General features: G+C 39.5%; 1 protein-coding gene across 1 annotated transcript; it reads right to left on the bottom strand.

Moving 5' to 3' along the window:
• Window positions 1-12,941: 12,941 nt before the first annotated feature.
• mtf1 (metal-regulatory transcription factor 1) lies at window positions 12,942-71,801 on the bottom strand. The gene is made up of 11 exons (XM_060847313.1): window positions 71,747-71,801; window positions 67,915-68,403; window positions 55,491-55,729; window positions 37,407-37,538; window positions 31,815-31,888; window positions 26,291-26,424; window positions 25,581-25,658; window positions 22,402-22,504; window positions 17,237-17,790; window positions 14,808-14,871; window positions 12,942-13,420 (listed from the first exon to the last, which is right to left on the bottom strand). Exons 2-11 carry the CDS (start codon window positions 68,365-68,367, stop codon window positions 13,068-13,070), a joined length of 2,184 nt encoding a protein of 727 aa, XP_060703296.1. The 5' UTR covers window positions 68,368-68,403; window positions 71,747-71,801; the 3' UTR covers window positions 12,942-13,067.
• Window positions 71,802-72,089: the final 288 nt, after the last annotated feature.

Genomic DNA, 72,089 nt, shown 5'->3' with positions numbered 1-72,089 from the left:
CCAGAACCTGTGCCGCTGAGGTCACCCGGGCCATCTTCCAGTTTATATGGAGATCAAAGATGAACCGGGTCCGAAGGGACTCGCTGTACAAAGATCTGGGCAACGGGGGAAAAAATACACCCAATGCCCCCCTCACCCTGATGGCCACCTTTGTGTGTTGCTGCATCAAGCTGCGCGTAGATCCCTGGTACGCAAACACCAAGTGTCACTACGTACTGAGGTTCTACCTGTCCCCGGTGTTGCGAAGGATGGGCCTGGCCTCGCTGCCACGGAACGCTCCGAGTAGTTGGACCGTTCCGTACCACCTGTCCTTCGTGGAGAAGTTTATGAAGAAAAACACCTTTGACCACAAGTCCATCAGGAAGTGGTCAGCATATAGTGTCCTTGAGACCCTTCGGGAAAAGGAGGGGGCGGATCCAATCGAACGGTTCCCTGAGCAGACTGTCAAAGCCATTTGGCAGAATGCCTCATCACCAGAACTTTCCAACAAGCACCAAGACATGGCTTGGCTGGTGGTGAGAAGGGCTCTGCCTGTGAGATCCTTTATGAATGCCTGGACTCTCAGCCGCACCGCACGCTGCCCTCGAAGCGGCTGCGGGGGGGACGAGACTGTCACACACCTCCTTCTGGAATGTGCCTATGCAGAAATCATCTGGAGAGGAATGCAGTGGTGTTTGTCGAGGTTCGTCCTGAGCAGCGCCGTATCGCGGGACTCCGTGCTCTACGGCCTGTTCCCCGGGACGCACACCGAGACGAACATCAACTGTGCCTGGAGGATCATCAACTTGAAGGACGCTCTCTGGGTGGTCCGAAATCTGTTGATCTTCCAGCTGAAGGAGTTGACCCTGACTGAGTGTTGCAGACTGGCACATTCCAAGGTCCAGGACTACGTGTTGAGGGACGCGCTGAAGCTTGGGGCAGCTGCCGCCAAGGCGCGGTGGGGAAAGACCACCATGTAACATCTACCTGCCTAAAGAAGAACAGGGGGCCCGCGCAGTCATTTGGGCTCTGCTGATGCCTCAGCTAAATATATGGGCATATGATTGATAAATGTACAGACCTGTATATAAAAATGATAAATTCTGATCTCTGCATGTAAATGTTTACGTATGTATAGCATGACCAACTGTACAGACCATCAAATTATTTTATGAATAAAGTATATTGTTGAAATTAAGAAAACAGCATGTCAATTTTATTCAGCAATGCTAAAGTAGTGTACAACTGAACAATTATTAAAAGTAGTAACATTTCCTATCGCACCAATACACTAATGGAAATGTTGGCCGAGTCACAAATTTATTGCAGCTGTTATTTAATGCGGAACGCAGTCCCCTCTTATTCTTTCCAGGTCTTCTGCTCACTTTTAATTTCATGGCGCTCCCAATGACAAATTCACATTTGACACGAGTTTTGCTCTCCTGGCCATGATGCATATGGAGTAACCTTAACTCCACTACAGAGGCCTGGTGTATGTATGCAAACTCCAGGGCATTTTGACTTATCACTGTCCTCCAATAAAGACCAAGTTTTGTCTCATATCTCCAGTTTTCCATGGAGACCCACTGTGGTACTTATTAGGCAGCAAAATCAGTCTCTGAATTAATCAATCAGTTACACAAGTGCAAACTTGCAATCTTGCTTATCTTTCAAACTCAGCTTTGACCATTTGGAGAATTGAGCACAATGCAAAAAAAAAATCATCAGTCGATGATTCTAATGACAAGGAACAATATTTGTATCAGTGGCTCAGGTGAAGTCCAAACTGACATGATTGGGTTGACTGGAGTTTTCAGATATCGTATAGCTGTCTAAAGGACACTAATAGCAGCACATTAAAGGTTTAATGTGAAGTGGTCATGTGTATAGTTATGTAGGAACGAATTATTCATATCCTGAAGCCAACTCATCCTTCTGGCAAAATGAAAGCCATCAAAATATAAAATCTTTGGCTTCTTTCCTAGGAGCTTAGCTACAAAGGCCAGTCATGATGGGATAAAGGTCAAGTCATTATAGTCTCAGAGGACCACCAGGCTACTCATTTAAGATGGACCAAGTGGTGGTTTAATCTGAAGGTTACCCCACCTCAGGTGAGGGGAGAGTTTGAGAAGGCAAGACCTTCATGGTGACCTCAGGTGCAGGAACTGAACCTTCACTGTTGGCATCACTCTGCATTGCAAACCTGTCACCCAGACAATGAACTTTGAGGATCAGGGTGATTTGTTGCCTGTTGATGTGAGTTAGAAGAATATTGGATCTTCCCTAGCTGTTCCTTTTTAATGCCTCCAATGGGCACAATTCCCCATCATTCCTCAGACCGCATGAAACTTTTGTATTATCCTTCATGCGCTGGTATGTAGAATACAATCAAACTGTAATGAGGACACCTCAATTTGTCCTTGCTGATAATTGTTCAGATGAAAAACTAACATTCAACTATAACATATCCAATCACTAGTGTTTACGGAGTTAATTAATAACAAATAAAACTATTTTGGAGTGATCAAGGAAGAGGAGAATAATAATCTAAATCAAAAACAACACATCCAGTTCATAATAAGTCAGTATTTATTAATTAGGCTCTTATGCATCATATTGCTCAGTTTTCAAAAAGGTTAATTTTCCACATTAGCAGATATTTCAAACTGAAGTACAATATTAATTTTATACAAAAACAAGCAATTCAGCAAACAGCACTTTTTTCCCCACATTTACATTCTTCAAAAATACAAATCCATTGTTATTCCTCACTCTTTGGGTTTTGGAGACATTCTCTTCCTTTGGAAGCAACTGTAATTTTTATCTTTCATATTAGCATTCAGGAATGAAGACAATCCTGTAATAGTTATGCATTTAAATATATCCATTAATACAGTGCACGCTGCAGTGTTTGATCTCCAATATCCCTATCCCAACCTTGGCTTCATTATGTAAGGCCTGAACATTACAGAAAAGTCAGTAGAGAATTATTTTTCCTTCCCACACTACAGTTAACATTGGTGATGTGTTCAGCTCTGAAGGTGTATATAATCAAGATGCAGCAATCCAAACATGCATTGTGCTGGATCAACAAATGACTGGACAAATAAGTCACATCTAGTGTGCAGGATAGACATTACAAGGTATGTAGCAAAGGGCTTATATTTTACAATCACCATATAGATCATTGTACTTTAAGATTCAACCACTCATGAAGGATCAAGGTTAAGCATTCGACTGATTTTCTTTTTTTTGAAAAAAAAGTAAATCAAATCTTCAGGTTAAATAAGTTGCTAGTGAGACCAGTGATTGTCGTCTATCCCTAATAAGCATTAACTCTTGCTTCAAAAGATGAATAAACTGCTCAGCATTAGAATACAATTTAAGTCTAAGTACACACGGGTGCCCACGTCCACACAGCTCCTATGGTAGTGGTGGGCTCACCCACTGCATCAAAGCAGCTTCTGCCACTTATAAAACAACAAAAAAAAAATGGGCAAGTATGAAAAATAATATATTAGAAAAACAACCTTACCGCAGAGAAACCACTTCCCATGTTGTCAAGGCAGCTGCACTATTGTTTAAGCAGAGACCAGGGAGGGAAAAGTCACAAAGTCAGTCGTCCTTTGCCAAGACAGCAGGGACAAGATGATGTATTACCAAAAATAAAAGTTTTATTACTTCTGCATAATGGTTCAATTTTCAAAATTGTCACTGATGTTGGTACTCACCCATGAAGCCAATTTAAACAATTCCTAAGACCACTTTAAGATTCAATGAATCCTGGTGATGTGGTATAAAAAATACCCAATGCTACATACATCACAGCCAAGTCTTTCCACATTATGTCAGAGCAATAAAAACAAATCCAAATAAATGTGGAGCATTCCCATTAGTCAGAAAATATAGCTTTAAGTCAGCAAGAGAAACTGTGGACACATCCATATGTGTATACTCAGCCTTATACCGTACTAGGGGCTTGGAAGAGTTGTTCTCCAAAGTATAAATCTGTTAAGTAATAAATCTACCTGAAGACCAGTACATAAAAGTTTTACTTCAAATTTACTGTTAGTTTGCCAGTGCAGGTTATGATATAATTATGAACTCACCAGTTGGCATGTGCAATTGATTTAAAATGGACTTCAAATGAGCTCACTATGCATAATTTATAGTTATAGATATATTTCTAAACAAAAAATTGCTTCGGCAACACATATCCAGTTAAATGGTTATACAAGTGGTCTGACTCCCAAGTTTGCATAGAGCCTAATAAAAAGCAAAGTGCCACTAACAAAGTGTACAAAATGACTACAAGATCCAGCACATGAAAAGAACTAGTACTTTCCAAGGAAGTAATCAGAGCTTCCCAAAGTACTCGTGCTCACCCATGCTGGTATTTACGCTCTGACATGAACATACACTTTACTTTTAATACACCCATACATTTTCAAAAGTAACAATTACAATTAAAGCAAAATATATTTACAACATTTTTGCAACAAAAACAAAAATACTCTCAGTAAAGAGTGCAACAGAACACAATTGCAGATAATTAACCTAAAGTGCTTTATTATAAAGGGATAAACAAAAGAAAGACAAGTACCCTAATAGTTTTCCTATTTGAGAGATTCAACCAAAATGGCATGGCTAAAACCTCTGATAAAGCTTTCATTAATTTTCTCTCCCCCCTTACCCTACCGAACACTGCAGAATCATATTTTCAATGTGCATCAAAACAAGCCCTTAACACCTTGCGATATGTTTAAGGTTTCGAAAGTAGGCAGCCAAAGCTTTTCCTTCAGGAAGGAAGGACAGTACCGCAATCAGCAAACAGATGGATGGGAAGATTTTCTACCATGCTTCCATACTAATCACATTTAACAAAGGGTTTGGCACAGAATTCTCTGGAGAAAGTAGAGGAGGGAAGGCATTCTGTTCTGAACCACATTTTACACAAATGTTCACAACAGCTGCCTATCCCTGCTCTACTGTAATGTAATAAAGCTCTTGTGCAGCTTAATTATAAACTCAATAAGCATGCTGCCATTGCACAAGGTGTCCATTTCAAAAACATTGCTTGGTAAATCAAGACGAATGAACTCAACATGCCATTTTTGGTTAGTGAATCTACATTGGCTGAACTGGGGAGATGCAAACTTTTTGAAAAGCAAAAAAAAAATCAGTGATACAGACCCGACAGTGGCCCAAACTACACTAGAAGTCAGGAAATTTTCTGCACATAGCAACACAGCATATTCAATATTAATCACAATTTCAGTGCAGGTTACAAGAAGAATAACATGTTCCACTAAGGTGCATGAAAATACAAAACCAGCTATAATCGCAAAACACAATTATGATACGGATGTGAAGTAGTATTTATTGGCCAACAATTTATGGGGCTGCAAGAGGAGGATCCAAATTTAAACTTGCAGAATTTATCACTTCACATATAGTGCACCTTCCTTCAGACATTCAAAGACAACTAGGATAGCTGCAATTGTCAGAACAGAAGGTGGTATGTTACTTTACAGATCTACCTACTTTGGCTGTAGAGGCTGAAATTTCTCAATGACTTCATCGTCTTTCCATTTGTGTTCACCAAGTTCATAACTAAGTTAACACCTATTTTGTTAAAATATTTTTTAAACTGGAGTTTAATGGGTGCAAAAGGGTCATTCTACATTTTTTGACGTCACACTATTTCAAGTGACTGAAACGGACTCCCAGTTCAGCACGTCTGATTTTATTTGGATCCAACTCAAGGAAGGTTGTGTTATTTTTGCTGCTTTAACAGGGAAAAGGCAATATACTTATCTAAGCATGCAACGACTTATTCAATTCTTATTTTTAAGTTGAAACCAAAACACTTCAAGACAGGCTACCTTGGGACTGAGTTTCCTTTTAGTTTGAAACTAGGAAAACACTGCACCTGCATTTTAAAAAATTTGAAGTTTAAATATGAAGTTAATTATAGTTCATTATCAAATGTGAAATGAAAGTTAAACTTGTATTGACCTTTTATCTCAATCATCTTTCTTCAGCCAGACAGGTGGTACATGACAGTCAACTTGAAAATCACTACGTTACAGTCAGCACACACTAACACAGAAAGAAGCTCCTCGCTCTGAAAAAGTGCTCGAAGCACTTAAAACCTATGACTTGAACTTCAAATCCGAGGTCATATTGGAAGCTTATTCTAACATTAAAATTGTGAACCACATTTAAATTAATGACAGGCACACACTTAAAGTTGGGTACAGTTTCCAACAAGATCTATTGCTGCAATCTTGTTTTAATTAAGCCCAAGGAACTGATTTACATTGTTGTTATGTCTACACATGGCATATGCAATAAAAGATAAATATCAATTACGTCTGAATCATCTTGCTACCCTTAGCAAACAGGCAAAGAAGCACTGACATTTACATAATAATGCATTTATTTCTGGACTGGCAAATAATAGGCTGAAAGCATTCCTGTGCTGCTAATGTTCAGTTTTTAATGAAATGTGTACAAATTTTGCCAAAGATAGTAAATGGCTTGAGGGTCAAGATATTCAACTAGTATAAACGCCATTACAGTTATCTGGTGTGTATCGGATTCAAAGTGCCATCCAACAATTGAGCTATAAACCGTGCGAACACCAGTGTTCCATTTTAGTCCTGTTACATTAAGTTAACTTTAATGAACTTGTAGGTGCAAAGGTCCGAAAAAGTCAAATTAGATCAACTTACCACACTTAACCAAATATTCTGACCTATGAGATTACCAACCCGACAAAAATTACAGAAAGATTGTCAATGTTTTGTAAAGGTTTTAAATAAAATTTAGAATACCAGTTTTTTTCTTCTATATACAAACCCTTCACCCGTTTAGTCTTGTTTTATAAAAAATGCTGGAGACTCTGGTGACCTGAATTCAAAAGCTCATTACCTGTGCAGCATACAATGCATTACATTGCAGTAAACCCTGAATAGTCCTATATAATGTGAATTTCTGATTATCCAAGTCTTGCATATTCCAGTCATTTAAAAGGGAAGCTATTCCAAGCACACCTCACTTTTCAAATCAAGGAGTGTGCAGTATATTCATTTGAGACCAGAACTGTCTCATACACAAAAGTCAGATACCTAAATTCATGCAAGTTATACTTTTATCCACCTGAATCACAGGTAAAGGCCTGACCAAAAACCAAGCCAATTTTAAAAATGGTTCCTGCTTTAATTTGTGTCATAATAAACTGAATAAACTGGATAACTGTCAAACTCTGGATGGCAACATATGAAAAATAAATAAAAAGTTCACTATCTTTGCCCACGCATCATTCAACAATCTTGGTTCAACACTGGAATCTTATGGTTTTATGTGGGATATTAGTCTGATTTCAGCACAGAAAAAAAGTCAATTTAAGCTTTGCTATCCGAAGGAATCTGAAAGACATCAGGCATTGTATCATTGAAATAATGGTGTAAAAGATAGTGGTCAGAAATTACTCTAGAACAAAACCCAGGTGCACCATTTACAGTAGCCCTGGCAGAGGTCAGAGTAGAGATTTGCTAGACTGAAGAGGAGTACAGAAAAGGTCAGTTTTAGAGAGTTACTGGAAGACCACTGACCTGTGGAATCATATGGTCTTAAAAAGATAGAAAATTGAAAAGAACATCACAGGAAAAGTTTAAGGCATGCATTCAGCTGTAGATGGAATTAACCCGTTATAAAGGACCGCTGCTTTAAGAAATTTGGTGTGGGTTAAGGGAAATTCAAGGGTATCATAAAAAACACCCTCAGTCCTCTACATATTGTAAATTGCACAGAAAAATATGCTAACCACAATGTAACTAATGAGACAAGAAATAGAGCTGCAAGTGCAAACATTGTCCTCTATTACCTTCAGAACTACTGTTCGTATAGACATGGATCTCTTCCAACAGACTGCAATGAATATCAACTTAACCAGCAAACGACTATTAGCACAACACTAACTTCTCATGCAAGTTTAATTGATTCAGAACGAGGACTACAACAAAAAGTCTTTGTTAGAAATTCTTACATGCTGCCCTGTAACAAAAAGGTAAGATCATAATTTTTATTATCTTAGAGGTACAGAGTTAACAAATCCAGAACAGAATTCTTAAGTCTGTAAGCATGTTGTCTGTAAGGACTGAATGACAATTCGTTGCTGTGTAATTGTGCAATTATTCCTAACATGAGTAGCTATTCTTCTAGATTTAGAATAATCAAGTAGTTAGATGGTGTCCTAACCGCAAGATTCTATACCTTAAACCAACCAGATATATGGTCATTATTTCCAAAGCATTGCACTGCTGTCTGGTCAGGTAGTATTGGAGATGAAACAATACAAAGAAAGGCATCAGCTAAATGTAAATGCTTGCAGAAATTTAAAGTTAGAAATCCAGAGAACTGGGCTTGTTCATAGGGGGTTTGGTTTTCCATTTTAACATTTGATTTTTTCCTTTATCCAAAACTGAAGGGAAGTTTAGTATAGTAGACAGGAGCCACATGAAAAGTATGTTGCATGAAGGTGATCAGAGCAGCCACAAAACGATGCATTTAACACAGATTTATAGGAAGCACCAACAAAATCCAATTCAGTTTGTCACTTGGCATAAGCAAGATAGTGAGGTCGGTCAAACAAAATTGAAGTATATTGAAAATAAAAATTAAGGATGTAGCTAAATTGGTTACACATTCATGGCCTTTACTCCCAACCAATCCAATACATGCCTCTTGATTTTTGTTTTCCTTACAAACATTGAAAATATGCCATGAACAGTCAATTTCCCCCTCAGAAGGTTGATATTAAGAGAGAGCAGTGTAAAAAGCTTGTCACCAACATTAGCTATTAGCAGTGTTTTAAATATTTGTTTGCACTTTTATTACATGAGCAGGTAACAACTGATGTAGACTTATTCTAAGTAAGGGATTTCAAAGGAATCAAAACTCAGGTTGTTTGCTACCATCACCTGAATTCCATGATTAGATTAAGTTTGTAAATCCTCCATGGTAACTTACCTTTCTGGCCCAATTTTGTACCAGTCACTATCTGTATTGCTGATGCAAATTTCCCTTCAGACTGCAGGATATTATGGTTGCAGGTGAAGCACAACTCATAATTTACTTATAATCAAATACCCAAGCTGCACTGAGCTTCATTTAGTTGTGGGTCTCTCCTATATCATATGTCTCTTCTAAACCTACAAGGAATTTAATACCTTAGTAATTTGCTCCTATTCTGCTTGGAATAGTTATATTCTTGGGAATATTACCATATTTTGCCTCAAACTTGATGTTAATTTAGATTCCAGCTATTAAGCAACAAATGAAACCTTCTTCCAGGGCAGTTACTGCTGAGTTTCATTATGAATGGAATTTTCAATGAACTTAATTCAGATTGCAATTCAAGTAGGATATTTTAAGCACAAACGCCAAGACTGAATCAGAACCTTGATAAATTACAGCAACGTTTTGCTATAAATTTACCTACAGTTGAGTAGGAACCAAATAGGAAACTTAAATAAAACTTCAGATTTTCCAATGTTTATTACATTATTAAGCAAATATTCCAAATATATTTTTATATTTCAACTATAAAACCAAAGATTTTATATGAAAATTGCCAGTAAAATTGGAAAAAAAACTACTCCTATTGCACATTAAATTTATTTCTTTCATGGTAAATCATTCAACTGGGTTAAAATTTCTCCAAATTAGAGTTCATTCAATTTTGAATTTTCACTTCAGTCTTATTAACATTGCATATCCAGCATAAAGATATGCTTGGAGTTACTGGGTGAACAAATGCTTTTAGGCAATTAGTACATTGAAGAGGTGACCAGCAGTAGTTCTGTGATACCACTTGTACCATGAAACAAACACCTGACACTGGTTCTGAATACTTAATCCACTATTTTTCATCAAGTGGAAACCTGAGTAGTGTTATGATAATACTACTATTACCAATACTGACATTACAGAACTGATCCTCCAACTTCAGTTTGACTTACCTCACTTTCAAAGTTAAAAATCACACATCACCAGGTGATAGTCCAACAGGTTTATTTGGAAGCACAAATGTTAACCTGTTGAACTATAACTTGGTGTTGAGATTTTTAAACTTTGCCCAACCCAGTCTAACACCAGCGCCTCCAAATCTCACTTTCAAGTCAGACTTCCAACATTCACACCTTTCTTTTTACTGCCAATTGATGGGATGCTGTATTACTTCATCTACTTTCCCATTCCTGAAAGAAAATGCACCAAAAACATACTTTCTCCCTCTTCTCAAATCACAATTTCAACCCCATCCTTCTATGTACAGATTATTAGCAAACTGTGACAAGCTATGGCATTAATTATCAGCACTGAATATTCTCAGGTGATGTACAGCATGGACAATAATAAAAAATTGCTAGCAAAACACAGCAGGTCTGACAGCATCAGTAGAAAGCAGAGTTAACTTTTAGTTCTCAGGGAGAGTCACTGAATGCGTCTGCATTTCAGATGTCCAGCATCCACAGTTCTTTGTTCTATTACAGCAAGTGTACATGCAGAGGGAATCCACTTTCAGCCCTTAGGTGCTTTACAGCAGACATTTGGAAAGCACCCCAATTGAGCAATGTCGTCTTCACTTCTAGTTTTAGTAATTATGGTCTTTCTGAATGAGAATCTCATTGTAGAACATTAGAAATAGCTAAATTTTGAAAAGTCATTTTGAATTTAAAATGTTAACTCTATTTCTCTCTCCACAGATACTGCCAGACCTGCTGCACTTTGGTTATTACAGAAAACAGTGTTTTGGTGGCTTACACCTCTCAAGACTGCCCACACTTATTTCAACAAAGTTTGCACAGGTATTTTCAATCTCACTGATTTGGGGTGAATCAATTGTGGTACTGGAGTTTGAAAAAAAATACATTAACTAACTACCCGGAGTTCATTTACATCATACTTCAGTAGGTTAAGCTAAAGTGTTTTGAAATCTAAACTTATTTTGTACAGATCTCCACTGTTTAATTAAATGCTTGATAAATACAGGTGAGGAAATGAAGTGGCATTAAACAAAACCAATTTGTAGAATTACTTGTTAAACATTGTGGCCACAGCAGCATTATTCATGCTACTGAAGATACATCAGCATCAGTTTTATCCAGAAATCCTCTGACTGCAATTTGACAAAGGCTTTGTGATGGAAAACAGAAGCAGAATGATGCTAAAACAGATTGTGATAAATATGCCCAGTATTAATAAATTCAATACACATTGTAATGAACTATTAAAATCTAGACCTATGGGTTTTAGTAAACATTTACAAGTGGCCGTCAAATTCATGGCTCATAACGCTCAAATAATTCTCACAATATTCCTATATATTCAACTCTCACATTTATAACCTAAACGGTTCCACTGTACATTCATCTGCAGTTTACAAGTGGATTCTGCATAACTAGCAACTTTACACAGTTGACTAGTGTTAATCTGGAAGCAGTTGATTACTTAATATGCATGCATTTCTGAGCCACACTGCATTAATGTACTACAGCAGTAAATGTGCAAAGAATGCTAAATCACCCAATATATTAAATCATCTGATAAACTCTCAATTAAGTGCTGGAAACATTGGGAAACAGTGAGAAACAATGGGACATCCAAAATTTTGGTCCAGTGATTCAGATTTGTTCTAATTATGGAACAAGGGGTTTTAGATTTTTTTTCTCAGTGGAATGGTTTTGCTACTACAAAGAGCCACTCTGATTTCTAAATTAAGATGATACATGCCTGGAGAATGAATAAGATGTGGAGAAAAATGTTTTCTTCCCCTTTAGCATCACTTAAATAAATACAGTTGAAAGCTTGAGTAAGAGAACCCTAAACACATCAAGTTAAGCTCATAGCAGCGTTCCTTCCCGTACCAGCACAATCTTACCATTTCCCAAGCCAGCAACCCCAAAGCCGCCTTCAATAGAGATTTGGGCCAAACAGTGCTCAAATGAGTGAAGTTTCATTTTGTCATATCATTCTTCAGGAATTAGATGGAGACATTTCAACATTATTAGCAGATCATTCCATTACCCTGGGCAGGATTCACATCCAGCTCTTAGAGACAGCATTGCAGCACATTACTTCATAAACTTACTGAACTGCAGTAAGTCTCCCAGTACTTTGCAAAATAGGTCAGTGACATGACCCATCCTAAACAGGATTGAGATTTTCACTAAAAGTAATAATCCAGGAAATAAACACAAGGACTAAAGTGACCAGAATCTTTCCTTAAATTTATATCATCTGAAGTAGGATTACTACAGTTAAGGGTTAGGAGTTAATTGCAAATTTACTAATACCTGATTATGTAAAAATATTCAGATCCAAGGCTTAATGTAGATTTTTCTCAATGCATTAGTGCTGCAGTTCTGCATTTGGTCACCAGGGGCTCAAAATGAGCTACATAAAGGCTATAAAATCCTTTGATGACAAATCGGATGCTCCACCATAATTCTTTTCATTTTACTCTTCCCATCAAAACACTGATCAGCATTTTCTGCAGGCCAAGAAAGAGTAGGTCCCAGATTTTAAACCAGTGAAATGATTCAAACCCAATTGGCCTGCAATTTGCTCAGTGACAGTGCAGCTAACTCAGGAAAATCCTCAATCCAGTCTACTGCTCAATTCACTGAACAATGATAGGATGCCCTTGCACCCAAGACAGATGCTGGCCATTTATTTTGTGCAATAAACCCTGATCCCAGCATCCCCTCTCGCTTGCTGAGACATCAGACACAGTCCAGGTCCAACTGAACCTTCCAAGTGTTGCAAGCTTTGACTCCAAACTGAATGTGGAATCAAAGCATTCTCTTTCTCAGTTTAAACAAAGCATTTCTGGATTTACTTAATAACAAAATGCTTAGTATAAACGGCACTTGTGTAACAGGGACTTCTTTTTAAAACCCTGCATTAGTAAAAGATGGAAATTTCTTTGAAAATTAATCCAGAGAAACAGCCATGCAAGCAACTTTACTTGGAGAAGCTGTTCAAGTCTATCTTCTTTTTTTCACCTTTTGCAGCAGTGCCTAAATGTCATTCGCCTCTATACCACACAGATTTGAAGGGGTCCCAGGACTCTCGAGAGAAAGAAATGCAGACATATCCATATTGTTCAAGTCTGTTGGAGGGTCTGTCTGCAAAGGCTGTTGTGTGGCCTGACTGCTTCCATCAGCATTAGAAGGGAAAGTCTGAGATGACAGCAGTGTCTGCTCCTGACTAGGGGGCTTTTGGGAAGAACCAGCTTCCGACGATGGAGTTTCCTTGCTGTTGGATGCTTTTTCTTTCGCTGAATCCCGGCAGGCACACTGGCACTGGCAAGACTCCTCTTGCTTGATTATTATGACCGGGACGCTTAACCCTATTTGCTGCACTGGGTTTCCTGAAAGAGAAACATAATAAGAGACATTTATCTAGAAAAGATACAAATTGTCTCAAAAGGACAAGGCACAGACACTGCAGGGAGGCAGTGGTAATGTCACTGGGCTGTTAATCCTGAACCCAGACAGACAATACTCTGGGGTTAATTGGTTTAAATCCTAATATGGCACATGGTGAAATTTGAACTCAATAAAAAATATGGAGAAAAGAACTGGCTTAATGACAACCTCTTAAACACCATTGATTGTTATTAAAAACAAACCAAAATGGTTCACAAATGTCCTTAAAGAAAGGAAATATTCCGCCCTTATTTGGTCTAAGTTACATGTATTTCCAGTCCAATGGTTAGGTGCTTGATTCTTAACTAGGCACTTAGGGGTGGGCAAGTAAGGCCACCAATACCCACAGGCTGTGAACAAATCTTTAAAATAACAACATGATATAGTAAACATATTAACCAGCACCAAGGAGATCAGGAGTGTGCTGGATGTTCAAAAATTCCAGATAATCATGAGGTCCATGGAATCAATATTCAAAAACACACACTAGGGTGGGACTAGATTGGTTGGGATATCAGGTCAGCATGGACTGAAGGGTCTGTTTCCATTCTATACATCTCCATGACTAAGTAACTGAAACATAATCCGGGTATATACATAGCAATGGCAGTTTATTCACAACACAATCACTTAAATAATTGTGCAACTTTGCCTTAAATAAGATTTACAAGCAGAGGGGTTTCTTACTTGCACCCTCAAGTGACTACTCAGATATTGTGGAGGATGCAATAATGTAGTAAACTTCACAATATTTGAGGTAAATAATTTTTGCCAGTTTGTTGAGCATGCTGGTACAAAGTTTGCTGCATTTTTGGAGACTGAGTAAAGGGGATGACAATTTGTTTGTGTTCTTGTTCACTGGCTTGAGGGCTTCAAATCACCTGCAACAATTGGGTAGGGCAACCACGTCGCTCCTTTGTTTTGAGCTGGGAGTTGCTTTACTGAACAATGCTCATGGGCGAGTTAGAGTTAGGTATTTTTCTGAGCCTACAATGTGATCTTAGTTTGAAACTGGCCATAGGTTACAAGCAGAGTACCAAAATCTTCTAGATTATCCTATATTGCAAGAGAACCCATCAAAGAAGTCCATCCAAGTTCATGGCCTTTTAAGTCCTCAAGACAATAAAAAGCACCTTGTCGATACTGCATTACTCAAGGACAAATATGAAAAGAATAGATCATAGAGAATGCTCTTGCCTCAGAAAAAATGTCAAAAGGTCAGACACCTAGAAATATTTTATCTTAGTTTGGATTAAATCAGCTCAAAAGCTGCTCTGCAATTTAAGAACCCTGGTCACTTGGAGGAAATAAAAAAAAACACTAGGTTACCTGTGTTGCCAGCGACTGGTATGGCTGTAGTAAAAAATACTTTTTCAACTTTAGGCCCCTGATGCTGAAATAAAAGAACAATCATTAGAAAAGAAGTTGAACTTATTTATTAGTCTTAAAAACTCACATTTGTTCTACAAAGTAATTCATTTTACCATCTAATAGCAGTAAAGCTATTTACAAATCATGTCAATTTATTTTCCATCATTGTAGCGAAACCGCACTTCTAACATGGGATACATGCCAAACTGATAAAATCCAACAGCCAACTGCATAGTTTGATTTTTTTTTGTCAGTTTTTTTTGTTACACTTCAATGTAAATGTTGATTACTTCAATTAGTGTAATTTTCTTTTAAGCCCTTCAGTTTACGTATGGGCTAAATACACTGAGCTTAAGACAACCAAGCTTAACTTCAGTGCCTTTACTATTAAAATGAAAAAGGCATAAGGGTAGCACATCAGACAAGGAATAAAAGAACATGAAACAGGAGCTGCAGTTATATGTTATTTTTCACAACCTCAGAATATCCCAAGGCACTTCTCAGCCAGTGGAGTACTTTTGAAATGTTGTCAAGGCTACAAGTGAAAACAGACTGTTTGCGCAGAGCGGGATTCCACAAAAGTAAATATTTGGTTTAGTAATGGTTAGAAACTACCTTGTTCTTTCGATCGTTATATATACATGTTGCCAAGGAGGATGGTGATGAAAGAAATGATTAAGACTTTCCTCAACGGGGACTGACCTGATTCAATTTCACTACTAACTGTTTTTAGTAAGAAAACTCCTCACTAACCTGAACTATCAAGGAAATTGCATGTTTCACCAAGTCATCCCTGGGCAGAAGCATCAAGATAATTGCTACAATTATTTGTATGGCACGTGTGTTTCATCTACTTGGATATTTTTTCATTAAACCCTACCAAAGGCAATGTGGCTTTGGAAGCCTAGATGAAGGCCTGGGGGTTTTGGCTGGACTGCCTCACAGCAAGGCAAGAAGAATTAGGTTATGGAAGACTTTGTCATTAACAAACAGCATGCAATGACTCAGCAAAAACATCATGGAAAGAATTATGCTTTTGGACTTTATCTGGAATCAGCTGTCACTTGCATCCGCCTGCACAACCTTCTGGATTGCAATGCAAATATTAGCATTCAGTAATCACAAAAAATGGTTTGGCAGTTTAAGATTTCCAGAAGCAAAAGAAACAGCAGTTAAATGAAATTAATAAATAAATAAAGTCAAGACAGGCTCAAATGAGCTAAACACCTGTATTTTCTTTCACTTTTATGATCTTGGGTGGCTACAATTTTTTTTTTAAAAGTTCCAATTCATCAGACTAAAAGATATGCATGACGTGAGTCTAGAATGTTTTCACGGAATATCATGGGAAAGATAATTACCGTTGTAATTAATTCCTTGACAAGATAATTTAAAAGATCAGAGATCATATAGAAGCAGCAGTTGTGATCAAATGCTTCATTCAGTATTTGGGGTATTAGTGGAACTCTTTGCTTTGCAAAAGAAAATTGCCTGGATTACAGCAGAATAACTGTTACTTAATTGCTTGGAGTTTAAATTTCCCTGCATCAAGAGTTTCTCTGGGGTTCTTCTCACAAATGGGAAAGATAAGCTGCTGCATCCATGGGCCTAAACTACACAATCTGTTGAAAGCACTCAATCAGGAAAATTATTCTTTCAATTCCTACCTGGTGATTGTGAGCATCACTGCATAACTTGACAGCGATAAAACTTCACATTAAACATCACCTGGTGCTGATTACTAAAAATGCCCAAGATATCTTCCTACCATAAAGTAGGTGGATCCTACTTTTTCAATAGATAAAAAACCTCTATACTTAATTGATGACAAATCAGGCAATATGATTTAACTCTTGTAGATGTTAATAAATTGAGAAGTTTCATTGTTGGAAAATAATTATTAATTTAAAGAGAAAGACAAGGATACTGGAAATGTACAGTTTTGGCACAGACATCACATTACCTTCTCATATAAACTAACGATTCTGTATTTACATAACATTGTTGCCCAGCAAAACAGCCCAAGGCCTACACTGAATTAAATAACATTGGCTTTCCAGAGACAAAAAAAACTGTCCTAGCAACATTCTGATTAGATTAATCAATTAGTCAACATCTGCTCTGAGATGCTGGTTGAGGGGAGATACACTGTTGGCCAGACATTGTAAAGGCTCTACCCTTCTTTTACAACAATACTTCAAAAGTTCTCTCTCCAGTTGAACAATATTCCCTATTCCCCCTGCCCAGTTTGCTGTTAACATTGCTACATGGCCATATTTTCATATGCAAACACTTCTTCACAGCTCTGGACTACTGCCTGGCTGCGCAGCTGCAGAACACTGAGTGCCACACAGCTTGAAAGGTTTGATTAAACCATACATGCTCACCGTTGTCTCTGTGTTCTGCTGAACAGTGCTGGCTCCATTAATGATCCATTGCAGGTTCTGGTCTGCCATTACAATGCTGGGTTGTAAAATAGTGGTGCTCTGTGATGGAGTAATAGTTATACCAGAAGTGTTTGTACCCAAAGGCACAGTTTGTACCATGGATGGCCCTGACTCCGTGTTGCCAGATGAAGGTAGGCCATTACTTGACATAGCTGGAAGTCCTTGAGGTGGGGGTGGAAGCGTTGGAGTAGGTTGGCTGAATTCTTGCTGAGTGCTTGAGAATTGAGTCATGGCTGGGACAGGCACTTGAGGTGTCTGCAAAATGCTGGTGGGATTCCCAAATGTCGTCTGGGGAGCGTTAGTAGCCAAAGCATCCAATGAAGTTGAAAGGGGGCCTGTTGCTTGCTGGGAATGGTTCTCAACATTTGACTGTGCCATGGTTTGAAGAGGGATGGGAAAAGACAACAACGATCCAGAATCTCCTAGAGCAGTGTTAACAATGGCTGCAGGTTGTGCATCACTGCTATACGTCCCTGGCATTCCAATCATTCCATCTTAAGTTTAGGAGAGAAAACAATATTTGTACATTATAAATTTCTACAAAAATCACAATTATGCAGTTTAACAGGGAATTTTCAGACAAGCCATGCAAATGTGACATTATCACTTCCTTCATCCTTCAAACGATAAATTGCCTAACTTTTGAACAGGAATCACGGGTATAAACTCAGTGGAGCACTAACGCATCGTGGTCAGTAGCCAATCAGAAATAGCAAGCTTGTACCAAATAAACCAAATTTCAAAAAAAAATGAAAGGTTTGAAAAATATCTTCTTTTTGAAAGAGGTATTTCTTGTAGTTGATTCACCATTGCTCAGAAGGCAGAAAATATCCTGAGAAAGATGTCATTTAAACTTTTTTTTCTGTATGACTAGTGCTCTAAATATAATAACATTCAAAATGCAATAACCGTGAAAGGTGTTCTGAACATTGTAGTAAACCACATAAGGAGAATTAGTTTCACTTGGGATTACATTCAGCATGGACTGGTTGGACCAAAGTGTCTGTTTCCATGCTGGATGGGTTTAAGTTGAAGGTTGTAACTATCTTAACAATTTCTCTACGTGAAAAGAGTAATTTGCCTTCCCTTTCACTGTTGGGGCTTCACATTCACCTCCTACACAATAACAGCTGAACCTCATGCAGGGCTTTTGCATGGGTGGGGGCAGTAAGAAAAGACAGATGGAACTAAATAAGATGATAGAGTCCCCACTCTTACCAGACCACAGGCTGCTTGCTCATTAGAGACGCGACTGGTGATGCTTTAACCTGAGAATCATGTTAACCTCAGCCAGTGCAAGAATTAAACCCATGTTGTTGGCATCACTCTGCACAGCCATCCAGCCAAGTGGACTAACTGACCCCCAATAAACAACTGCACTGCACTCACATTCAAAACCCTTCAAACCATTCTTCTGTGTCCTTAAAAATAATTTAAGCGAAGATGTATGTTTTTATATTATGCATGTATCTGTATATATGCACGTGTCATTAAAAAACCCAAACTCATGAGATTCTGGGTTCCAGCAAGGACTCCTGTCCACCCAGGTCTAGAGTAAGCTCAGAGCTCAGCTGTAGGACATAGCCACAGCATGCATAAAAGCAAGACTGGCACTAAAACAACCCCACGGGACTCAAGAAAGCCATGAAAGGTGTGCCACCTGATAGAGCTGAGTGTGAGGTAATCAATGGCAGGGATATCCCAAAATGGGTGCTGCTCTAACACACTGAGACTAGCTGCAGCCAAGAGCAGGAGTGAAAGAAGCTCAAGAGGTATTTGCTAATGTAGTTGAGAAATTCAGGAGTTCTGAAAAAGCAGGGGCAACACTAACTTAGTAAAGCTCACTATCTGTGGAAAAGTTGTAACTGTGCCCATGTGAAGGTTCTGAACAGTTTCCAGGGGAGTGCTGTCCAAGGAAAGGGGACTGAACTAACAGGACTTGAGCAGTCATGTATGAACAGCTTTTGAGCAAGTTCTGAAGCTGGGTCTTGAAAATTAAGAACTGAAATTCCTTGTAGAAGGGTCAAAGTTGCGATGAGATTTGGTGATCCAATAGTGACTCATGTCTGGGATCTTGCCAAGAAATCCATAGGACCTGTCTGAACCATACTGGATGAGAAAGATGTATTCAGTTACCCAATATCCATTTTTACTGCATACTGGAATTTAATTGATTTAAAGTTTGTATGTAACGTTTGTTCAAAAATCCTAAAATCATGTGACTTTTCTCTTTTAATTAACTTAGATCTCAAACATCACCTACTTTAGGCAAGGTAAAAAGTTATAGTCCCTAGTCATTTTAAGGAGAACTAAATTAAAGTTACTCATCTCCGAAATTTCAAATCTTTACCGCAGAGTATATAACTTGTCTGATGTGTGGCAATGGTGGGATTTGAATGCACATCCCCAGAGCATTAGCCGGAGTCTCTGGATTACCAGGTGAAAGTGAGGACGGCAGATGCTGGAGAGTAAGAGTCAAGAGTGTGGTGCTGGAAAAGCACAGCAGGTCAGGCAGCATCCGAGGTGAAGGAAATTTGACATTTCGGGCAAAAGCCTGACTCTCGAGATTACCTGTCCAATATCATTATTCATACTGTACATCACCACCTTTCCTTCCAAATGTGTACACATTTATACATGCATTCCTACAGTAATGGGTGCCCAAAGATTAAATAATCAACAGGGTAAGAAATCTATTGGCTTTCTGTATCAGAGTCATAGAAGTGTACAGCATGGAAACAGACCCTTCGGTCCAACAAATCCACGCCAACCAGATATCCCAACCCAATCTAGTCCCACCTGCCAGCACCCAGCCCATATCCCTCCTGACCCTTCCTGTTCATATACCCATCCAAATGCCTTTTAAAATGTTGCAATTGTACCAGTCTCCACCACATCCATACATGTACCACTCTCTCTGTGAAAAAGTTGCCCCTTAGGTCTCTTTTATATCTTTCCCCTCTCACCCTAAATCTATGCCCTTAGTTCTGGACTCCCCGACCCCAGGAAAAAGACTTTGTCTATTTACCCTATCCATGCCCCTCATAATTTTGTAAACCTCTATAAGGTCACCCCTCAGCCTCTGACACTCCAGGGAAAACAGCTCCAGCCTGTTTAGCCTCTCCCTATAGCACAAATCCTCTAACCCTGGCAACATCCTTGTAAATCTTTTCTGAACCCTTTCAAGTTTCACAACATCTTTCCGATAGGAAGGAGACCAGAATTACACGCAATATTCCAACAGTGGTCTAACCAATGTCCTCTACAGCTGCAACATGACCTCCCAACTCCTGTACTCAATATTCTGGCCAATAAAGGAAAGCATACCAAATGCCTTCTTCACTATCCTATCTACCTGCGACTCCACTTTCAAGGAGCTATGAACCTGCACTCCAAGGTCTCTTTGTTCAGCAACACTCCCTAAGACCTTACCATTAAGTGTATAAGTCCTGCTAAGATTTGCTTTCCCAAAATGCAGCACCTCACATTTTTCTGAATTAAACTCCATCTGCCATTTCTCAGCCCATTGGTCCATCTGGTCCAGATCCTGCTGTAATCTGAGGTAACCCTCTTCGCTATCCACTACACTTCCAATTTTGGTGTCATCTACAAACTTACTAACTGTACCTCTTGTGCTCGCAGTCAAATCACTTATGTAAATGACAAAAAGTAGAGGACCCAGCACCGATCCTTGTGGCACTCCACTGGTCACAGGCCTCCAAGTCAGAAAAGCAACCCTCCACCACCACCCTCTGTCTTCTACCTTTGAGCCAGTTCTGTATCCAAATGGCTAGTTCTCCCTGTATTCCATGAGATCTAACCTTGCTAACCAGTCTCCCATGGGGAACCTTGTTGAATGCCTGACTAAAGTCCATATAGATCACATCTACTGCTCTGCCCTCATCAATCCTCTTTGTTACTACTTCAAAAAACTCAATCAAGTTTGTGAGACATGATTTCCCACGCACAAAGCCATGTTGACTATCCCGAATCAGTCCTTGCCTTTCCAAATACATGTACATCCTGTCCCTCAGGATTCCCTCCAACAAATTGCCCACCACCGAGGTCAGGTTCACCTCAGCTTGTCTTTACCACCCTTCTTAAACAGTGACACCACGTTAGCCAATCTCCAGTACTCAGGCACCTCACCTGTGACTATCGATGATACAAATATCTCAGCAAGAGGCCCAGAAATCACTTCTCTAGCTTCCCACAGAGTTCTCGGGTACACCTGATCAGGTCCTGGGGATTTATCCACCTTGACCCTGTTTCAAGACATCCAGCACTTCCCTCCTCTGTAATCTGGACATTTTGCAAGATGTCACTATCTATTTCCCTACAGTCTATATCTTCCATATCCTTTTCCACAGTAAATACTGATGCAAAATATTAATTTAGTAACTCCCCCATTTTCTGCAGCATGTTGATAAATAAGTGTTCTCTGCCTACATAGACAGAAATATACTGATTTACCCTTTTTACTAACACAATTAATGAAGAGTATTGAAACAATTAAACTGATAAATCCATTCTCGATTCTAATCTTTAATGGATTCTTGAAATTGGGCTTGTCCTAGATCACCAGATCCAGAATTAGACTTTGCCACGTGGCACACCACTCCCTCATTTTTATGATGATCCTTCTTTCACCCCATGGGCAAGGTTTGTGCTAGGTTTTTTTGAAACACAGGTAAAGACAACTCTTCAGTCACCTCAACCTCTAATGAGCAATTCAAGCACTGAGGAGGAACACAGCGCAAACATGTGATCATTCAGTTTTCATATTCATGTTTCCCAGCACAGATTACTGACCAGTAATGAAAAGCAGCAAGTTTGACAGGTTTCACCAAGTCCCCACTACTCTTGTCCAAGAATACAGATGTCACTTGCTGTGCGTGGCTGCTGCCTCGCCAGAGACTGACTAACTCATTACAGATCAGAGATCAAATCTAAAATCATCTTGGCTTTTTGTAGCCCTCAACACTTAAAGCTCATGGGAGTTACTAGAAATTTACATTTATTTTTAGTTGAACAGAATACATCTGGACCATTAGTATAGTTAAAATAGAATACATCTATCCAAGATGCAGTCAGCATTTTCGTACCTGTCTGCTGTGAGCCATCATGGCTGGTACAGCTATCGATATTGTTAAACATGGATTCAAATATACTTTCTGCTGAAATAGTGCTTAGATCCCGTCCTGAAGTCTAAGAAACAAAACAGGATTATTGTGTAGCAATTCATCAGCACAGGCAACAAAACAGACAAAGTTAAACTGAAAACAAAATTCGAGCTATCCCAAATCTCCATCATCAATCTTAGCACTTTTTTTTAAGTCATCCTTTCCATATATTAAATTTGCATTCCCATTTTGTTAACATAGGAATTACACTTCCCCTTTCCACCAAAGTTCTCCCCTTTTCTCCCAAAGTCAACAATTACTTCCAGATTTAGATTCTGGCAATGTTTGACAGTTTAGCATTTTTAGCTAAACATTCTCCTGTGCTTATATCAAGGTAATTTCAATGGGCCCAGAGCTCAAGTCAGGGATAATTTTGTTATAGATCAGCTGACTTTCACTTCTTTCAAGGGGGAGCATTTGGAATTTACCATTTTAGGTTCACATTAATTTTCCGTGTAGGACCACCAAATTACAGCTTAAGGCAGAACACTTGGCAAACATTCCCAAACTTCCAATTTATTTTATATTCATTCCAGGTTGAGGACAATGCTGACCAGGCTGGCATTTGTTGTCCATCCCCAATTACCCGAAGTAAAGCGGTGAGCCACTTTCTTGATCTGCTGCAGCCCCAAGAGCTGTTTGGGAATTCCATGATTTTGACAAAGAGAGGGGGGAACTGCGACATAGCTCACAGTCAGGGTGACGCATGTTAGAAGAGAACTTGTAGATTAGATTAGATTAGATTAGATTACTTACAGTGTGGAAACAGGCCCTTCGGCCCAACAAGTCCACACCGACCCGCCGAAGCGCAACCCACCCATACCCCTACATTTACCCCTTACCTAACACTACGGTAAATTTAGCATAGCCAATTCACCTGACCTGCACATCTTTGGACTGTGGGAGGAAACCGGAGCACCCGGAGGAAACCCACGCAGACACGGGGAGAACGTGCAAACTCCACACAGTCAGTCGCCTGAGTCGGGAATTGAACCCGGGTCTCAGGCGCTGTGAGACAGCAGTGCTAACCACTGTGCCACCGTGCCACCCACAATGGTGGTCCTATCCATCTGTTGCCATTGCCCTTAGCTCTGGGCTCATGAGCTTGGAAGTTGCTGCTGAAGTGCATCTTGTATGTGCCAAACAATGCTGTCATTGTATCAAGGTTGAATGTTGAAGTGGATGGGATGCCAATCAAGTTGGCTGCTTTGTGCTGGATTTTATCAAACTTCAAGTATTGTGGGAACTGCACCCATCCAGGCAAGTACAGTATTGCATCACACTCCTAACTTATGCCTTGTGAATGATGGTCAGGTTACAGGGAATCAAGAAGCAAGTTATCTGATGCAGAATTCCCAAACTCTGACCTGTTCTTGTAACCACGGTAATTTTATAGCTGGTCCAGTTTAGTTTCTATAGTCATCAGTAACACCGGCGCTGTTGATGTAATGAGGAATCAGCAACAGTAATGCTGTTGAATGTCAAGGAGAAATTATCATTGCCTGGTACTGTGTGGCATGAACATTGCATGTCACTTGTCAGAGCTGAAAATGTGTTGCTGGAAAAGCGCAGGTCAGGCAGCATCCAAGGAACAGGAGATTCGACGTTTCGGGCATAAGCCCTTCTTCAGGAATGTCACTCGTCAGATCAAGTCTAAACATTATCCAGTCCTGCTCAACATGGTCTCAGATTGCTTCAGGATCCAAATCGGTGCAAATGGTTCACCATTTGCACAGATTTGGATGCTGAAGCAGTCCAAGTCCATTGCTAAATTTAAGGAGGGAAGGTCATTGTTGAAGCAGCTAAAGATTGTTGGATTTAGAATGCTACCCTGAGAAACCCCCAGAAATATAATGAGACTGCAATTGTTAAATGTCAAAAACAACAACTATCTTCATTGGCACTTAGGTATTTTCCCACTTATTCCCATTTACTTCAGTTTAACTGGGGTTGTGAAAATAGTCAAAAACTGACGTCAAATGGAATCACTCATTTCACCTCTGGAATTTAGCTCTTTTGTCTAGGTTTGGACCAAGGCTTTAGTGAGGAGAGCCCTGGAAAAATCCAAACTGAATAACCAGCAGGTTATTGCTGAAATACCACTTTACATTGCTGGCTGTGAATTGTTCCTTAACTTTGCTAAGGATCAAACATACATGGATGGGGAAATGATCAGCAAGGTTATTTTGTCTAGTCTTTTGTGGACACGACATACTTGGGCAGTTTTCCACATGACTGGGGAGATGCTAGTATTGTAAATGTACTGCATCAGCACCCTTTGAGACACGACTAGTGCTGGAACAGAAGTAATGAAAAAGTTATTCCAATAACGATAAACTTATGGAATGAAAAGGAAAAAACCATCAGGAAAGCTAATGCATTTAATTAGCAATTAAATGTCCTCAGGATTTCCTAAAGCACTTCACATCCAGTGATGTCCAAAACTTTACAATTAAAGACTGTTGAAATCTGAAGGTTTCACAAAACAGTAGCAAGATAAACGATGATATCATCTCCTTTGGTGATGCTTGTTGAGGGATAAACATTACTGATGAAAATGCGTTGCTGGTTAAAGCACAGCAGGTTAGGCAGCATCCAAGGAACAGGAAATTCGACGTTTCGGGCATAAGCCCTTCATCAGGCCAGCATCTGCAGACCTCATTTTTTACCCGAGGGATAAACATTAGCCTTGACAACAAAAAGCTTCCCTGTTTTTTCCACATAGTGGAAAATGAAGCAGCAAAGAATAAGTGAAGTCCTCAGCACAATGTCTCATCAGAAAATGTTTGACAATTGTGCACTTCCTCAGTGTCATAAGAGAAATACTCATGCTCCCGAATCAACTTAGGGCTTACAATACTACTGCTGACCCAAAGCAACAACTAAATATAACATTACAGTTTGGAAAATGCATTTTTCTAGGTAAGAGAAAAGTTTCAGCATGTTAGTAAATTGGCTGAGTGTTGTACAAATACAACGTATTTAGGGAAATTCAGCCAATTCCAATATCAATTGATTTTGATAATGTCACCGCAAAGACATGCAAAAATACTAGCACCATAGAAAGTGTTGCTCGATTACATAGAAAAGTGACGGCTTACCAACTGTGAACTTTCTCGGAGTTCTGAATCTGTAGATATCAAACTCAAATCACTTAGGCAAAGTGACTGGCTTGTCTCCTATGGGCAGATGAAAATGTTAAACATTAATTTTGTAGTTTATTATTTTGTGACATTTTCTAATTATCCCATGATGCCTTTAATGCAGGCAGTCTACAGTAATTTGCAGTCTAGACAAAAGGAACCAATGAGCACTTGTATTGCAGCTCAGTGGTGCAATAGAAGGAATGCACTGCGCTAAATTTAAACTACCATAAACATTTTAAAAACAAAAAAATCTGAAACTTCACTCCTTGATCCTCAAACCCAATGGTGATAAAATTTTCATCAAGCTCGAGACTATTTTCAACAGCTCTCTGTAATGTTCACTACACAAGTTTAATGTAGTTTACATCAATGTCTCAGAATTAAATTTTACAGAAGCAAAATTACTGGCCAGCTTACTGCTGCCATCATTTCCAAACAGAGGTCTAAAGAAAGGTCCTTATTCCAATTTTTCAACCTATGAACTTGCCATAATTTTTCAAAACATTTTCCTAATATACTGTTGCAGAATTACATTGAACGGATAACAGTCTGTAATTCTATTTTGGGTGATTTCCACATGCAAAGTGAATGACTGGTCAAGCCATTGAGAATATACTTCAACTGTCAGCAGACTTCTCAGGGAACGACAATATGGAGCTACTAACCTCATTCATGGAACTCTGATTAGACACAATAAATGGATTCTCTTTGTCATGAGCCTTCATGTGACTCTTAAGACTATATTGCGTACTAAAAGTCTTCTCACAGCCATCACTGGGGCACAAGAAGGGTCGCTCACCTGCAATGCAACAACACCAATATGGTTTTAACACTCAACCACCTGCTAATATGTCAGGTTCCAACATGAAGCAAAATATAATTGCATAAACACTTTTTTATTCAAAGAGGTACATTTTATTTCAACTGAAGGCAACTATCCTTGGTATATTAAAAAGGGATATATGGGCATACACTATATTCAAGCTCCTCCCATCCTTCCTATGATAGTAATGTTAGCACTATGCTACAACTAATTCAGAAGCCTGGACTAATGATCTACAGACATGAGTTTAATCCTGCCGCAGCAGCTAATTGAATTGTTAGTTAAAGAAAACCTGGACTAAGAATCTACTATTAATCAGAGGGACCACAAAGCTACCATGTGCATATAATGGAATCATATGTTACAGCACAGCAGACAGACATTTACTTGGTTCGTTAAGTTTGCAACTCTACACAAAAGCATGTAGCTGGTCCCACTCCCTGGTCTTTGCCAGTAACTCGGCAACTTTATTTCCGGGTGTATCCAATTCCATTTTTAAGGCCACAATTGAATCTACTTTCATCACTATTACAGGCAATGCATTCTAGGTGATGAACCCAGCACTACATTAAAGGAAATTTTTTAATGCCATAAGTTTTTTTTGTCAATTATTTTAAATTTGTCCCTTTTGGTTCCTGCTAAAAGGTTTCTCCCCACCTATCCTGTTTGGAATCAGGATTTTGAGCAACTCCAAATCTCCTGAACTCGCGATGCTTGAAACAATTCTCCCCCCCCAGCCCCCAAAGTCTTCACTGTACATTTTCGAATACCTCCACAACACTCTTTTAGAATTGGTCACATGATTCCACGTGATGCTTAACTGGTGCTATTATAAATGTTCCTCGCCTTTTTAAACGAATGCTTCAATTCGTGAAGTGCAGAACTCTGACTTTGTTTTTCGGTTTTTTCACAACTCCACTGATTTGTACAAATATCAACATCCTAGGTTTCTTTGTTCCTGTACACTCTTCAGGATCAGAGCAATCATCCATAATACAGTACAGGTCATTCTGCCAAACGTATGTTTTGTTAATGCAAATTTGCGATAATGTGATTGACCATTTGGAGTCACTGCTTCTATAGTGTGAACATTTAAAGAGTGCATTGGTTATAATGTGATTCAGGCTCCATTAGTTTAAATGGTGCAGCTATAATGCAATTTTCTTGTAACACGGTCGCACGAAAATTGAACCACCGCATTACAGCAGAATCAACTACACTGTCATGCACGCACAGGTGAGGTGATTGACTTCACTTGGCCGTTGACAAACAGGCCACGAGAAGTGACCGTGCTGACGCAAATAACATCACTGCATTCTGACATCAGTGGATTTGCTAAAGGGTCAGGGAGGTCAGATTGATGGGTCTGGAGTTATAGTTTACCGAGGATAGGCAGGGCATGCACTAGGACCCTCCTTATTGGTTGATGGGAAGGCTGAGGGTAGATTGGGAGGCTTCTACAAAGTAAAATAAATGCATTTTAACAGTGTGTGCAGGCTATTTTACATTCAGACAATGACAGGTGGCGGCTTCCGGTCACTTGAGACTGGGTTTTCTGCTCTTTGCACCACCTAGTGGTGTCATTCATTGGAAACTCAGCCCTTCAGAATTGTACCTGCGATTATATCAACTGTCCTTGTCCTGAGGTGGAGGAGGGGAGACATAGGAAAAAGTAGTTTGAAATTCAAAAAGTATAGATATAGTGGATGAGGCTTGTTCAAAGGGTACTTAATTAAGGTATGAAATTAAGATAACAGATGGCTTAGGGCACAAAAATAAACTTTCTTACTTAATGGGCGATGGGATCTGGAACTCACTGAAAGGTTGGCAGAGGCAGAAAGCTATAAACAATTTTACAAGTATTGCATATTGATTTAAGTTGCAGTAACATACAAACTATGGAACAATAGCTGGAAAGTTGGTTTGAAGACAGATGGCTGAACGGTCTCCTTTGTAGCTGTAAATTTTTGTTTCGACTATCCATGACCCTATATTTCTTTCTGCTGCATTCCACCGGGTTAAATTTTTCTTGAAGTTAGACATCATCATCCTTGGAAATTACTACAGTTAAGTTTTGCATCATCAAAAAACTTTAAAAGTGGACCCTTTATGCCCTAGTCTAAATTATTAACATAGTTCAAGAAATACAGTGTCTTCATTTTGATTCCTGGTAAACAATGGTGTACCTTCTTCCAGTCTGAAACACATTGCTCGTCACTGCTTGCTATCACTTAACCAACATATAGCCATAATTCCCACTGTACCCATAGGCCAAAACTACACTAGCAAACTCATCATGTGGCACTTCATGGTATTTTGAAATCCCATACACACATCAAGCATGTTACCTTCAAAACATTTTGACCACCTCAAAAAACTGTTAATTTAACATGATTTACATTGAACAAATCCACAACGGTTGTCATTAATGAATCTTCCAAGTAACTGCTAAACTTTTAGAAACTGATCAGAACAAAATTGCCAATTGCCAGTTAAACTAACGGGCCTTTAGTTGTGAGGTTTAACCTCACGCCCTTTTGGGGCCAAAGGTGCAATATTCACAATTTTCCAGTCCTTTGGCGTGACCTGATTAAAATTTAAATGATATTTCAGGAGTACTGCAAGACAACTGACATCATATCCTCAACTTCCTAACTCTTTTCAGCCATCTTCAATGTAATCTATGTGATCCAGATAATGTAATTTGAATATAGCCAGCCTTTAGAATAACTTCTCTATCAATTTTGAGACAAAATATCTCACATGTTTCCCCTTTCACTGTCACACTTAGGAGCATTTTCTTTCTTGCTAAAGACAGGTGCAAGGTGCTCATTTAGGACCTCAGCCATGTTTACTGCCCACATGCAGGCATAACCTTCCGCTTGGCACCAAATCAGTTTCATTCCTGTGTTATCATCATTTTACTATTTATAGGCCTATAGAAGGCTCTTTGATTCCTCTTTATGTTAGTTGCCACTTATTTCCCATGTACTCTATGCCTCTCATATCTTGGTCAGTGCACTACATTTTGGACATTCAGCCTACTTTCTACTTACCAAACACAGTCACATGCACTCTATATACTTTGTCTTACTCCATCTTTCTACAAGTAGCTTTGGATTTATCATATTAATTAGGACCAGGAGTGGGCATATGGTCCCTCAAGCCTGTCCTGCTATTTGCTAAGATCTTCGTTGAATATATTGTGACCTTAAATCCACTTTCTACCTATCCCCAATATCTTTTGGGTCTCAAGGAAATCAACCTGTCCACTTGACCTACTTTTGTCTGCACAGCAATGTTCCTCAACTGAGCTCAAAATCAATTCCGCATTGTTTTGTTCTAGTTTTGCTTCCATTCAGACATACCCATGTCAGGTTCATTCTCACATTAATGAAACTAGTCCCCTTCTAATTAAGTGATTTTCACTTTAGATTGTTCTTTGACCTTTTCCATTGTGAATCTACATGTTTCAGTATGGCCACCACAATTCCATTAATATTCCCCTAATAGTCCAATGAGCACATCCCATTTCTCAGAACACAGGCAACACGATCACCTCTCTGTTTGGTCAGAAATACATCAGACATTAAAATTCTATTGAACATCCTTCAGAAACTCTTTGCTTTTGCCCTTTATACTGGATATCCAGGGAACCCCATCCTGTTATAATGTCCTTAATGAAAGGAAATTTACCATCCTAATCTGGTCACCAAAACGCCAGCCATATGATAATCTCTCAACTTGAAAAACCCTAGAAATCCTCAAATTTCAGCTCACCACTATTTTCTCAAGGAGGCAATAGTGATCTTATCAGGATGACTCATATTGCAGGAAGAATTAAAAAAACTGCACCATATCCTGTTAAATTATATTAATCAGCAGCTCTGAAAAATTTGATTTATGTTCCTGCGTTACTCAAAAATAGTATGTTTTTGGTGATTCCCAAGGTAGAAATTTCTCATGTGAAAGAATTGGTAGAAACCATCCTACTGTGATCTATTCACATTTTGTGAAGATCTATAATTAATTTGGCATAATTTGAACAACTCCCAATTGTTATTCAATTATAGGACAAGCCAAACAGAGAGACACGTGAGGATTCCGAGAAGCATGGCACTCCAACCGGAACTCTATCAATAAACACGTTGACTTGGATCCCATTTATCACCTCCTAAGAAAAAGAACAGGAAATGACATAATCACAGGAAATGATATCACCAACCCAAGGAAACCTAAACACAAATAAGAAGCAGGCTACACAACCAGTGCTTCACTAGAGGCTCACTGATGATGTTACCAGTTTGGTGACAAAACATCTGAAAATGAACCTTGCAGTTCAGCAATCAAATTTACATCCAGAACTTCAACCGGAGCTACAAATCTTCTCAAAACTTGCTAGGAATTCAACTATCCAAAAATTAAGTCCTACCTGTTCTCTTCACTAGAGACCATTTCTTAATTTCTTTTTAAAGTTGTGGAATCTACAAGATAATGCAAATTAACACTTGAAACTTAGTTTAACTCAAGTCTGGGTGGGATGCTTTTTGGAGAGTTGGTGCGGACTTGTTGGGCTGAATGGCCTATTTCCACACGGTAGGGATTTTCTGGAAACACAATTGAAAACACTGCATTCTTTCAACACACATACTCACAAATGCAGCAAGGTTTCCTAATAAAATTCGTCACTTTATCAGAGTTTTCCCACATTAAATACACACTGATCTAAAATAGAGTGGAGTGGCTCCTCTTGGATTTGAAAAACATGACGTATATTTTGCCACCAGTGGTTTAAGTTGCCAATTTTGAATGCAATCCTTATTTTCCAAATTATCTTAGAATGTGGAACATGCCTTACAGTGAGAAAACATAGGCAGGTTTTTTGAGATTCTAATGATTCTAAGGTGATACACACCTCAAACTTTTTCAAATGTTTTACTGCTGTATCTTAGTATAGTTTTATCACTGCTCATCCAAAAAGTCCAATTATTTCTTACAATGAACAGAAGGTGGAAACACTAAGTGAATAATTAGTAATTTGGTTTTGGCTCAAATTTTAAAACTGCAGGTCCTTCTGTCAGCCCACAAAGTACAATTAAAAACAAAATAACAGCTTTGGAATCTTAAAACCAAAAAGACCTATCTATCACAAGATCACATTTCCATGAAATGTTCTCTTTCAAGCCAACACATAAACTCTCAGAAGAACAGACGTGCACTTTTGGGAGGAATGAATGAAGCACTTTCCAACACTTAACAGGACCAAAAGAACGCCCTCTGAGAAAATACCTCACTAAAATTCTTGCTCTTTACCAAACAAAAAAAGGGATTGGAGAGGAAGCAAACAAAACACTGCATTGATTTACCTGTGTGTGTTCTGACGTGCGTTCTGAGATGGTGACTAGCAGCAAAGGCCTTCCCACAGCCATCATGATCACACCTACAAATGCAACACAAAAGAACCATGGATTCCCCGATTACTTTTATACCACATACAGGCTACTTTAAAAAAGAAACTGTCGTGCCTAGGAAGTCTAAAACTTGATAATAATTTGGAGAAGGCAATTTATGTTTCTTAAGGCTTAGTCGTACGATGGCCTCCAATACTTCAGTCCGGTTACTTATTCTTCGAAACATTAAATAATGCTATGAGGGAAAGCAATGTGAAGTAATAGCTAGTATTTGGAAGTACCAAATAATTCTGCATTTTGTCTGAAAGACTTCACTGTAGCTGTCTGAAAAATATTTCATATTAGGGGAGTCCTTTTTTAACAAATCAAGAGAAATGGTAAAAAAACACAGCTGTCAATTCAATACTAGCGCATTAATAAATAGTTCTAATTCAATTATTGACTTTGCTGGTGGACAGATCTAAATTTGGCAGGATTTTTTAAAAAAATTGAAGTAGTAATGCTTCCTGCTCGGCCACATGCATGCAAATCATGCCAGAACAACAGTTCCTATTGGATATTCTGGATATCTTCCCGTGAATTTCGCTTGCTGATTAAGCATAACATTCAAAACAATGGAAGCGAGGGAGCTATGTTAAAAAAAAATTCTCTTAAGCTTATGCTGTGGTCAGTTTTACTGAATGTAGTAGTCAGAGTAAAACAGCATAGAATCATACCCTTCAGTCCAAAGTGTTCATGCCAACCAGACATCCAAATCTGATCTAGTCCTATCTGCCAGCACGTGGTCCATATCCCTCCAAACCCTTCCGATTTATATAAATACCCATCCAGATGCCTTTTAAATGCTGCAATTGTACCAGCCTCCACCACTTCCTCTGGCAGCTCATTCCATAAATGCACTACCCTCTGTTTGAAAAAATCACCCCTCAGGTCTTTTAAGTCTCTTTCTCCCTCACTTTCAAACGATGCTCTCTAGTTTTGGACTTGCATCACCTTGGGGAAAAGACTATTGACCCTATCCATGCCCCCCATGATTTTATAAACCCCAGTAAGGTCACTCCTCAGCCTCCGACCCTCCCCGGAAAAAAGCTTCAGCTTCTCCCAATAGCTCATCCTACTAAGACTTTTTTGCACCCTTTCAAGTTTGTTCCTGGACCTCTCCGAAAAGCCACGTGTTTAACAGACTATTCAAAGACACACCTTTTCATACAATTCACTGGAGAAATATCAGGAATAGAATATCTTTTAAAATTTAACATCGTCTGCTCAAGCACACAGGTTTTGACTCCTCCTATTCCCTAGCAACCTTGCTAACTGGTGTGTTTGTAATTGTTACTTCTGCCAACAACATACATCATTAATTGTTTTTGCTTCAGTCTGTGGGAGCAATTGCAATTATATTAGGGCTAGCAGCAAGGAATTCTACATACGTTAATTAATTAAATCATAAAACTATTATGTCTTTTCTCCTAGACAGCTTTCAAAGTCAGGCAAATCAACAAGTATGGTGATTGTGAGTTGTGTAGCAGTGTGTCTGGAGAAAACAGGCAACACAACATTTTGTTTGTAACCCTTTTCCAAGATGGCTTTAAAGTTCTATTCCTCTCAGTCATAGCTTCTTGTCAGTCTCTCATGCCCCCATCTTTAACGTACTTCCCACTTTTTTCTTTCCGGGTGCATACTCACTCATGTTAACTGTGTTAAATGGGCATCCCTTTATTTTTAGACAGTAAATACTTCAGTTTATGAAACAGATTTAAGGTCAGTCAGAGAATTTCAACCATATTTCAATTCCAATAGCTTTCAAAAAGCTAAAAGCCAATTTACTTTTGGAGTGTGGACTTCACTCATTAAATTGTAGTGAAAGTAACCCCCTGGATCTTGCTAAATTAATCAAAAAATAGATTTTCATGTTTGACTTCCAGGTAAGAGAAAATATAAAGATGATTGATAAATATTGGCTTACACACAAAGGAAAACACCCCTTGTTCTTCTTTGAAGTAGCAGCATTGGAATTTTACATCCCTATCCAACAGGGAAGGCTTAGCGTACTGAGAAATCAACTGAGATTCTGTTCTCAGGTTTTGAAGTAGGACTTAAACCCAGAACGATCAAAAGGCAAATAAGCTACTCACTGAGCCATAGCTCATGCTAAAAATCTGAGTAAATAAACATGAGCCAGGGACCTGCTCACATCCCAATGAAATCAATTGTGAGAGAATAACATTTCCTGGAAAGGCACATGGAAATTTGACAATGACAACATCTGACACAGCCATGAACGGCTTCGTAAAGGTAGGAAGGAACACATAAAAAGTCAAACTGAATCCTCAGTCTTATACATGTCGTCATTAGATATATGGTAACAATGCAGTGGTAGTGAGCTGAAACGTTACGTAACAGGTAGAGCTATATATCACGGACACCTTATCTGTTAAAGGCCAGTAGTATGGAAAAGACGCTGCGAAACATTATGAAAATTAAACCATGAATTGATGTTATGGTACGGTAGAAATAAATTAAAACAGGATTTCATTTTTCCCACACCAGAATAAAAACAACAAAAATCTAAGAGTCTTGCAAAATCATAGATTTCTTCACATAGGAAATTGGCAGAGGTGTGCAACATTTTCCACACAACAATTTTATGAGAGCACAAGTATTAATTTTAAATCTGCCATCAAGTTCCGTTAGCCAAGGCAATGGTGAAGTGGATTGAAAGAAGCTGGAAGTAGTTAGATCAACAAGAAAATCAAATAGCGCTGACCCTTTCTGGTCATCAGTCTGCTGATGAACACCAGGATTATTGTTAAGAAAGCAGAATTAACAAAGTCCAGTAACGCACTGACCCGAAATATTAACTCTGTTTTCTTCCCACAGATGCTGCCAGACCCTGCTAATTTTCGCAAGCAATTCCAGCTTTCATGTCACGTCTCAAGTATATGCATTTGGTTTATTTTTAAAAAGCTGTCCATCGGAAGTGGGAGTTCAGAAACACTCATTCATTCAGAGTGCAATATGAGGGATATGATTTATAATTTGAGGTTTGGATTTGAAATTAATAGCATGTGGATTAAGGGCATTGTACAGGAAGGTTTAATAATTAACTTATCAGTCTTTCTAGAACCATAACTTTGAACCAGTGTATGCCAGAGGGCAACTGACTAGGGGGCCTTTGGAAAAACAATGGGAATCTGTTTGTATCTGTTTGTAATGAGTGTTCTACTGTCAGAGAGGCCAAATGGCTTTCTCTTGCTTCTTTGTCTTATACACGAAGTAGTATTTAGTTAGAATCCTGAGAGGGCTATTTGAAGTTTAAGCTCAGTTGTGAGAGTAATAAAAGAATTTAATTACCTCTTCAAAGACCAAAAATTAAGAGAAACGGTTAAGTCAAACCTCTTGATATTATACAGATGGAATGCTTTCTGGTATTTGAACTAAGTAATGGCATTGTGATAAGGTGAGATTTGGTTTCTGTGTTGTGAAATCTTTCAAACTGGATTATTACATTGCTTAATTTTGTTTTATTCAAGGTTAATTTTTGCTTCACAATGCTGAACATTTGGTTCTAACAACAAAACCAGTTTGTGTGCTTGCTTCAACAGAAGATATTAAAATGACATTAAAATAAGACAAACAAAACCTGACCTATCAAGCCACATTGCAATATGTGATCTGACTTGACGAGCAGTAACTGCAGGTGGGACAATAAAGGGTTATTAAAGCAATTTAAGTTCTAAGTCTCTGATAAAGAGGAAATGAGAAAAATTTCAAAACACAGAGAAGACAAGGAGAGTAGTAGCTTCAACTGCACAACTGACAAGAGTGTGATACACAAGAGCATAAGAAATAGGAGAAACAAAGGTAATCTATTCAGCCCATTGAGTCTGCTCTGCCATTCAATGAGACCATGGCTGATCTGATAATCCTCAATTTCACCTTCCTGCCTTTCCCCAACCCTTAATTTCCTCATTTATTACAATCCTATCTCATGCTAAATCTCTTAAATTTGTTGACGCAGAAGTAACTAACATTCACATTACGAAATAATTAACGTAAAGACAGCTTGCCAATTGCCAGAATGTTAGGATACTAATCTCCCTTAAAAAAATCAGTACAATTTTCAAGCCCATCGTATAGAAGTTTCACCCCAAAATGCAAATCTCAACTCTTTTTGACAACTCCACTAATACACTTTGGTACCCCTGGTTCAAGGATATTGGTCAAAAGGAGTCATAGAGATGTACAACATGGAAACAGACCCTTCAGTCCAACCGTCCATGCTGACCAGATATCCCAACCCAATCTAGTCCCAACTGCCAGCACCCGGCCCATATCCCTCCTAACCCTTCCTATTCATATACCCATCCAAATGCCTCTTAAATGTTGCAATTGTACCAGCCTCCACCACTTCTTCTGGCACCTCATTACATACACGCACCATCCTCTGTGTGATAAGGTTGCCCCTTAGATCGCTTTTATATCTTTCCCCTCTCACCCTAAATCTATACCCCTAGTTCTGGACTCCCCGACCCCAGTAAAAAGACTTGGTCTATTTACCCTATCCACGCCCCTCATAATTTTGTAAACCTCTGTAAGGTCACCCCTCAGCCTCTAACACTCCAGGGAAAACAGCCCCAGTCTGTTCAGCCTCTCCCTATAGCACAAATCCTCCAACCCTGGCAACATCCTTGTAAATCTCTTCTGAACCCTTTCAAGTTTCACAACATCTTTCTGATACGAAGAAGGAGACCAGAATTGCATGCAATATTCCAACAATGGCCTAACCAATGTCCTGTACAGTTGCAACATGACCTCCCAACTCCTGTACTCAATCCTCTGACCAATAAAGGAAAGCATACCAAACGCCTTCTTCACTATCCTATCTACCTGCGACTCCACTTTCAAGGAGCTACAAACCTGCACTCCAAGGTCTCTTTGTTCAGAGAAACCCACAAGGGATTTAACCATTTTGGAATCAAAAGAAAGAGGAGATAGAAATCTACATTGGTAATAAAAAGTGATTTGAAAACTTCCTTTTCATTTAAAACTTCAATTTCACAAATATTTGACATAGATCTTTAGATGACTGATTATATACTGCGTCTATACTGGATCATATTGTTTGACAGCACAAACCGTTTAAGTACATTCTTAAAGCAGTAACTCATAGTTGACTGTAACAAGGTATGTATTAAATTCTGCTAGAATATTGTGCAATGTTTGCAGTCGCTGATATATTTACCAATCCCTTCAATAATTCTCAAAACTTTAAAAAAGCATACGAAACCCTCAAAAAGAAACAGACACCATAAAAGGAGCAGATTTTAAGCTTACTTAAAATTTCTACTCAAACATGCCAACATCTCGCCCTTTTAGAATGGTTTTATTCTCAGTTTGAAAATATATGTAATACTTGGAGTGGTGTCAAATTGGCAGTAGATTAACAGAAGACTATATTTTCCAATCTCGTATTGCATTCTAACAACGATTACATAAAAATGGTCAGCTATACAGAAGTAACATAGCTCTGTAGGAAGCTTTTACCTAAATGGCTTCTCTCCTGTATGGGTCCGTACATGTTTCCTTAGGTCACTGAGTGTAGTAAAGTACTTAGTGCAGCCTTCTGATTCACAGTTAAATGTTTTCCCTGTGTGAAGCCTCTGATGGGCTTTCAGCCTAGAAATGAAGTGAAAATAAAGGCAGTTACTACTAGAGTACATATTTCAGAATTGACAACTTGATGTTCAATACATAAATAACTGCTAAATTACTGGTTACACCACATTCTACAGGGAAGAGTTACAAGAAGAATTGCTAAACAGCAAAAACTTAAAACTGAGCTAACACTTTTGCTTTTATAAACATTTGTACCCAATGTTACAATTCAAAGTAGCTGATAGGTTCATTAAATTAAAAATGCAGCTGATTCCAGAAATCTGAAATGTAAACACATGCAGGAAAAACTCAGTAGCACCTGTGGACTGAAAGACCTGTCTGTCATTTCAATTGTTTTTAGGCACAGACCATCTACTTTTCACCATGGAAGTTCAATCCCTCCTCATCTCTAGCCTTTACCCAAGCCATTTGAGGGTTCTCTGCTTTTCCCTTGAGCAGAGGCTCAACAAGCCTCAGTAGCTATCTCTTCTACCTGGCCAAACCAATTCACATACTGAATGATGTAAGTAGTTACAACAGTCAAACAAGAGTATTGTTATCTTACAAATACCCACTTGGGCACTGCCTTATTTTAGGATACATCTTACCCAGGTCCGCTGTATTGTTTTCGTATGAATGTAACAATGTTGTTTCTTGTTCATTTTCTGAACTCCTCTTCCATTTTCCACCCTTCTCTGACTCTCTCACAATTATCTCCAAACTTACCCCTCAAGTTCATCTTCACCTCTGGGAATAGGTTCATACCAATATTGAATATAGATGCACTGAATCCTGAAGTTGACTGCACTTCTTCATATCCCATCTCTTATTACGTTATCCTTACTTCTCTATCACATCTGTTTCAACAATGCAAACTTCCATACTGGTGCATCCAACAGGCACTTTTTAATTCCTCAATCAAGAATTCCCCAATGGTGGTTCATATGACTCTCAACTGTACGCATTCAATTTCTCAGTTTAATAATGATCACTCCTCCAGCATCCCAGAGTCACAACCAGGCTTCTTTCTGGCTTCAACTTCCATCCCTTGAACGCTACATTCCAAAGGTCACCTCTCTGTGATGACAAAAACATCTGCCCCCTCCATTCCCCTTCAGTATTCTAAAAAGAGATTTCCCACATCTGTGGTACCTCAAGTCAATCCTCAGTCACGGCCAACATCTCAGCCTCTTCCCACAGAAGGCTTCATTTCAGCGCTAGAAATACAATACCTGCCTTTTTATTTTCTCAGCATCTAAACTGTCACCTTTAATGTATTTGCACAACAATCAATTTTGTATACTGTACTCAAATCTCAATGATTTCCTGTACATTAAGACAACCAAACAAATCTGGGTGACCACTTTGCAAAATACCTTCATCCAGTCCGCAATCATGACCCCAAGCTTCCAGCTGCCTTTCATTTTAATTCTGCACCTTGCTCCCACTCTGACCTTTCTGTCCTCTGCTTCCTGCAGCGCTGCCCCAGTGATCACCTAACAAAAACCAAACACAAGTGCACTTTTTAATTAAAAGGCACAACTAATGAGAAACTAAATCCAACTTAAAACTACCAAAATTAATAAACATCCATCATGCCTTCCAATCTTTCAGTGTCCACTGGTTGCAATCACTGATCGCTGACCAGAAGAGTGCTCCACGAGAATCACCTCAGGTTTTCCAATCAGAGATTAGTTAGTAATTTTGGCAAAAAAAAATTAAGAGCAATCACAAACTTGCGACGTGGAAACCACATCCACTAGCCCGTCAAGTAATGTGGTTGTGTGCTCCTTTGTATGCCTGATGCATTTTAGACAAGCATAGGCCAGAGGTGTGAAATAATATCAGGTTGATTAAGCTCAAACAAAGTTACATCTACAACACAGAAGCTTCATTTATTTTAGGTACAGCTTCTTACCCAGATAACAGAGTTTGTTTTCAAAACGCTGATCTCTTCAACACAACCCAATAACAGAGATAAAACATTTAGCAATTACATAAAATGCATTCCTCCAATTTATATCTGCAAATTAATTATGTTATAACTGAATTACTTAAAATCCAATCATAAAATACCAGAAATGTGTTCCAAGGGATTTTTTTTTAAAAACATAACGTTTTACAGGCTACTTGATGGCTCACAGCATGTTTCTGCTATTAAAGTTGAGGATCTGCCACCCTGGATTGAGAGCACAACTACTTCTTCCAGACAAACAGCAGAAGACAATAATGCTTCACACCACAATCTCTCTGTTCCTTGACACTAGCTGCAGCAAATATTTACAACCTCCATGCTAAGCCATTTTTTTGTTCATTCACGAGTGTTGCTGGCTAGGCCAGTGTTTATTGCCAGTCCCTAACTGCCCTTAAGAAGGTGGTGGTTTGACTTGATTTGTCGTTACTTAAGATCTCTACAGTCGTGTCATCAAACCTGTAAATGGAGAAAGAGTGGAATTTGACCACACAGTATATTCCTTATATACTCTTGACTAAAGGGGCTAAGTACACAATCTTATGGGGAATCAGTGTTCAGGATTATCGTGGAGGTGGTATTGTCACTTATCTTTACCGATTGCAGTCTGCGTGTTAGGAAGACGAGGATCCAGTTGCAGAGTGGGGAGTAGAATCCGCGGTCTTAAGAGTTTACAGAAGTGTTTCTTTGGAATTATAGTGTTGAAATCAGAGCTAAATTCAATAAATAGGAGTCTGATGAAGCTGACCTTGTTATCCAAATGCTCCAGAGAGGAGTGTAGGGCCAGAGAGATGGCATGTGCCCTGGGCTTGTTGCAAGAGTAGGCAAATTATAGAGGATCAAAGCAATCTGGGAGACTAGAGTTTGTGTGTACCATGATTAACCTCTCGAAGCACTTCATAATGATGGATGTCAGAGCTACCGAGCAGTAGTCATTAAGACACTCTACCTGAAACATCTTGGTCAACGGGATGATAGTGGTCTTCTCTTCTTGAAGCAGGTACCAACCTCAGGTCAGAATAAGGAGAGGTCAAAAATATTTGAAAATACTCCCAACCGGCAGGACTGTGTACAATCTGTGTGCATGACCAGGAACTCCATTTGGGCCAGGTCGCTTTCCATGGGTTCACTCTCAAGGCAGCCCATCTGACATCCTCGGTGACTGGATACAGGTGCACCCAAGTCTGTCGAGGCAGGTGACAGAATTTCACTGACCTTCAGTTCAAAATGAGCAAAGAATGCATTGAGCTCACGGAGAGGAATGCATTGTTGCCAATGACTCTACCAGACTTTGCATTGTAGCCTGTTGTTACGTTGTGTTAGCCATAACCAAAATTGACATGTTTGTGGAGTTAATCTGGGACTATAGTTTAGTCTAGTATTGTCTCTTGGCATCCCTGATAGCTTTGTGAAGATCATATGTAGATTTTCTGTAAGGTCAGGGTCTCCCAAATTGTCTTCAGTATCGCGTGGATCTCCCAGTTCATCCAAGGTTTTCAGCTGGGGGAAAACCCCAATTAACTTCTCTACACTTACTGATGAAGTCGGTGATGGTCATGGGATACTCATTTAGGTTAGCTGCTGCGTTCTTCAATCCAGACCAGACCAATGACTCCAAACAAACAGTCATGTAGGTTGTCCATTACCTCAAACCAGTATCATACAATTTTCTGTACCAGATCCTCATGCTTCAGTGTCTGCTAAGTCAAGAGAATGAGCACAACCTGGGGGCGGTGGTTAAATTGGCTCTTATTGGAGATGGTCATTACCTGCAATTTGTGTGGCACAAATGTTATATGCCACTTGTCAGCCCAGACCTGGATACTGTCCTCGTCTTCTTGCATTTGAAGATGGAATGCCTCTGTATCTGAGCCACAAATGGCGCGATCATCCCCACTTCTGACCTTATGGAGGAGGAAAGGTCATTGATGAAGCAACTGAAGATGGTTGGGCCGAGGACAATACCCTGAGGAACTCTTGCAGACATATCCTGGAGCTGAGATGATTGACTCCAACAGTCACAACCATCTTTCCATTTGTCAGGTATGACTTCAATCAGTGGACAATTTGTTCCTAATACCAATGATTCCTGTATAGCTAGGGACTCTTGATACCACGCTCGGTCAAAAGCAGCCTTGATGTCAAGGGCTATCACTCTGACCTTACTTCTGGAATTCAGCACTATTGTCCATATTTGAACCAAGGCTGTAAAGAAGTCAGGAGTTGACAGGCTGTGGCAGAACTCAAACTAAGCATAACTGAGCAAGTGCTGCTTGTTAGCACTGTTGCTAACACCTTTTATCACTTTACTAATGATTGAGAATAGATTAATTGGGCAGTAATTGGTCACATTGCATTTGTCTTTCATTTTGTTGCCAGAACACAGAAGAAAATTGACCATATTTGTCAAATAGTCGCTAGTGTTAAAGTGTACTTTAAAGTGAGAAGCAACTCTTCAATACTATTGCTGAATGTTGTCAGTATTTATAGCTTTTGCAGTTGCCCCCAGCTACTTCTTGATACCACATGGAGTAAATAAAATTGGCTGAAGACTGGCATTTGCGATGCTGAGAACCACTGGAGGAGGCCAAGGTGGATCATCCACTTGGCACTTCTAGTTGAAGATTGCTGAGAATGCTTTTATCTTATTGTTTGCACTGATGTACTAGACTCTTCCATCATTGGGGCGCCTATTTCTCCAGTGAGTTTGTTTAGCAGTTGACCCCATTCACGAGTGGATGTGGCAGGACTGCAGAGCTTAGATCTGATTTGTTGGTTGTGGGATCCCTTAATTCAATTCACTTGCTGGATTATGCTGTTTGGTAGGCAAGTAGCCTTGTTTTGGTAGCTTCACCAAATTGGCACCTCATGTAAGTATGCCTAGTGTTGCTCCTGACATGCTCCCCCCGCACTCTCCATTGAACCAGAGTCGATCCCCTGGAAGATGGTAGTGACTGAATGGAGGTTATGCCAGGCCACAAAGTTGCAGATTGTGCCAGCAACTGCAGCACACACTGCCTCCTGAATGCCAAGTCCTGAGTTGCTAGATCTGTTTGAAGTCTGTCCCACTTAGCATGGTTTGATTTGAATGGAGGTTATTCTCAACGTGAAGGTGGAAGCTTGTCTCTACAAGGACTGTGTGGTGGTCACTCTTATCAATACTGTCATGGACAGGAGCATCTATAGATGGCAGAATGGCAAGGATGAGGTGAGGTATGTTCTTCTCTCTTATTGGCTCCCTCACCACCTGCCAGAGACCCAATCGAGCAGCTATGTCCTTTATGCCGGACTAGCTCAAATCAGCAGTGCTGCTGCTCGGCCACTCTTGCTGGTGGACATTAAAATACCCCACCTAAAGCTCTTGCCACCCTCAGTTTTTCCTTCAAGTGTTGTTCAATATGGAGAAGGACTGATTCATCAGCTGAGGGATGGTGGCACATGGTAATCAGGAGGTTTCCTTGCCCATATTTAACCTGAAGCCATGAAACTACATGGGGCTGAAATCAAGGTTAAGAACTCCAGCCAACTTTCTACTGTATATTACTGTGCCACCATGTCTGCCAATGACAAGGCATACCCAGGAATTGAGATGGCAGTGTATGGGAAATTGCCTGTCAGATATGATTCCATGAGTCTGACTATGTAAGACTGTTGTTCGACTGGTCTGCAAGATAGCTCTTCCAAGTATGGCACTAACCCCAGCTATTAAGGAGGACTTTGCAGAGTCGGCAGTTTCTATTATTGTCTTTTTTAATGTCTAGGCTGACGCCAGGTGGTCTGTCCAGTTTCATTTCATTGTTGAGACTTTGTGGCAATTGATAGAACTCATTGGCCTACTAGGCCATTTCAGAGGGCAGTTAAGAGTCAACCACATTGCTGTAGCTCTCAAGCCACATACAGACCAGACTGTGCGAGGATGACAGATTTCCTTCCTCAAAGGACATTCTGGCCTTGAATATACTACACTAATAATGTCCCAATGCCAACTCCAGCTTTTCTGCTGAAATCCTTTAATGTTTTGGTTACATAGAAGTGTTATTATTCCAATGCTTCCTTGCCAGTCTCCCATCCTCCACACTTCATAAACTTGAGCTCAACCAATGTTCTGGTGTGCATAGTATCTCATGCTAAGTTCAATTTAACTAACAATCCTCGCTGGCTTACATCTACACTGAATCCTCATGCTGATCTGCAATGTCTCAATTGTAAAATCTGCATTCAATTGTTTTTCTCCCAAGTTTTACTTCTCTTTCTTGCTTCTTTCAAGCCAAAAAGCCTTTGAGATTGTAGAGAAGCACAAACTGTTGCTTTGGCCATCCCAAGTTTAAAATTGGTCCACTATTTGTACCTGTCATACCTTCTGATGCTTATGCCACAAACTCTGCAATTCTTTCCCTGATCGCTCTCTCTTCCCCAACATAAAACTTAAAGGATAAACTCTCCTAGTATTGATTAGGGCTGAAATTTTTTATCACTTATGTACCTTGGGATACTATCCAACTTTAAAGATGCTAAGAGACAATTTTCTGTATAAACATAAACAATTACTGCGTTTTTCTAAAATATTCTTGCTTTCCCACAATGGAGGAAGATTAATAGAGTTTCCCAGTGGCTGTTGTGAGGATCCTTGCTCATTTTGATATATATTAATAACAGACCTTGATGTACAGAGCAGAACTCCAAACTTTGTGGATATGAAACGGTTGTGAAATGAGGAAGACAGTGTAGAAACTTGCAATGACGAGTTTGGAATGTTAAAAATCACAACACCAGGTTATAGACCAACAGGTTTATGTGGAAGCACTAGCTTTCACATAAACCTGTTGGACTATAACCTGGAGTTGAGATTTTTAAACTTTGTCCACCCCAGTCCAACAGTGGCTCTTCCAACTCAGGGTTGGAATGGATAGACACAGTAGATGAAAAACAGTTAAGTGTAAAATGACTCATTTTAATAAACAGAATGAAGACACATGAAAAGAATAACTTTTAAATGGTAAACCAGCAGATGGATCTGGGTGCATATTTGCATACATGGTTGAAGGATGGGCTTTGGCACTAGCTAATAAACAACATTCACAATATTCAAAAAATTCACAATAGTTCTAGGGATAAGAAGCTTCAGTTAGAGATTAGAAAAGTGGGGACAGAACAAATAATGGTGACATGCAGAAAAATGGTGGTGGAGGCAGTATCTAAGAAAGATTGGATTAATCTGAGAAGGAAGAATGTACGGGGCATTATGTTTTACAAGGATGTTGCCAGGATTGGAAGGTTTGAGCTCCAGGGAGAGGCTAAATAGGCTGTGGCTACTTTCCCCTAGAGTCTCAGAGGCTGACGGGTGATCTCATAGAAGTTCAGACAATACGAGGCATGGATAAGGATAATTTCCCCAGGGTAGGGAAGTACAAAATTAGAGGGCATAGGTATAAGGTGAGGGGGAAAGATACAAAGGGACCTAATGGCAACTTTTTCATGCAGAGGGTGGTGTATGCATGAAATGAGCTACCAGAGGTGGTGGTGGAGGTTGGTACAATTATAACATTTAAAAGGCATCTCGATGGTTTGAGTAGGAGTTAGAGAGACATGCACCAAATGCGATTACATTTATTTAGGATATCTTATTCGGCATGGACAAGTTGGACTGAAGGGTCTATTTCCAAGTTCTACATTTTCTATGACTCAAAGTGGCTAAGAAAGGCCTATAGTAAATATGCAGAGTGACAATCCAGTTTCCTTAGGGTTAGAAAGGGGTTGTTTTTCTTGATTAACTGGATGAAGATACCACAAACTTACAAAATAGACTTGAAAGAAAAGCTGACTAGTTAAGTCTATCCCACATAATTTTCTTTAATATACAGCAATATTGCCATCATAAAGGGTAATAAACATTGCTAAGGTTTATGAAACATATTGCAATTGCTAGTGGAAATGGAGACCAGTATTTAAAACTCACAAATGATAACTTTGCATGCAGTTGTTTTGATCATGCTGTATATTATCTTAAAGGCTGACCAAACAAAGACACAATTTTTTTAAAAAAGTAGCAGTGCAGTGGGTTATCACTGAGTCACTTTGAATATTAAAACAGTTGTTAAGTGTATGAATAAACCCAAATTAAAAACAAAAGGTAAGTGACATCAAACAAGAGATTAAAAGATAAACTGCTGGAAAGTTGGACAGCAAAACACTACAGTGTTGACAGAAGCAGACAAATTTCAGCAGTTGAAATGTCTTAGATACAAGACTTCAAAGGGATTTAGAGACAGGATGTACATAATATTGCGTTCAAGAGAGAAGGCTGGTGACTTCACGGATATTTTCTGACTCAAGCATGGATAAGGATCAAGGCTAGATTATGCTGTACATGTCATTTTGCTATAACGCCCGCTGCATTAATGTGAACTCAGTATAACACACTTGACAAATTGAGGACGCTTTCTATAGCTTTAAATACTTTTAAAGCATGTATTGGTTATAACACGATTCAACTCCCATTAGCTTAAATGATGCTACTATTACAAGATATTCTTACAACACAGGGGTTGGACAAGAATGGAACTACCTCGTTATAGCATAACCAACTGTATTACAATCGTAACTCCATACCTGGAGCTAACAAGATCAGGCATATTGTCTCTGATAAACTTGTTTCAAATTCAGCTCGAAATAGTCAGTATCAATGAAATTCAATCAGATCGACTGAATCCAACATGCACCTCAATCCCCATCTAAACAAAATATCCAGAGTTTTACTGACTACCAAAGAGTCTGAATTTTAAACTGGATTGTAATTTTCCCCAAATATTCTTAAGAGCCCAGGTGAAAAGCTTCAGTAAATACTTGCCCAGAAGATTAAGGAGTTAGGCTTAATGTTTGATCCAGAAAAATAAATCAAGTAATTTAAGTTTAAAAACAGAAATTTCAGATAATTATCGCATGCTTTTCAATTAGAAACTAAGATGGTAGCTGGTCCTTATTTTGAAGAGAACGTACAAATTCAAACACTTCTTTCAAGTCTTAACAGTAAGGATACCAAAGATTCCCTTATTCTCAAAATGAGAGAGACTTGTTAGGTTCAAAACAAATCTAAAGGGGATATTTATCAATCTGAAGAACCTTAATTAAGAGTTATATTGAGATATTTCTAATTAATTGCTGGGAGCCTATAAATGGTTAAGCAGGTGTTACATTTTAACAGTAACACGACAACCATTAATCATGATTGCACATTTAGTATAAGGATCTTTTGTTTAATTCATTCACAGATTGAGGACACCACTGGGTGGGTCAGCATTTATTGTCTAACCTACAGGGCAGCTGAAAATCATCCACACCCACAATTAGAATTGGTTTAATGATTATTAGACTTCATCCCCGTTTATTGAATTCAAATCGCATTAGCTGGGTCGCTGGGTTCACAACCCTGTGATAATACCACTAGGCCACTGCCTACCCTTAAATTACCAATTCTAACGAGCTTGCTCATTTGTTATTTTGAATTTTATCTAAATACTGGCTTTGAAAAGCAAAATCCTGTTTGGTCACTTTGCTTAGACATTGTCCAGTGCCCAGCGCGACAAGACAACTTAGGGTCTAGCATCCCATTATCCAGTCGCTGTTTTACTTCCAGATAGTCTTGTACATTCACATTACATTGTAATATCAGAAACACAGGATTTATTTTTAAAAAGGACAGACATGCACAATGCTTATCAGTGACTTCACATTGTTGTATATAGCATTAACAATTCTGTGTTTAAAAGCTGGAAAATATGAACAATGTATAAACTGAACGTGTGAATCATTGTGACGTCTTTAATTATCCTTTCATACGACAGGGAAAATACAAAGTTAAAAATTAAAGCATCAGATATGAAACACAGCAACATATCATATTTGAAACATTGCATTGATTATCAAAGCAACCAAAACAAGAATCTAATTCTAAACTACTAACTCAAAACAATAACAAAAGGTGCACAAACAGCTGTTACCCAAAGGGTAGTACAGTATACAGAAAATCAAAACAGACCTGAAATTTACATCTCATTACTGCTTTGAAAACAAAACTGTTGCACTTATTTAGCTACTATCATGATCTCAAGGATATCCAACATACTTTACAGTCAATAAAATAATTTTGAAGTGCAGTCGCTGAGGAAACATATCAGTGAATTTGCTGCTCCTAAAAACTGCAAAGTGATAAATAACAACCATACAATCGGTTTTTAATCAAGTAATAAATACTGGCTGGACAATAAGAATTAATCCCTTGCTCTTTTATACAAGTGCCATGGGTCCTTTGCACTATGAGGGAGAACATGGTCTGAGTATAATGCTTCACCAGTAAAAATAAAAGTGAAGCATGGCACAACATGAAACAGGACAGAATAACAGATGCTGATTAGCACTCTGAATTAATTTTCGAGCTCAAGGGAAGTAGTGTGTTGTAAATGTGGTTTCTCAGGTTGGTACAGCTGATGCTCTGGAGGATCAGATTATATTCAGAAGCAAACAGACTGGATTGGGACTTAACCCAAGAGGAAATCACAGGTTCAAGTGAACTCTCTCATTGGGGAAAAGGTCATGTGACATGAAAGAGAAAAGTGAGCTGCTTAAACAATCTTCATGAAAAAGCTGCAGACCATGAGATTACAAGATCTATGTTGTTCACAAAGGAAATTTAAGGAATGCATTAACCTTAGTTCTCTCAAAATAGAAGATTAAAAAAGATTTTACCATTTGCTCTTTTATTTAAAGCTGTCAAAGCCACACCAAATGGCATCACTAGGAGCATCCTGGGGTCTCTAACGCAGGTGCTGCTGGATGTATTGTGACATGTGTGGGCAGCATGGTGGCACAGTGGTTAGCACTGTTGCCTCATAGCGCCAGAGACCCGGGTTCAATTCCCACCTCAGGCAGACTGACTGTGTGGAGTGTGCACATTCCCCCCATGTCTGCGCGGGTTTCCTCCGGTTGCTCCTGTTTCCTCCTACCGTCCAAAGATGTGCAGGTTAGGTGAATTGACCACGCTAAATTGCCCGTAGTGTTAGGGGCAGAGGTAAATGTAAGGGAATAGGTCTGGGTGGGTTGCACTTCGGCGAGTCGGTGTGGACTTGTTGGGCTAAAGGGTCTGTTTCCACACTGTAAGTAATCTAATCTAATCAGAATGTTATTTGTAAATACAACTTGACTGCTGCCATTTAAATTCCAAGTGAATTCTTTACAATAGCTTGCCTTTCAGATTCAGGATTCAAACATTTTCAAGTGACATTTTGGAACGTCAAGGGGATTTGCGGCTAACAACAATTGTAGGGAAATAGACGGTGACATCTAGAAAAGTGTCCATATTACAGAGGAGGAGGAGTTGGATGTCTTGAAACAAAAGTGGATAAATCCCCAGGACCCGGTCAGGTGTACCCAAGGACTCTGTGGGAAACTAGGAAAGTGATTGCTGGGCCCCTTGCTGAGATATTTGTATCATTGATCATCTCAGGTGAAGTGCCAGAAGACTTGAGGTTGGCTAACGTGGTGCCACTATTTAAGAAAGGTGGTATGGACAAGCCAGGGAACTATAGATCAGTGAGCCTGATGTTGGTGATGGGCAAGTTATCAGAGGGAATCCTGAGGGACAGGATGCACATGCATTTGGAAAGGCAAGGACTGATTAGGGATAGTCAACATGGCATTGTGCGTGGGAAATCATGTCTCACGAACTTGATTGGAATTTTTTGAAAAAGTAACAAAGAGGATTGATGAGGGCAGAGCAGTAGACAATCTATATAGACTTCAGTCCAGAACTAGAGAGCATAGGTTTAGGGTGAGAGGGGAAAGACAAAGGGACTTCAGGGGCAACTTTTTCATGCAGAGGGTGGTACGTTTATGGAATGAGCTGCCAGCGGAAGTGGTGGAGGCTGGTACAATTGCAACATTTAAACGGCATCTAGATGGGTATATGAATAGGAAGGATTTTAAGGAGTATGGGCCGGGTGCTAGCAGGTAGGACTAGATTAGGTTGGGATATCTGGTCAGCATGGACGAATTGGACCAAAGAGTCTGTTTCTATGCTGTACATCTCTATGACTGTATGATCTGGAAAGTGTCTTTTATTCATGATTGTTACTATGACAGGTTTTGCAGCAAAATGCCCTTCAGAATTTTGCATGTTGGGATTGCAAACTTCAACCTTCAATGAGATTTGGTAGTAATTCGAACATAGTTCATTTTCACTTGCAATGTCAAAAGTTTTCCCCTCATGTGATACATGGTCAAATATGTAGGGGGACAAATCCAATTGACTTCACTTCTTGAACTAATTACCTACTTCCTAAAATGTTATTTTCATAGATCAGGTCAAAAAGACATAGCATCAAGCAGAAACCAAATCAGTCTTGCATTCTGCACTTAACAGAAGCTTCTGTGTGTCATCTTGTGACACTATTCAAACAGAGAAGCTTCACAAAGACTCTCGAACAAACAATGACTTCTGCAAATTGCTAGTCATGCATTACCAGAATTTTCTTCAAATTTCCCGAAAAGGTTGGCTTTAACTTTTCAAATAAAGGGAGAAATTATCAATTTCACAAGTGAAAACTGATTTGATTAAGTAACAACAATATGTACAAATACCTGCATCGGAGCTTCTGTGGAAAACGTGCATGAAGAGACAATTCTGAACACTGCTAATGCACGTTTCCAGTTTTCCAGAATGAGTCAGCCAAGCAAAAAGGAGGGGAGAGTGCACATGTACTTCCCATCATTTGACCAATTAGATAGACTTCACAGAACATCTCACCCTTAAAGATGTCTGACCAAAACAATGTAGAAGTGGGAGCTAGAAAGAAGAATTTAGTAGCAGTAGGAAACACTCTCATTTGGGGAATATACTGCTCTCTGCAGTCATGAGCATGAGTCATGAAGGCTGCTTTGTCTGCTTGGTGGCAGAGTTAAGGAAACCTCCTCTAGGTTGGAGAGGAAGAGGAGATATATAGCTATTGCTGTCCATACTGATACTTCGAACATTGATAGAATTGAAAAAGAGGCTCTGATGAAAGAATTTGAACAGTCGGAGCCAAATTAAAATGCGGAACCTTCAAGTCATCTCTAGATGACTACATGAGCCACATGTAAACTAGGTCAGGCTAAATAAAGTCAACAAATTAAACGTGTAGCTTAAATATTGGTGTGGAAGGAATGGGTTTCATTCTGGTGACAGCAGTATTGGGATAGAAGGGAGCTGTTCCAGTCAGATGAGCTTCACTTAAACCGTCCTGGGATGAGTGCCCTGGTAAATTGAAAACCTAGAGCTGCAAGAGGGCTTCAAACTATTTGGGGGGAGGGTCGCAATGAGGGTGATACATTGGTTTACAAACCAAAGGAAATAGCTGTAGCACATGGCAACTATTTTGATAATGATAACAATAGTGGGATAGAAAGGACAGAATGGAGCAACTAGGACTGGGAGTTAAAAAAAATGGTGGAAGGTAGAAGTAATGAATTTGACTTAAAACGTAATATTTGTACCAAAATACCTGAATTAATAACACAAAGACAAACAAAACACCACACTATGGATGCAATCCTATAGTCATTAGGGACTCATGGTTACAAGATGATGAACTTAATATTTAGGAGTATGCTACTTTCTGAAAGAACAGGCAGGAAGAGAAGCATGGACGAGAAGTTTTGTTAGTACATCGTGGACTAAGAAATGACTGGATGACATAGAATCCATATGGGTCGAGGTAAGAAATATCAAGGAAAAGGTGACACTGGTGAGAGTAGTTTATAAGCCCACTAGCTGTACTATTCTGTAGAACAGTAATTAAATCATGAGATAACGAGGCCATATAAAATGGCAGTACAATCATAATGTGTAACTTTAATATTCACGTAGATTGGAAAAATAAAAAAATTGTCAATGGTAGCCATGAGGAAGAATTCAGTACATTTCAAACAGGTTTCTTGGCTTATTGGCATTAATCACTAGACTCCAACCCAGAGACCCTGGTAATGTTCTGGGGTTCGAATCCTGCCATGGCAGATGGTGGAAATCTAATTCAATAAATATCTGGAATTGGGAGTCGAATGATGACCATGAAACTATTGTCAACTGTCAAGGGCAAAAAAAACCCACATCTGGCTCATTAATGTTAATTAATAAAGCAAATTTCTGTTATTACGTAGTCTGGCTTTCATGTGACTCCAGATCCACGGCAATGAGGCTGACACCTAACAGCCTTCTAGATTTTTTTTTAAAAAGGGACAGTTAATAAATAGTCTGAATCGCCTGCTTCTGCTCATACAATGGTCTCAGAAGAGACCCAGGATGCTGACACAAACCAGAGGCTGCAGCCATTATTTTGACAACATTTCTAATGGAATGTTCAGTAGTTTGGGTGTTGGGGAGTGAAAAAATACTGTTGTGCAACTGTGACTTTAATGCATTATTAGTCTGTGACACAGGCCATATTGCACCTTTCCTAGGGGAAACCTCATTAATCACAAAAGTCTCTCTCGCAATAATCTATACCCATAGATGCTGATTTACTGAACCAAATACATGTTGCCTTTGAGACTTCTTTGACTACAATACCTCAAGAGGTCTAAGCTACTGGACAGAAATGGAAAAAAACAACTACAGGCTCTCTCCAATCTAGAATGAAGGAAGCACCTACCAAATTACTATTTATTTCGAGATTCACCTTAGCCTAGCTGATATCATGAACTTTATATCACAAGGCCCTAACTTCCAGTCCCACGCTGACGGGAACACATCTTCCAAGTTGTTCCTCTTGTGCAGCAGAGACAATGTTGCCTTTTAGCTAAAAGTCATCCACAGGATAAAAGTTAATGTGAAACACGCCGAGCTTGGACAAAAAGTTTCCCTTGTGCACTGGCCAATTAACATAATACAAATAATTTAAAGGTCGCATGTGATAAAGTTGAGATTTATGTATAAATATCTCAGTAGCAGTTTTAGCATCTGGATTTCCAATTTGTGCCATGTGTCTGTTGGGTACTTTTGTGAAGTAATTTTTTTTAAAAGAGTTCAGTTTGCCCTTTCAGAATGCATGGTTGAAACCCAGTACGCATCAGACAGGAGGTGACAGCAAAGCCTCTGTTGTGTTAATGGAAGATTGTTGACACTATGAGCTTTACAAAAGGGAATTAAGATAAAAATGCAAAGGTATGAGCTTGGTTTTGGTTTGACATAACCAAGGAGTGATCTTAGCTTAGAAAACCCAGACATTGAAGCTCTTGGATCAGAAGTAAATACAGTTTCTCTCCTAAAAAAGGAGTATAGGATAGGTCAGGGAAAACACAATTATCTTGCAGTAGAAATAAGCTTGTGAACCTTCCAAACAAGGAATGCTTGGTTCGAAACCTGCACACACGTTTCTACAAATTACGATGTCTAAGCTTTCTGTTTTACGAGTATACACAAGATAGTTCATAGAACAACAGGGAAGCATTAAGTCAAACCTCAAATTGATACTAAAGGGCAATTTTTCTGGATTTCAAACATAGTAAGGTGATGGTTTTAGGGAATGACCGAGTCTTGTTTTACTATGTATTTTAAGATCTTTCCAATTATGCTGTATATTTAGATATCTTGTTCATTTTCTAAGTAGCTTGTTTTTATTTAAAGAAAATGCTTAGCCTACATTTCTTTGAACACTCGTCACAGATAAAAATAATCAAATAGGCCAGATTTCATTCAGAGATCAGATCTATCCAGTCATAACATCAGCTAAGATCAAATCACATGCATCTAATTTTTGCTGTTTGCAATTTACTACCACTGTACATGAATGACTGAATTACTCTGACTGGAATACAACTAGCTTCCACTAAAAGTAAATACATTGAAATTCATTAGTTATGTAACACTTGGACATCTAGACAATGAAATGGAACTCGTAAATATTTTTGTTCAAGCTTGTTTAGAAACATTAAACCCTGTTTGTTGTACAGTGAATTATGCAACATGAGAAAGCAAATCAGAGTACAATTTATGCATAACGCTCGAAGTGTTTAGGGAAACAAAGCCACATATTGAGCAAGTTCTCCATGCATCTGCAATTATAATTTAAGTACCACAGGAACACCAGTGCACAATCCTCCACAGATCTTTCTCAAAAGACTCAAAATACAGATGCTTAACAGCAACTAATGCTCAAACCCCCTTGAGGACTTGCTCAAAATCAGGAGAAGTCAGAGGTTCTCTCTCATTTGGATTAACATTTCATATTGAGTGAACCTTCCTCAGGCTACTTGACCCAAAACGTTAACTCTGATTTCTCTCTACAGGTGCTGCCACACCTGCTGAGCTTTTCCCGCAATTTTTTCCCCTCATTTGTTTATGGGATATGGGTGTCACTATCATTTATTGCCCAACTGCCTTCAAGGAAATAATGGCCCATCTTTCAAACCATTGCAGTTCATGTGGTATAGGAATTTCCACAGTATTATTTGGAACCAATTCCATGATTTTGACCAAGCATTAATAAAGGAAAGGCAATATTGTGCCAGGTCAGGGTGGTAAATGGCTTGAAGGGAAACTTGCAAGTGGCGTTATTCACTGCCCTTATTTTTCTAGGTGCCAGAGGTTGTAGATTTGAAGGTGCTGTTCAGACTGCCTTGCCAAGTTGCTGTAATGCACCACTACCACTATACAAGCCCTCCCGTCAACATTGATGCAATGTTTTAAGGTGTCGGTTGGGGTATCAATCAAGCAAATTTGGTTTATCCCATGCTTTGCTGGAGCTGAACTAATTCGACTAAAGAATTTTCCATCACACTCTTGATTTTCACCTTGCAGATTATGGACCAGCTGCAGTATATTTTACTCAAGCAAATTAAATTTTGCAACAGAAAACGAAAAAGTGTCAAGCTGTCTTAATGTTCAATGTTCTTAATTTATTTAGCAAAATGTGATATATTGAAGGAAAAAGGAAATATTGATGAAGATCTGAAATAAACAGTTAATATTTGCCTTTACTGGAATTTCAACATGTCCCAATACAAGAATTATATCAGAGCTGAGGCACTAATTTGGTTTCTTTCACCACAGGTGCTGCCAAACCTGTTGGGTTTTATAAGCACTTCGTTTTTATTGCTGGAAATACATGATAGGCCTTCCCGGCTACAAATTCTGAAAATAAATCTAGTTTTAACTTATTAACTTGATCTCATCACTTGTCAAAGAACTTAGAGAAAGTTGAACTCCAAAGCAAGACTAATCACTGTGGTACCTGCAATGAATGCCACATGCGTGGGCTGAGAGAACCTAAAGGCCAAAGGGGAGGCTTACAAATGGAGAAGGGAAAGTTAGCAGGCTTCAAGCAATCAAGACGACAAATAGCACCTCTCATAAGTGGACTGGTTAGAATACAAGGGCAATTCTATCAGGTTTTGTTGTTTTATTAAAAATTCGATCGGGGATGTGGGCATCACTGGCCAGAGAAAGTGAGGAATGCAGATGCTGGAGATCAGAGCTGAAAACGTGTTGCTGGACCTGCTGCGCTTTTCCAGCAACACATTTTCATCACTGGTCAAGAACCAACATTCATTGTCCATCTGCCATTGCCCAGAGGGCATTAAGAAGTCAAGCAGCACATTGTTGTGGGCCTGGAGTTGCATGTAGCCCAGATTAGGTAAGGATTGAACATTTCCTTCCCTAAAAGGCAGAAGTGAATCAGATGGATCTTTTGACAAACATTCACCATTACACTCCAGTGTTCAAATTCCACCATCTGCTATGGCAGGATTCAAGCCCAGAACCCCAGAATATTTTCTGTGTTTCTGGATTAAAAGTACAGTGATAAAGCTTCCAGGCCATCACCTCCCCAACAATAGTGCCTCCAGTTTCAGTCTCTATATTTAGAGGAAGATGTACCTAATTGGAAAATAGTCCAGCCAAAATTAGTTTTGGGAGCATTAACTACCCTGGCCCTAAACCCGCCACAACTTATAAGAATAAAGTGGTAACTTACCGATAGAGTGTGTTAAATGCTTTTTCACAACCTTGCACATCGCACTCAAATGGCTTTTCTTTTGTGTGGACTCTGACGTGGATTTTTAGGCTGTAAGATGTGAGAAAGGCCTTGCCGCAGCCCTGCTGATTACAAACGAATGTATATTCACCACGATGAGTCTTCTGATGTGTCCGCAGGTTTCCTGCTGTGCTGTATGTACGTGGACACCCTTCAAACGTGCACTGATATCGTTTTACCTGATTTTTTTTGTTGTGGGGAGAGGGGGAAGCAGAAGCAGGGAGCATGAGAGAGACAGAGAGGAAGGAGATTGCAGGAGAGAGAAAAACAAGGAGTAAAAGAACAGCAGAGGGGAGAGGGTGAGGGAAGGAAGAAAACAAAGAGCGTTAATATATAACTTTCCAGCTGGATTTTCTTTATTTTCTTCTGGTACTTTAACAATGCAACAATCAGCTTTAGATTGAATATGTTCAAATGCAGCAATTTGATTTCCAATTTTAGTGTAGTGAATACTGAACAAGTATTGGTTCAATATTGGTTTTAACAGATTTTTACTCTAATACAAACTCCTGTAAACTTGAGAACCCTGACAGAACCTTCAACTGATCAGTAAATGTAACAAGACATTAAACCATAATCATCCAAAGAAAATCCATGAATATCAAAATATCCCCAAAAATAAATCGAGTCACTCACCTAATACTTCCACTCTCATTGACAAGGCTGGATCCTGGACATTCACCAGCTACTTTCAATCAAATTCTAATCCATATCAGAGTCTGCTCATGGCCTAATTTCTATTCTCCAATCCAAATCTCTATCCTCTAAGATAACCACCACCACCACATATCTTTCTTCAACCATGCTTCTCACCTATCTTGCCCCCATTCACTTTATCTTAGCAGACAGTTTATCAGCTGCATCCCTCCCCAACACTTCATCCCAGCATTTAGTCACCATTCCTTTATGTGCCCAGATTCCATACTGATTTTTTTTCATACCAACCTTTTCATATTTATGACAACACACCTCTGGAACAGATGGGACCTGAATCGAGGTCCTCTAATCCAGAAGTAGGGACATCATCACTGTGCCACAGGATCCCTTAAATTTTGATTCTGAAATTCACTTCCTAAACCCTTCCACCTGCTTTCCCCTTTTAAGGTCTTGCTTAAGTTCTACAGCTCACTTGAGCGATCATGTTGCTAAGTATCTCCATTATAGCATCTATATACATTTTGTTATTCCAGAAGTCTTTTGGGGCATTTTTCTACATTAAAAAGGTGTTAAATAAATGCAAGTTGTCATGCTCAGTGCTTATTTAGAGAATCAAGTTTGGGATAACAATAATCCACAAACACAAATATAAAATAGGAAGGCAGTATAGTGATAATATTGACAGTGATATCACATTAGCTGAGATCACTGAGGTTCCACTTTCTCAACCTCACCCTTGCCTGAGGTATGGTGACCATCAGGTTAAACCACCACCATTCATGTCTCTCTAATGGGAAGACAACCTGATAGTCCCAGAAGACTAAGATGTCTTTATAAAGACAGTAATCCAGAGGCCTGAGCTAATGTTCGAGCAACATGAATTCAAATCCTACTAAAACAGCTCAGAGAATTTACATTCTCTGAAACATAATCTGGAACATAAAGCTGGTCTCGATAATTGTAACTACGGAACTACAATAGCTAGTCTCAAAAACCCATCTGTTTCATTAATGTCCTTTAGGGAAGGAAATCAGGCATCCTTACTGACCTCGCCTACGTGCAAAGACCACCTTAGCAATGAGATTGATTCAACAACATGCTGCAACAGTGAAGCAAGCTCCACAGTTCAAGAGTAATTAAAAATAGGCAAAAAAATACAGGCCTCATTTAAGATGCTCATGTCCCATTAAAGAAGGAAAAGAGAAACACAACAGTTGCTATGCTATAATTCAGTGAGCAGTTCAATGACAGTAAAACTAGTCCAGATTCTAAACAGAAATCATGGTAAGGTACAGTTTCAACTTATCCATAACTATCTACAGCTGCCTCAAATCAAAAGCTAGCAGTGACTATGGGAGCCTGATGTCAGGATCAAATAGGGTACCTTAGCCTGCACTTGCTGGCATACAATTATCCAGCAAACGGTTCCTTAATAAGTCCAGACAACTGGCTGCCTCCAAGTTCATAGGTCAATTAATGATAACCAGGCTCTCCATTCTGCTGGCCCAGAGGTACATCAAATCTGCATCCTCCACAATCCTACCAAGTAATGGAGTAAAACCAAGGGAGGTCAGGAACCACAAGCAGTGAAAAAAAACGAAAATAAAAGGCCACAAAAAAAACTTTCAATAGGAATTCAACATCAGAGGCAGAGGCAATCAGGTAACTCAGAAGTTAAGGGATAGGACAATAAATGCCCTCACAGTGAACGAAAAAAATCTCTCTGGGTACATCACGAGTCACAGATGCAACCTTTCCTGCTCATGTTCTTCTCATTGGGGCATAGCACCTTCAAAGGCACCATTCTCCAGAGTCAGGCCATCATTAATGGCTTGGTAACGTCTTCACATGGCACAGAGCTAATCTATTGCCAGGGAAATGTTGCCTACACCACACAAGATAAAACATAGCAATTAGTGCCGTTACAATGTAAACTGGTTACATGTCAATCTGCAGTTCACAGCCGGCCAATCTTCATTCCTGGACCCCTCAGGAAAACTCCCGAGTGCAGAAATGCATAGGAAACTGCTCCATACAGCTCCACCCTCTTTTTCCAGTCTTCCATCAAGAGGCTGGGAAAATTCAAACTCCAGTTTCGCTATTTATGTCTAATGAACTGCAACTAATTAAGACCTCAAATTGTGACTAGATCCGGTTCAAGTTCGTGAACATCCTTCTCCTCTATTTTCCATAGAAATTAGATCATCCCATACCAAATTCCCATTCTTTAATGGCAGGAATATCATGTTTGTTACTGGTACCTTAAAACTTTATGTTGTACAAACTGGCAGTACGCAAATCAAAGCAAGAGGAGATCATACTCAAATAAACATTTAATCCATTTCTCTTGATTTGGCCACACCAATCTTTAACAATTGGTTCAACCACCAGTCTGAGCAGCTACTTCTCACACCAAAATATTATTCAAATCTTTAAGATTCCTTTAGTGCCAAATCATTGGTATATGCAGCATAGGGCAGAATTGTCAACTTTCTGCAGTTGACAAGTTTACCATGAAATTCAGCCCAAGCTATATCAAAGAGAATGCACAGAGCAGTGATTCCCATAATTTGGCTTCACTTTTCATTCACTTCTACTCTGCTTGAAAGCTCCATTCCAGAATTTCAGCACTCATGTTAAAATGCAGTACTGTCTTGTCAAAGGGGCTATATGCCTTTTAAGGAGTCACAAAGTGATGACTCAATTGTTTGCACTGAGGGGTTCATAGAACTCCAAGGTCAAGCAGGATGTACAGTTCAAGACAAAACCATCTTGTATTTCTCAAGAAACACTCACTGAAATTAGTGCATTCAGTATTCATCAGGTTCACGGTTTACAGGATATTGCTGTGTGGAAAGTGACCATATAAAGTACCAACGCAACAGCAACTCTACTCAACTGATTCATTAGTCATGGATGAATGGTAGTAACTTAGCCATTAAGAACATAGCAAGATGACAAATTCTGCAGTTTTTTTTTCTTCTATTAGCTTAAAAACTCAGATTCAAAGAAGTGAATGAATTCCGTCAGTCAGCTTTTATAAGCAGAATTACTATAAAAGGTAAAGTGAACATCCCAATACAAGTTGTAATTTATTGTTAAATAAATACTCCAGCTAGAGACATTTTTAAATTAACCTGCATAGGTGTTGACACACCTCTTCAGCAGGTGCAACTCGAACCCATTCTTCTGGCCCAGAGGTTAGGGACATTTCCACTTTACTACAATAGCCCAATACACTGGTTTGAAGTTACTACACAAGCAGCTCACCACCTGGGAATACAAGGGAAAAAACATTTTGGCAAGGTACCAAAGGTGACTGACAGCAACAGATCCTTCAACAGCACACAGATCAGAGGTGAGCAGACCAATTATGGAGGCTCAAGAGGAGTTCAGCTTGGTTTACTTTTCCTTGGATTATTTTAAAAGTGATCCCACTGTATATTTAAACAGATTAGATAAAAAAAATTTACCACTTGGAGATTTAACTAAGGATCACAAGAGTCATTAACAAATCCAATAAGGAGTTTGTACTCAAAACCACAAAGGTTGGTTAAAATGTATAACTTGATATCGCATGCAGTAGTCGAGATGATCAACACAAAAGCAATATGTTAAGAACTTTTCATTCATGGGGTGACTTAACCAGCAAAGGCCAATATTTATAGTCCATCTTCACTTCAAAAGGTGATGGCAGGGAACAGTCTCTTAAACCACTGCAGTCTGTACAAGTACTCCGACAATGTTTTTCAGTGAGGAGTTACAGAATGTCATCACAGCAATAGTAAATGATTGGTAATATTTTCCTATGGATGCTGCGCAATATAGAAGGCAACTGAGGTGGTTGTGTTACTATGACTGCCTTCGTCAGACAGTACAGGCTCTGTTAAGGGCAAGTACACAAGGAAGAAAGGAATAGAAGGCAGGTTCATAAGATTAGAAGAAGCACAATGGGAAGAGGCTCACGTCTAGTTTGAACAGTCTAGGTGAGTTTTGGCACAGCAAATATTACATAATCAGAGTACAAATTTCTTCCAAGAGTCTAGATTCCTAAAAATACTTATTTCTGTTTCACGTATTGTATTTACAATACAACTAGATTACACTTATAATCCTTAAAAATGTAAGAAAGCACAAAACATAATTAATGCAGATCGTGAAACCCACTCACCATATGTAACTGGCCCATAATGAGCAGTTCAACTGGAATCAACCATTCCAGTGCTGGTTACTAGAAACACCTGACCAAAACCAGAAGCTAGCCAAAAGTCAACCAATAAACACCACCATCACCCCCATACCTGAAACTAGTCAGAATAAAGTTAGCCATTCATTACAAGTCCGCTACAAACACATCAGCCAACTCAGTACGCATGCCTTGCTGCCTTATGAGTTATTACTTATGAACCTGACTGCTGTTTCAGCTTTTACAACAGCAGTAATGTGATCCATTTGGAGACATTATGGTACAGGAAGGGGCTGCAGCAAACAGTGAACCCCATCACAGTAGACAGGTAGTTAATAGGCTTGTAATCACTACTTCATGACCTCTAGAAACAAACACAGACTCAACAAAAATTTAATGCGACTTTACAGTAGATATTTTCAACTCCATTTGACTGATCCCTCCTTCTTTAATCACTTTACAAACCAAAATTTTAAAAAGTTTTAAAACATAAAACTCAGTTACAGTACTGATCATTCCATCCAATAAACTTGCAGCTCAGGGAACCACTCATCTACCTTACAAACACATGACAGTGGTAATTACACTCGTCTTTCCACAATTGTAATTAGCACGAGTACCAAGAGGATGTAACAACTCCAAAGAAAAATGCTGTCAGAGCCTGTTGCCTTTAGATACACAAAGTAATTTTCGACTGCAGAGTACTCTAATCTTAAATGCTCATCCATCCAGAGAGGCAAGACACTTACTTCTAGCCACAGACATCTACTGCAACTCTTGTAGCATGCAATCTTACAGGAAAAAGCCCAAAATGAAACTGCTGTCAGTGCCAGAATAAAAAGCACAAATGTTAATAGTTTCACTGACTATCATGAAAATCACATCTCAAAATTTGGAAGAATTATTTGTTTCAAAAATTTAGTATGTGAGATTATAAAGAACATAACCTCACATGTTGAAATAATTTGGTAGCATACAAATTAGAGAAAATTAGACAGACGCTCATACAAGGAATTCTGCTTCTGCATTTCAGTTATTTCTCCTCCTTCAGGAAAAAAGGAACTGCTCCATTTTTGGAACCAATGCCAGAATTTCACTTGACTGTAGTTTAACCAATTTGGAATTTCCTGAACAGATATAGGTTGATGACAGTAATGCTTATAGTGTGACATACATGGATTTCCAGAAGACATTTTGATACAGTGCCTCAAAACAAACTTGAAGAAAGTTGTAGGTCATGGTATTAAAGGGACAGTGGCAATCAGGATGCAAAACTGATAGTGATAGAAGACATAAATGGTTAATGAATACTTTTCAGTTGGAGGAAGGCTTGTTGTAGCGTTTCCCAATTGTCAGTTTGTAATACCTGCCTTTATTAGTGATCTGGATTTTGATGTGCAGGGGCCAATTTCAAAGTTTGCAAACATGAAGCTTTGAAGAATTGCAAACTATGAAGACAAAGTGTGGAACTCCAACAGAACACTGCTAAGTTGGTGGACTGAACAGACATTCTGGATTCCTGAAGAAGGGCTCAAGCCCGAAACGTCGATTCTCCTGCTCCTTGGATGCTGCCTGACCTGCTGCGCTTTTCCAGCAACACATTTTCAGCTCTGAACAGATATTCAACAAAGAAGAGACAGATGATGCGCTTTCCAAAGGGGAAGCAGTTGCAGAGGGATCTACAGGTATGTATACAGCCAGTTCTGCTATATCGCATGTTTCTTCAATGCAAACTGGCTTTATTGGTCTGAATTCGTCAATCACATTATTTGTAGAATATGAACTTTCCTTATCTGTGTTGTCTATAATGCCATACCTGCCCCGTTAGTTTAAATGGCACTGCTATTGCATGATTTTCTTATAACACGAGATCGCAGAACAGAACTGTTGCATTATATCAGAACTGACCGTATTCAGATCATTGAAGGTGGCAGAACAGGTAGAGGGGGAAAAAGAAAAACAAAATCAATAAACCAGAGTGTTTTAGGTTCTATGAATAAGGGCATGGAGTACCCAAACATGGAGGTGAATTTGAACTTGTACAAGACGTGTGCTAGACCTGAATGGTCCATTATGGGCAGCATATTATAACAAAGATGTGAATGCACTGGAATGAGTGCAGAGGTGATATACTGGAATTGTTTTAAGTTTAAGAAACTTCAGCTATGAGGACAGACTGAAGAAGTTATGACCATCATTCCTGGAGAGCAGGTAGCTGAGAAAAGATCTGACTGAGGCTATCAAAATCCTGAGCAGGCTGGACAGAGTACACAGGGAGAAACTGTTTCCGCTAGTAAAACGAACAAGAGGGCAGAGATTTAAAGTGAAGCACAAACAAAGGAAGGGGGATGTGAAGAAAAGCTTTTCACACAGTTATTAGACTATGGAATGTACTTCCTGGAAATACGATGAAGGCACGTTCAGATGAGGTAATCAAAAAGGGCATTGGATGGGTATTTTGATAGTTGCACAGTGCCAGGATATGGGAAAACGATATGAGATTGGTACTAAATAAGAGCGAGTGACAATGGGAGTGAACGCTGAAATGAACTGAATGCCAAATTAAGCAGGCTGCACTCTGGATGGTGTTGAATATTTTTGCACCAACTGGAATTGTCAGCAAGTGAATATTATTCCATCATGCCTTGTAGATGAAGTACAGGGAATTTAATAGTTAGTCAAAAGCAGGATTCCCAACCTTTGATCTGCTCTTGTAGCCAGCATTTATATTGCTGGCCCAGTTTAGTTTCGGGTAACTGGGCAACCCTGGATGCTGGTGGTTGGGTCATCAGCAAAACTCATGCCATAGGAAAATTATTTTAAATACAATCTTCCCCCTTTGTGCTGAGTACTACAGCAATTAATGGACAATGTTCCTCACTAAGTCACCTCAATAAAATGCTGTTTTGCTCAGGCTCCTTGTTGGCAGAGTGAGTCAGATGCTGCTTTGCTATCAAAGGTAGTAACTCTCACGTATCCTCTTGAGTTCAGGTCTTTTGCACATACCTAAAACAAAGCTAGATGAGGTCAGGAGGTGAGTGAGCCTATCAAAAACAAACTGGACAGCAAATAGGTTATTGCTGTGTAAATGCCATTCAGTAGCAACATCAGCAACAATTTCCATCACTTTGCTGATGATTTAAAAGGGTTGGGGTTGGAATTGGATAGATTAGTTCTGTTTTTTTTTGTAGACAGGACATACCATTTTTCAAGTATTACAATATGGTCAGGTAGATTTCTGCAACTTTAGTACTTCAGAAGCATGCAAGCCACTGATAATGTCAGCATTTGTTGCCTATTCCAATTGCGCTTTGACTCACAAGTTACTTAGTTCGAGCCAACCACATTCTGCAGGTGTGGAGTCATCCATAGGCCAAAACACTTAAGGGTGGCCAATTTCTTTTTCTGAAGAGTGAGTGTGGACAGATGCTCATTCATAACAGTAGTTTCCAGCTCACCATTACTGCAGGGTTTGAACCCATCTCGTAGGACTCTTAGCCTTGACCTCTGGAGTGTGTGCATGAGACCCCAAGGACTAGTTGCAAAGGTTTGGGGCATGGGGTAGGCAAATGAGGAACAGGGAAGCTGCAAAGGAAGTGAATATACTTTTACAGTCATCAACAAAGAATACTCAACTAACTGGGAGCAAAGAAAACTTCAAACCACTCAACTTAACCAATTCCAACAAGTGATTGCGATATCTCCATCCTAATAGACTCATACAGTAAAGAAATAGACCCTTTGGTCCAACCAGTCCATAATTACAAACTGAACAGTCTGCTCCTGGCCCATATCCCTCCAAACCTTCCCTATTTATTTACTTTTCCAAGTGCCTTTCAAATGTTGTAATTGTGCCCACATCCACTTTCTCTCAAAGTTCATTTCATACACAAAACACTGTGTAAAACATTTTGCCCTCATGTCATTTTTCAAACTCTCTCACCTTAAAAATGTGTCTCCTAGTCTTGAAATCCCCCCAAATGCAGGAAAAAAATCTACCATTAACCCTATCTAAACCCCTCATCTCTAAAGGTCACCTCTCAACCTCCTATGATGCAGTGAAGAAAGTTCTAGACTTTGTAAAAAATCTTGCATACCTAACGACCTCTTTATAAATCTCTTCTCCAACTGAATTATATTTCACCTATAACTGGGCGACTAGAACACGAGTGCAGAGAGATTTTTGGTCTCTCAGATAATCAAGGGATATGTAGAGCAGTCAGTACAGTGAGGTTGAAGCCCAAGATCAGTCAAGATCATACTGAATGGCAGAGTCTAATCCTGCTGATATTGCTTGTGTTTCGTACTTACAATGAAACACATCATCTAACAGCTCTGTATCAGAATTTGAGCTGTATCCCACTTCTCCTCATCTAACACTGCCATATTGTGGTATTGTGGCCTCTGAAGTTTGCTCCCTGTGAAATCCACAGCATCTGAATGTCAAAGTACAAATTTAAATGCATACCTTAATGTAACTTAGGGAGCTTTGATAGAGTGAAAATATAGCAATTGAAGCGAATGATTTGTCAATTTTTAAATTTTAAATTCAGATTGTGATCATGGACATCCGAAACAAAAAAGTAGCAAGTGCCTGGATAAAGGTCTTTAAGCTTTGTTCATATACAGAAGAAATTACTTAGATTACCTACAGTGTGGAAACAGGCCCTTCGGCCCAACAACTCCAAAGAGTAACCCACCCAGACCCATTTCTCTACATTTACCCCTTCACCTAACACTACAGGCAATTTAGCATGGCCAATTCACTTGACCTGCACATCTTTGGACTGTGGGAGGAAACCGGAACACCTGGAGGAAACCCACGCAGACACGGGGAGAATGTGCAAACTCCACACAGTCACCCGAGGCTGGAATCAAATCTGAGACCCATGTGCTGTGAGGCAGCAGTGCTAACCACTGAGCCACCATGCTGCCTTATTAGTTGTGACATCATCATTGAAGGCATGTTTAGGGAAACAGCTGCACGTATAACTTTTTCTTTTTTTAAAATTGTTAACTTAAACTGGTTACCTCTTTTTAATAGGGGTATTAGGAAACAATCACTTTGTGTGGTGTGGTTTTAAGTTTAATGAGCACTGACAACTTAAAATTCAGATGAATTATTTGAATTTTGTTTCCAAGAGTCTACATATCAACACAAATATATAAACTATTTTGTTATTACAAGACTGTTTCATCTAATAAATAAAAATCAGTGAGAATCAAAATGTAACCCCAAGAACAACTTAACAGCCTTTAAGAGAAAACACATTTTAACCCCTACAAATGAATGATATGCAGTGATTTAAACTATGTTACTTTGGGGCTAGTGTTACATGTATGCCAGACTAAGTAATGATAGCAAATTTCCTTTCCTAAACATGATTAGTCAAAGTGTTTTTAGCGACAATTGATGGAATCAATTTCCAATTCCAATTTTTCTTTAGCTACCAGCTGCCGTAGTGAAATCTAAAAACCAATGGTTAGCTTGGTCCTTTGGTCTTGTTCCTAAGCACAAATAGGTTTACAGTCTATGCCATCAACAATATTGACTCCAATATCACAGTATTTATAGAATAACTCAAAATAGGGATTAGGTGTACAGGAAAATGACCTGAAATAAAATACTTAATGCCATAATAAATGCGATTTTAAATACAGCCAAGAGTATAAAAGCTCTAAGATAAAGCCTCAGATGTTAATTTGAATCGTAATGCAATCCGTCCAAATTCATAAATTTGAAAAAACTCCACTAGCAATCTTTAGTGGATGCTGCACATCAAATAACCCTTAGTCAAGGTCTGTCGCTCAGGTGCCAGTTGTCTTGGTTGTGGATAGGTTTGCCAAGTTGGGATATTGATTTGCAAACATTTTGTCCCCTGTCTAGTTTACATCTTCTGTGCTTTGGAGCCTCCTGTGAATCGCTGCTGTACTATGTCTTCTGGAATTTATTTGGATCCATTTCTGCTGCTTCTGGTTGAGATGAACGTAATTTACTAGATTCCATGCAAAGACGCACAAAACATTATATAGCAAACAGCTAACAATCCACATTCACAACAGCAACTAGCCACTAAACACCATGACCAGCTGCGTAGCCATGCATACAGTGACAGGGACCACAAATTTAATTGGGACAGCACAACAATCATAGGACAAGCTAAACAAAGGACAGCTAGAGAATTCCTAAACACATGGGACTCATCCATGGCCTCCATCAACATACACATGGTCCTAGACCCAAAGTACCAGCCACTACAATGAAAAACCAGAACAAGCAACCAGACGCAGCAGAAATGGAACCAAATAAGTTCCAGAAGAGATAGCATGGCAGTGCTTCACAGGAGGCTCCAAAGCACTGAAGATGCCAGCTAGATAGGGGACAAAGCATCTGCAAATCAACTTCCCAACTCTGAACCTACCCACAAGCATGACAACCCTCAGCAAAATTTCACAAAAAACTGCTTTTTTTCTAGCAAGCATTTAAAAAATTTCTGAAGATTGACAGAAATTCCGTTTAAAAAGTGAATATCCAGTTCAAAACATATTATATACAACATTGAGGTGAGACTAGGATAGCACACTGGCTTGATTAGATAAAGCCACACTTTACTAATATCCTGGAATGTACTAAGCTAATACTTGCATTTGTTGCCTTGGTGTAACAAGGATTGGCACAAGTTCCATTTCAACATAATTAACACATTTTTGCAGCATTCCTGACACATGGGAAACAAAGTTTCAAACTGTTGTATATAGTAGAGGCCAGCAGAATGGGCATAATGTTAAACAAAACATATGCAGTGTTCAAGTGGGACCTTACTGGCTCAGCCAAAGACAGAAGGATGAAGAATTTATGCAGGAATTTCCAGAGGACAATAGTGTGGCAACCAAATCACCCTCCAATGGCAGAACTTTGGAAATGAAAAATGAGGAACAGAAAGGTACACAAAGACAAGAAAATGGATGAGAGACTTAGGTTATAAAAAGGGGAGAGTTAGTAAACATCCCTTCTACCTTAAAAAAAATCCCCAGAGAACTGCAGATGCTGTAAATCAAACAAAAAAGAAGTTGCTGGAAAAGTTTAGCAGGTCTGACAGCACCTGTGAAGAGAAATCAGTGTTAACAGTTCAGATCCGGCAACCCTCCCTCAGAACTTATCCAGCAATTTCTGTTTTTGATTCCTTCTAGCTTGCATGGCTACATGCATTTTGCTACTCCAAGGTTCCATGTACAACAGTCGGTATCAGTACTCCAATGTGACATTGACTTCTGGAACTGAAGTCATTGTAGCACATGGACCTCAGAGGCCCACACAGCCAGAAAGAAAATCAGAAGCAACACTGAGTGGGGCAAAACTGTAAAGCAATTTGAAAGGATAATAATCTTGACATCTAGGCAGGAGGTTAGTGGACTTGGAGAGGGTGGAAATGGATGTGACAAGTGTATCTTTATATACACACACACACATTCTGACTGAAATATTGTAAAAGAACCTGTCAAATTGCTTTGATTCATTACCTCTTTAACCTTGGTTTCTGGACACTCCGACTGTAGAGTGAGTGTGGCGCCTTCTATGTTCCTGGGCATGGGGGTGGATCCTGGATTAATCGTGAACTGAATCTGATCAGGAGAAATGGTGTGATGGACATAACCCTGTGACATTCCATCGGGATCCGATATCAAATAAAAGTTGTCCTCTCCACTTCCAGATAAAAATGACACCAAGTTATTATTGTTTCTGCCTTCATCTTCATCCTCATCCTCTTCTTCTAAACCAATTGGGTCCTGTTCTATCAGTACAGTTGTCCGGTCATATACAGTCCCAGAGGAAGGAGTAACCAGACCATTTCTACCAGAAAATCCCATTTTGTCCTCTCTTGTCACCTCCTCTTCATCATCTTCGGTTTCATAAAACGTAACATTGTTATTCCCAGAGACAAGTTTGCCTTTTTCTGGGTCATTGTCACCCATGTTGTACACAGGATTATGGCAGAACAGTAGAATTTTCTGGAAAGTAGGGAAACACACAGTTAATACAGAAAAAACATGAGTGGAAAATGTTTCACTGAAATGGCACTTTTCAGAATCTCAAGACTAAGTGCAGACACTGCCATAATGTAGGAAATGGAGTAAACATTTTGCTCACATTTAGCTTTTACAAATAGCATACAATAACAATTTTGAGAAAAAATACACTTGTCGTACAAGTCATATGGATTAGTGTTGCAGAATGATAATAGCACATGAGGCCAGGCACAATGGGCGGCACAGTGGTTAGCACTGCTGCCTCACAACGCCAGAGACCCGGGTTCAATTACCGACTCAGGCGATAGACTGTGTGGAGTTTGCACGTTCTCCCCGTATCTGCGTCGGTTTCCTCCCACAGTCCAAAGATGTGCAGGTCAGGTGAATTGGCCATGCTAAATTGCCCGTAGTGTTAGATAAGGGGTAAATGTAGGGGTATGGGTGGGATGCGCTTCGGTGGGTCGGTGTGGACTTGTTGGGTCGAAGGGCCTGTTTCCACACTGTAAGTCATCTAATCTAATCTGTGTTAGCTTTCTGCAAAAACAACTCACCAAATGCAACTTCCCTTGCTGTCTTCCTTTTCAGCATTTTACTGAAGTTTAATAGAACTGATTTAAAAGGGAGCCAAGAGCAATTTTTCACGCAGAGAGAGTGGTGAGTGTTTGGAATGAGCTGCCAGAGGAAGTTGTCGAAGCTGGTACAATTACAACATTTAAAAGGCATCCAGATGAGTATATGAATACGAAGGGTTTAAGAGGGTTATTTGAGGGGGATACGGACCAAGGGCTGATAAATGGGACTAGAATAATTTAGGATATCTGGTTGGCATGGCTGAGGTGGACCCAAGGATCTTTGCATGTTGCACATCTCTGACTCCCTTATTATTGTAGTCAGTGCCCCATGTGTTGTGCATTTCATTAACTGCTCCATATATGTACTGCCAGTAAATCCCAGTTTGATTTCCATTACATGCTGAGGCGCACTGGCCTCAATAAACTCAATTGCGATGGGAAAAGGCCGATAATAGTTAACTCACCATGTTGGATTGGGAAGGGTACTGCCATGACTTACTGTGCATATTTACACATGGCGCAAGGCAAGAGGTCTACAGCTCCTAACTAACTGTACACACCACCCCTCACCCCCAAAATAAAACAAAATTAGTACATCCGAGCAGGACAGGAGTAGAAGACAGTCAGGACAAACAAAGCATTTGTAAACTTCACGTGCTGAATTTAAGCTCAACAAGAATGCAAGGTCATTTTAAATAATGCATTCCAGATAATTTGTTCACATGATTAGAGTCCAATTTTCATTCCAAGAATGCCAACAAATCAAGTTGCATTCTTTGATAGTTCGTAAACCAAGAATGAAACATTTTTCAAAAGATTTATTAGTTTTGAATATTTGGTTCATGAACAATGTACTCCTCGATTTCCTTAGTCTGGGAACATTGATTATTTCCAAGCAAGTGCATAAAATTCCAAACCAAACAGACTGTGATATCATGATTGGCTATGAATGAATTGAACATAAATTCCTTGAAGAAAAATTATACAAATGAGCCAGCATTTAAATGCTCTTAAAAAGTGCCAAAATCGAACTTAGAAAATTATTTAATCATATTTAATTTTCCAAGAGCACATATTACAAATATATTCAATATAAATTATTTAAACATGATAAGTGGTTTACAATTAAGAACAATTAAATACAAATTTATACTAAACTTGAAGTTTGATCACAAAAACAGTAGTAAGATGCAAAGCATTGATCAATGTTCCTTTTTTTTCCAGAAAATGTGTGCATTCTCAGGACTTGAGGATCACTGATATTCGCTATCACTGAAACTAGCTGGCTAACCTCAGTTTTTTTTCAAAGGGCTGGTAATGGCTTATGGCTTACATTCTTGAACAGAGTCCTCTTATTTGCAAGTGTGGTACCAAGACGACAGATTCCTGTGCACAAAGGACATGAAGTAATCAATTTGGCTACAAAAAACGAGTCACGGCTTCATGATGATTGAGTAACTAACTGGTAATGTGCAAATTTGATCTCTTTTAAACTATCTCTACTAGCTTAATACCAATTTCACTCAAAATCAGTAGAAGGAAAGAACAGTGCAACAAGAAGCTTCAGTATCTGTAAGGTATCAACAGGGATGAAGGAAACCATGGCTTGTTGTGTTTCAGCTTGGATGAAAAGTGGGTGCTGGGCAACTCAATTTTAAATTTATCAACCACATTCTAACTCCATTATGGCTTAGCCCACCATACCACCCTATGTGGTCCCTTGTGCATTTCACCACTCCTTTATTACATAATTGGCAGCTCTGCCTTAGGACCCATGATCTGGAATTTCACCCTCATGCTCTCCATCCATCTCTCCCAAGGTTCTTCCTTGAAATCTACCTCACCAACAAAGTTTGTAGTGAGCTGCCTTAATACTCTTCTTCCTTGGCTCAATGCCAACTTTACATTTCGCAACCTTCCTGGAAGGTTCTGTGATCTTTAGGCGCTAAAGAAATGCGAGCGAGGGTTATTGTGGCACAGTGGTAAAATTTCTACCTCTGAGCCAGGAAACTGGCTTCATGCCCCACCTGCTTCCAGATGTGCACAATAACACCTGAGCAGGCTGGTTAAGATATCTATAAATACGAGCATAAACACTATACTAGCAAGTGCCTAGAGACGGTGGATCTTAACTGGAAAAGCAGATCGCTTGTGTACGGAGTTACAATGAGAGGGAGAGAAAGTGAGGACGGCAGATGCTGGAGATCAGAGCTTAAAAATGTGTTGCTGGAAAAGCGCAGCAGGTCAGACAGCATCAACGTCGATTCTCCTGCTCCTTTGATACTGCCTGACCTGCTGCGCTTTTCCAGCAACACATTTTTAAGTTACAATGAGAGGTGCCCACAAAAGTTAAACGCATAAGGAAGAGAATTTTTTTTAAAAAAAAGTCACTACCCTCCCTCCAGGAGAAGAGGACGGAGTGAAGTCTCCATGTGGAGGGAGGAAGGGACTCCAGCCCTGGCTTGGGGGGGGGGGGGTCTCAGAGGAGGGCAGTCATACCTCTTCTCTTACCTTCTAGCGCTCCCTTACAGTGTGAGGCGAGGCCCAGGAGTTGTCAGAGACCCCGTTCCCAACTGCCCAGAGCCATCCACACTGACAGCCCCGGCCGTGCTCCCGCGGAGGGCGAGACCGGTGACTCGCAGCAGGAAGGAGGGTAGAATCGATAAGGAGGACCTGAACCTACCCCCTTCCTCTCTGCCTTCCCGAGGGTCACCAGGGTCTCTCCTCCTTCCCCCTCCCCGCCTGCCTTTTACCTGTTTCCTCGGCCCCTCTCACCGCTGCGACTCCCGCAGCCGCCACCATGGCTCTCAACCAGCGCTGCACGCCGGGATTGCGGAGGACCGCGGCGCCGGCCCCGCCCCCTTCCCCATCCCCATCCCCATCCCCATCCCCATCCCCATCCGCGCGCACGCCCCCGGTATTCACCAGACCAACACCGTTCGGCCTCCTGCTGCTGCTGCCTCCTCCCCTCAGCGCCCGGGGCCGATATTGAGTGGCCGATCGAAGGCATCATGACTGGCAAATTTTGTACAGGATTTCAAAAGGCCTCGTCCAGTCCGTTTCCAAGGCGACGACCTCCAGGGGGGCCATGGTGTC

This window comes from Hemiscyllium ocellatum, chromosome 30 (genome assembly GCF_020745735.1).
Source record: "Hemiscyllium ocellatum isolate sHemOce1 chromosome 30, sHemOce1.pat.X.cur, whole genome shotgun sequence".
Classification (NCBI taxonomy): Eukaryota; Metazoa; Chordata; class Chondrichthyes; order Orectolobiformes; family Hemiscylliidae; genus Hemiscyllium; species Hemiscyllium ocellatum.
This window is presented reverse-complemented; position numbering and strand designations above follow the sequence as displayed.

What these genes read in the sequence shown, in the direction of transcription:
- mtf1 (XM_060847313.1), bottom strand. Translation starts at nt 68,367, where the DNA reads ATGGGTGACAATGACCCAGAAAAAGGCAAACTTGTCTCTGGGAATAAC. An exon ending in ATCAGAGTTCCATGAATGAG is followed by an intron (nt 25,659 to 26,290) that starts GTTAGTAGCTCC and finishes ATCTGCCCATAG; the next exon opens with GAGACAAGCCAGTCACTTTG. An exon ending in AGCAGAACACAGAGACAACG is followed by an intron (nt 14,872 to 17,236) that starts GTGAGCATGTAT and finishes CTTTTATTTCAG; the next exon opens with CATCAGGGGCCTAAAGTTGA.